Source organism: Sminthopsis crassicaudata, chromosome 2, assembly GCF_048593235.1.
Source record: "Sminthopsis crassicaudata isolate SCR6 chromosome 2, ASM4859323v1, whole genome shotgun sequence".
NCBI lineage: Eukaryota > Metazoa > Chordata > Mammalia > Dasyuromorphia > Dasyuridae > Sminthopsis > Sminthopsis crassicaudata.
The window spans coordinates 500174497-500246585 of NC_133618.1; the positions used below are offsets into that span (position 1 = coordinate 500174497).

The 72089-nt window shown below is 40.0% G+C and overlaps 2 protein-coding genes across 15 annotated transcripts in view; one reads left to right on the forward strand and one right to left on the reverse strand.

The window, feature by feature from the left end:
* Positions 1-25112: 25112 nt before the first annotated feature.
* Positions 25113-43065, reverse strand: C2H9orf50 (chromosome 2 C9orf50 homolog). Of its 2 annotated transcripts, XM_074293814.1 has the most exons (9): positions 42946-43065; positions 41603-42459; positions 41246-41339; positions 36754-36914; positions 31739-31901; positions 27983-28279; positions 27733-27883; positions 25916-26010; positions 25113-25312 (listed from the first exon to the last, which is right to left on the reverse strand). In XM_074293814.1, the coding sequence occupies exons 2-9, from the start codon at positions 42210-42212 to the stop codon at positions 25279-25281; spliced, it is 1605 nt and encodes a 534-aa protein (XP_074149915.1). In that variant the 5' UTR covers positions 42213-42459; positions 42946-43065; the 3' UTR covers positions 25113-25278. The 2 variants fall into 2 exon arrangements, with proteins under 2 accessions (XP_074149915.1, XP_074149914.1); XM_074293813.1 differs by having other exon boundaries at positions 27733-28279.
* Positions 43066-71512: 28447 nt separating this feature from the next.
* Positions 71513-72089, forward strand: part of NTMT1 (N-terminal Xaa-Pro-Lys N-methyltransferase 1) — a 10578-nt gene continuing 10001 nt past the window's right edge. For 2 of the 13 annotated variants that reach the window (XM_074293826.1, XM_074293827.1), the window contains exons 1-2: positions 71542-71688; positions 71985-72071. The gene's annotated coding sequence lies outside the window, so the exon portion shown is untranslated. Of the gene's footprint in view, positions 71729-71984; positions 72072-72089 lie in introns of all 13 variants that reach the window. The other 11 variants (XM_074293817.1, XM_074293825.1, XM_074293821.1 and 8 more) reach the window with 10 other exon arrangements.

The following is a 72089-nucleotide window of genomic DNA, read 5'->3' on the forward strand; positions in this document are numbered from 1 at the left end:
CTTTCTATTGTTGTTTGCTTGCATTTTTGTTTTCCTTCTCAAGTTTTTTTTTTTTCTTTCTAGATCTGATTTTTCTTGTGCAGCAAGATAACTGTATGGATGTGTATACATATATTGGATTTAACATGTATTTTAACATGTATTGGACTACTTGCCATTTAAGGGAGGGGTTGGGAGGAAGGAGGGGAAAATTTGGAACAGAAGGTTTTGCAGGGCTCAGTGTTGAAAAATTACCCATGCATATGTTTTGTAAATTAAAAGCTATAATAAAAAAATTATAGAGAAAAAAATATCTGTCCATATATCTTCAATTAGATAGGAGCATCTAAAGAGCACAGTAGATAGAGTGCCTAGACTGAAGTTAGGCAAACTCATCTCCATGAGTTCAAATCTGGCCTTAGACATTTAGTTATATTATCCAGGTCCCTTAACTCTGTCTCAGTTTTCTCATCTGTAAAATGAGCTGGAGAAAGAAATGACAAATCTCTTCAGTATCTTTGCCAAGAAAACCCCAAATGGAGTCACAAAGAGTCATCATACATGACTAAAGCAACAATCACAACCCTCTGTTAGAGTATAAGTGATCTGAGGGAAATAACAGGTTCTGTAACCCCTACACCAATCAGAAGACCGATGAATATTAGAGCTGGAAAAGGTCCTTGAGATTTCACTCCACAGACTTATTTTAGAGGGAAAAAAGTCATAAAGTTCATTGAATGGAGCCCAATAATGTTTATTGATTGATTAGATTAAGAGATGAATGAGCTGACAGCAAGTCTTCAACCTTCTATTTAGGAAAAGGTTATAGAATTGGAAATTTACATCTAGAAAGGACCATAGAAGCTGTCAGTCCAACCCCCTCTGAAATTACAACCCAACAAGGCTAAATAGTCCAAAATCACACAAGTTCAAGATTTGAATTCAAGTCCTCTCACACCAAACTCCAAACCCACTAAACCATGCTATTATTTCTTCTCCCTTCCCCTACAGTATAAGGTTACTTTCCTGAAATTTCAAATCCTATAGAAAAAAGAATAAAATGGTGGCAAAAGAACTCAGGGATAAATACTTGATGGTGGCTCTCCTAGCATCCCCAAGATACTAGGCTGTTCAGCAGTTTTCCCATACTGTTACACTAAATAGGAGGGGCCCAGGGTGAGGTTGTGCAATGCTGACACATCCTTTGTGGGAGGTTTCAAGGTGTGCAAGATTTTTCTCAAGCAGTTTTTAAGCACTAGCCTTTTTATTTCCTTTAAAGGTTGATAATAAAGAGAACGATAATAATAATTATATCAACTGGCAATTTGTATAATGCTTTCTGAGTCAGGAAACGATATCTCTACAATAACTTTGTGAGATAGACTCTTGATTTAATTCGACAAGCATTATTACCTACTATGTGCCAGAGGTTGTGCTTAGTATGGAAATAAGATAAAAGACAAAACAGTCCCTGCCTTCAAAGTGCTTACATTTTATTGGTGCTTAGCTCATTGTAATTTGGTAAAAATACAGCTTTTAAGAGATTTAGGCAGAGTTTTGTTTTCATTTGATTCACGGGATGGGATGTTTTGTGTTTGATATTTATAACTTTAATTGTTTGTGATTTGGTTAAAACTTAATAATTGGGTTGTCTTGAGGCCTCAGCGCCGTTAGACCTGGAGATCTTTTAGTTCTCCAAGGTCCCTTTTAGCCAGGGCTGTGCTGGAGCCAGCTCCAATAACAGCTCTTGAGAGACTGATTGTTAAATTTTTAGCAAAAGTATCTAATACCTCAGAAATCAGCAAAGTTATAAACCAGGGCTTGATTTACTGCTTTGTTGATTTTTTTTTAGATTTAAAGTAATCAAGAAAAAGGCTAACAGTGAAAATTAAACTTAAAAGTGTGTTGTGTTTATATTTTTTGGTAAGCTACTTATTAAACATTTATCAGCCCTGCTTCAATCTCTAAATAATCTTGTGATCCTACACTGGTGCACTCTAGTGGAAAGAATACCATCTCTGAAGTCAGGTGACCTGGCTTAAACCCCTGGTGCTGCTATCTATGTTCACCTATGTCACTGTAGACAAATCACTTACTCTTCATGAGCCTTGGTTTCCCTATATGCAAAATGATTTCTGAACTAGATGAAGTTTTAGTCCTCCGATATCAGATAGTGGAAATAATTCTGGATTCAGAGTCAGGAGACATGGGTCCTAAAATTCTGGCTCTGTTAAGTAATGCCTGTGTGACCATGGGCAAGTAATTTCACCCCTCCTGGGCCTTATTTCCTCCTATGTAAAATGGGGGGATTAGGTTAGTTGACCTTTAAGATTCCTGCTAGCTCTAAATCTATAAACTATCCCAGCTCACAGTATGGACCAATCTCTTGACATTGTTACTGAAAACTAAAGGTGACCTGTTGGCAGGTTCCCCCTTTCCCAAAAATTAGCCTGATGATTTCTTACCCTGACTTCCTTCTCAAATCTACTATCAGGAAAAAATCAGATGAACGCATTCACACAGGAAAAATGGACATTTTTACATCTTAAGAGACTGGGGGGTAGATTGTGGAATTGTTGGAGGCTCCCTCTGACGTCCCAGATCTCTGCTCTCCTAAATGGCAATAGTTCCAGAAATCTCTCCTTGGACACAAGATCACAGAATCAAAGACTTGAAGCTGAAAGAGTCCTTAGAAGTTTTCTGGTCCAACTACCTCATATTATAGATTAGAAAATTAAGGCCTAGAAAAGTGAAGTGGTTGGCCCAAAGTCACATAGACCATGAGTGATAGAGTTGGGACTTAAAACTCATGTTCTTAATCCCCGGAACTGAGTTATTTCTATTACATCCCAGTCCAAACCCCCTCCTCATAATGCCTCATAGTATTGTTGTTCAGTCATGTCCTATTCTGTGTGACTCCATGAACCATACTGTCCATGGGCAAAGATAGTGGACTGGTTGGCCATTTCCTTCTTGGATCAAGATCATACAACTAGCCCTGATTTGAATTCGTTTTCCTGTGTCCTCAATTTTACAGAAATAAAATAACAGGAAAACCACTCTCAAGAAAAATGTCTCACTCCAGAACCAGGGAAATTAAAAAGTGTTGATTGACTGATCATAACTATATTTACCAAATATCCATTCAATCAACCTTTACAACATATTTGTTATCTGTAGGGTTCTTTTCTAGTCACTGCTAGGGTAGGGAAAGAGACACAGAACTCATGGACAAAGTCATGTGGAGGAGAGAGGATTAAACTGGAAACAATCTAGTAGAAACCCAGTTGTAGTCCAGGCTCTAGCATTAACCTAAACTCTCTGACTCTCCATTTCCCTGTAGCATGTAGACTTGATTTTTCTAAGTTCCCCTTTAGCTCTGGCATTCTGTATTCTTAGGTCCAATCCAGCTTGGACATCTTGATATATTCTCAGTTCTGACATTTTGTGTTCAAAGCCTCTCCCAGCTTTGATGCTCTGTGTTTTAAGATCCCCTTCCAGCTCTGTCATTTTGTGTTCCAAGTCTCAATTTTTATGTTCTGTGTTCTAAGGTCCCTTCCAGCTCTGCCATTTTGTACTCTAAGCTTTCTCCCAACTGTGATGCTTTGTATTCCAAGGTCCCTTCCAATTCTGGCATTCTCTAGCCTAAGGTCTCTTCTAGCTTTGACGTTCTGAATTCTAAGGACTACTCCGTTCTAAGGTCCCTTCTATCTCTGGCATTCTCTGTTCTAAGATTCTAGTTCTGACATGTGCTAGACCCCTTCCCGCTCTGACCCTGTATGCTGTCTGATAAGGTTCTGTGTAGGAGTCATTCAACTCTGCCCCGTGCTTTTCTGAGTCATGCAGCAGATGCTCCTGGGAGCTGCCCCTGCATCAAGCTGCCTCCTGGCCTAGTCTTGTTACACAATAGGGTGACTCAGCAGCTCCCCGAAGGAGCTGGGCCCAGACTCTCCCACTCTCTCACCAAGTTCAGGGGCAATTGGAAGGGACAGGTCCTACATTTTCTCAGAAGCCCAGGGATGGAGGGGGAGGGGTAAGAGAAGAGGAGCTACCTGCTCTTTGGGTAGAAAGGAAGGTTCAGCAGCCCAAGGTAAAAACACTGGCTGTAGGAAGTTTTTCTTTTTCAACAACTATTTATAAGATGCCTTGTACTGGGACTGCTTAGACCTAGTTACACAAAGAAAAGCAAAAAATAGTCCTGCTCTCAAGAGGCTCACAGTCCAAATAGGGGAATAGCAAGCAAACAACTATGTAAACAGGCTATAAACAGGATAAATTGGGGGTGGTCTCAGAGGGAATGGACTAAGAGGGCTGGGAAAGGCTTCTTGCAGAAGGAGGAGGAGAGCTGAGCTGAGCCTTGGAGGAAGGCAGGAGGTGAAAATGAGGAGGAAGAAAATTCCAGGCATGCGAGTCTTTAAGGAAGGCCCCAGAAATGATTAGCAATAAGCCCCCTGGTTGTCAAAACTCAGGGCCAGATAGGTAAGTGAGCTGCCCAAAGTCATGCAGCAAGGGGTAAGAGCCAGAATCTAAACCCAGATCTTTTCACTTTAAATCTGTGCCTAGTCTCCCACAATACTCGGCCTTCTGGTGGTCTGTGTTTGCCTCCCTCTGATAACAAACTCTCGCATTTTTAGGGTTTTATTATGTTGTATCACATCCATTATTCCATTTGATCTTCATAAAGAATCCCCATTTTATAGATGAGGGCACTGAAGTTCAGTGAAGTAATTGATCCAAGCCTACACATCTAGTTTACTGGCAAAACTAAGACCAGAATTTAAGATTTCTGACTCAATCTGGGGAATCTTTGTCACTGAACCACAGCTTCCCCTTAAAACTTAATTGTTACCTTTCCCCTTTTCTTAGGACTCTGCTCTCTTTTAGATTTCATTCAATAAATTGATTTGAGGGATAAAAAACTCCATAATTAACATTTTTACAGTACTCTAATATGTGGAACAGTCCTGTGAAGTAAGAAATATATTATTATTCCCATTTTACAGATGGAGAAATTAACACTCAGAATGGTTATATGACTTTCCAAAAGTCACATACTTCTGACATAGCAAGGAACAACCCAGCTCTCTATATCCCAAAGTTATATCTCACTCATTCATTCCCTCTTGAGACTGGGAAACACAGCCAGAGGACATGGGAGAATGGGGCAGATGGCCTTCGGGAGCCCAGGACAGGGAGAATGACTATTTGGGGTGGGGGTGCAACCACTGGGCTTTGGCCAGAACTTCCTCATTTAGTTTACAGCCAGGGCTGCCCTGCCTCCTATGGCTTCTGTGGCAGAGCAGTCTCCCCTTTCCTCCTATGAGGAGGCCTCCTTGGGGGTCACCTAGCACCCTATACTTCTATTTGATTGGTGAGGAGCTCAACCAAGTTGCAGAGAAAAGTCCATGACTGTAGAAAGAGCAAGTCAGGAACCAGAGTTCTAACCCTTCCTTCCCTGCTTCATGACCTCCTTCCCTCCTCAAGGTGCCTTGCATATTGTTGTTCAGTCATGTCCTACTCTGTGTGACTCCATGGGCCACAGCGGGCAGAGATTCTGGACTGGTTTGCCATTTCCTTCTCCAGTGAATTAAAAGCAACCAGAAGTTAGTTGACTGGCCCAGGATCATACAACTAGCCCAGATTTGAACTCGTTTTTTGTTGACTCCAGGCCCAGATTCTAGCCACTGAAGCTTGAGCTGCTTTCACACAGTGGGTGCTTTATTTTAAAAAGTGCTTGTTGAATGGGAATGATCTCTCCTTCAGGGAGCTCAGCAGGGCCCCCCAAACCTTTCTATTGCAGCTCCTGCCACCTCTTCCCACCCCAATTGGGCAGCTGGAGAGCTTCTGGGGGGCTGCCTCCACAATGGCTCTGAGGTCATCAGCCGCAGAAAATGTGTCCTTTACAGTGTGACTCCTAGAGCCTTCCCTCTGGAGCCCGGGGTGGGAGGGAGGAGAAGGGGAGGGGTGGCAGGCAGAGCTGCCTTGCTTCAGCGAGATCAAAGGGCCAGCCGCCTCCAGTGAGATCCGGTTGCTGGAAGGGGAGGGATGTGCTCTGGGAGGGAAACAAGTTTTAGCAGATTCCTCTTTCATCCCACAGTTCCTGGGGCTCTGGGCACATACCTCCGGAGGCCCAGACAAGCCAGAGCAGGGCCCAAGAGAGAGCAGGAGTTTGGAAGGGGAGGTGGGTGGGAGCAGGGGAAAGGGCTAGCCTGGCCCGGCCTTTCAGTGGTGCGGAGAGGGCCCGGGGCCTTGGAGGGAAGCACCACTGGTCTGGGGCTGGCCGAAGGACCAGGTCAGGATCCAACTGTGACTGGCCCGAGGACTGGGCTGGGAAGCCCACCCTTCCTGCATTGCTCAGGTGCTCCCCACCCAAGGTTGCATCTAGAACTGACTCACCTCCATGGCCCTGGGGAGATTACAACCTGCTTCTCAGCCTGTCACCTCTGTGCAGTGGGGGTGAGAGCACATTTACTTCTCCATTCATTGCTTATACACTGTAAGAAGGCACAAGGGCACAGCAATACCATGATAATGATACAAGGCAACTTATATAGGCGACATATTCCTTCACCTCTGAGATGGAATGGCCAGATGGGAAGCACAGGCCTTGGATTCTGGGCTTGAACCCTGCCCTGGACCCTTACCAGTCATGCTTGAGTCTTCCCCATCTTCAACAAGCCCTCCCCCAGCTGTTCATCCCTGGTAGCCTTCATCTAGTGGCTCCCTCTTTGAGGCTAAATTCCTGGAGAATCCTGCTCTCCACAACAGGACCTCCACTTTCCCTCCTCTCACTCTCCTTAATGTTCTGCAATCTGCCTTCCCACCTCATCATTCCATGAAAGTGCTCTCTCCAGAGTCCCATGATCTCTTAACTGCCCAGTCCACAGCCTTTTCTCAATGCTCAACCTTTGTGGGGGGTTTTTTGTTGTTGTTGTTTGTTTTTAATCTCCTTAGTCATTACTCTTTTCTCCTTGACATTCTCCTCCCTCCTATCTGACCACTCCTTCTCCATCTCCTTGCTGGAGCTTGTTCCAGGTCCTGACTATTATCCATAGGTGCCCCCTAGGACTCTGTCCTGGGCCCTCTTCTCTGTCTATACTACCTCACTTGGTGGTCTCATTGGCTCCCTTGGATTTAATGACCATCTCTATGCTGATGATTCTCAGATCTAACTCTCTGCTAACTTCCAACCTTGAATCTCCAACTGCCAAATAGGCCATTTCAAAAAAGATACATCTTAAACTCAACACGTCCAACATATCCTTTTCCCCCAACTTCTCCCTCCTTCCAAATGTCCCTATATTGTTGAACAAATTACCATCCTTTTAGTCATTCGGGCTGTCAACCTAGGTATCATCCTTGACTTCTCACCTACTCCCTTGCATTCAATATATCCACTGATTGCTACAAATCTTTATAACATCTCCAGTAAGTGCCATATTTGTCTCCTCTGATACTGCTCCACTCTGGTGCAGGTCTTCATCACCTCACACTTGGACTATCCTTGCTTTATTTCTCTCTACTACGTCCATCCTGTATTCAGTAGTCAAAGTGATCTTCCTGAAGTACATGTTATCCCTCTCCTCCCATTCACCTCCTCACCAGTGGCTCCCTATTACCTCAGCATCATATATAAAATCTTCCTTGACTTTTAAAGCCTTTTATAACCTGGCTCCCTCCTATATTTTCAGTATTCATATTGGAAATAAGTCACTACAAATCACTATTGATCAGAGAAATGCAAATTAAGACAACTCTGAGGTATCATTACACACCTGTCAGATTGGCTAAGATGACAGGAACAAATAACGATGAATGTTGGAGGGGATATGGGAAAACTGGGACACTGATGCATTGTTGGTGGAGTTGTGAAAGAATCCAACCATTCTGGAGAGCAATCTGGAATTATGCCCAAAAAGTTATCAAAATGTGCATACCCTTTGATCCAGCCATACTACTACTGGGCTTATATCCCAAGGAAATACTAAAGAAAGGAAAGGGACCTGTATGTGCCAAAATGTTTGTGGCAGCCCTTTTCATAGTGGCTAGAAGCTGGAAGATGAATGGATGTCCATCAATTGGAGAATGGTTGGGTAAATTATGGTATATGAATGTTATGGAATATTATTGTTCTGTAAGAAATGACTATCAGGAGAAATACAGAGAGGCTTGGAGAGACTTACATCAACTGATGCTGAGTGAAACGAGCAGAACCAGAAGATCATTATACACTTCAACAATGATACTGTACGAGGATGTATGCTGATGGAAGTGGGTTTCTTCAACATAGAGAAGAGCTAATCCAATTCCAATTGATTAATGATGGACAGAACCAGCTACATCCAGAAAAGGAAAACTCAGAAATGAATGTAAACTGTTATTTTTACCTTCTGAATCCAATTCTTCCTGTGCAACAAAAAATTCGGTTCTACACACATATATTGTATCTAGAATATACTGTAATATATTTAACATGTATAAGACTGCCTGCCATATGGGGGAGGGGGTTGGGGGAGGAAGGGAAAAAATCTGAATAGAAGTAAGTGCAAGGGATAATGTTGTAAAAAATTACCCATGCATATGTACTGTCAAAAAAAATGTTATAATTATAAAATAAAATAAAAATTAAAAAAAAAAAAGGAAATAAGTCACTATAGGAGGTCTGGAAGTATTGATAGGGAACAACTTCTCTGTGGAGGAGAGCATTAGAGTGGCCAATCTTGGACAGGTTGGCAAGGAATAAGGAGGAAAATAGCCTGAGATAAGAAAAAGTTCTCTAGATAATTGAGTCAGCTATTGTGGTTGGGAAACAAACTTGAATGAAATAAAGGGAAACCAAACATAAAAAAGCAGGTAGACAATAAATATTAGTGTTCCAAGGAACTTTAGCTATCATTTAATCCAACTCTCCATTTTTATTGTTGTTCGATTGTTTTCAACTTTTGGTGACCCCATTTGGGATTTTCTTGGCAGAGATACCAGAATGCTTTGCCATTTCCTTCTTCAGATCATTTTACAGACAAGGAAACAAAGCAGAGTTAAGTGATTTGCTGAGGGTCACCTAGCTAATAAGTGTCTGAGGATAGATTTGAACTCAAGTTTTCCTGACTCTTTATCTTTTAGATATGGGATATGTATGATAAACCCAAAAAATAGAAAATGAGGAGCAGATAGACAGAAGGAAAACCAATGGAAAGCCATATGGCCTGAATACTAAGGGAAAGGTAACTACCAAATGCTGCAGAGAGGGGTGGAGAATGAGGAGGAGATAGAAAAGACTATTGAATTTCACAGTGAAGAGATAATTAATGGATCATAGGTAGAAGGGACCATTTCAGTTGCTTGCTGATGTCAGAAGGCATAAGTGATTGGGAAGAGAGGAAAGGAAGGCAAAAAGTATAAATGACTTTTTCTAGAAATTTGGCTGTGAAAAAGAGGTGAGATATAATAAGTCAGGGATGTTAGAAGGGACATGTGGAGGTTTGTTTTAAAATGGGGGCAGATCTGGGCAACAGGGCAAGAGCCTGATAGGAAAGTATGAGTGGGTGGCTGGAGTTACTTGCTGGAATGGCCTGGAAGAGATGGGATCAAAGGCACACAAAGAAGGGTTAGTCTTCTTTTCAGAGACTAGATTAAAAATAGGGGATGATACTGAGGGAGGCTGAAGTGTAGAATATGGGAGAGGAGGGAGTTTTATTTTCCTGGTGAAAATTCTACCTTCCAGAAGGTGGAAGCCTATTATAGTAACTCAGAAGAGAGCACTGCCTCTGTTAGCCTTCCCTCTGGACCTCAGTTTTTCCATTTGAGAAGTAGGGCTCATCTGATGTAGCAGGGAGATGGATTGAAGTTTAAGGAGGCAGGGTTGAAATTTAAATCCAAGGCACGACTCCCTTGTCAAAACCTTCCCCCCAGCACTCTCTGCAGGATGAGGACATTGCCCTGGGCCCAAGAGATGACTCAGACCTCTCTAGGTTGTCAGAGTTTGCTGCTGAAAGAGCCTCCCCTTGCTTGACATAGAGCAGAGCTAACAATGACCACAGCTCTTCTGTAGGAACTCAGCCCCCTTGTTCATTGGTTTTTAAATTGATTCTGCATTTTAGCTGGGGCTACAAAGCAGGACCAGGGTATTAGATCAGGTTAGTCCAGCCAACCACTGAGTTAGGGGAGCATCCAGGCACCTGGAGGAGAACTAGAAGGAGTCAGAGGGGAAAACTAGAAGCTCACAGGGAACTCTTGATCCAAGCAACAGAAAAGAGAACAAGAGAAAGGGAAAACATTAATGATTTTTATTCCAAACCATGCTCTGTTGAGCTAACAAAAAAAAAAAAAGAAAGAAAGAAAAAAAAGAAAGAGAGAAAGATCAAAGGGGAAAATTTGCAAGTTAGATTTACTCTCAATTCAATTAAACTATGGAAAGCTGCAGCAAAATAGTATTAAGGGTCTAACTTAAAGCCACAAAACAAAAAATTTAGTTGCCTCTGAAAGTCTACAGCCAGGACTTCTTTTGCCTTCATTTCACTTGCTTTTCATTCTCTGCATTCTCAGAGGCAGAAAGGAATTGGGTTTTCAGTGTCAGACCTGGCTGAAGGCCCAGCTTTACCAGGGCAAGACTGAAGCTAATTCACTTTGCCTTCCAAGTTGCCTCCTCCTGAATCTTGGAGCATTGCGGGGAAGCCATGCTTCCCCTGGACTCTGCAGTATGTCCCCACACAGTCTTGATTTTCCATAGTAGTGCCACATTCATTTTCTCCCACCATCACTTTTTCCAAAGAAAGAAAGAAGTAGATGGCTATTCCCACTGTCACCTCAATACCTCTGCCCCATAAGTCAGTGTCAGGATGTCTGATCAGCATGGTTTGGGTTCAAAATTTGATTTCCCTATTCAATTATCAGTGATCTCACTGATAGGAGTGAGATTGTGTCTCAGCTCTGAATTGTGTAAATTGTCATTGTGATGAATTCTAGTCCTGGCTCTGGCTCTAAGGTTATTTGAATGTTGATTGCCTCAGTTTCCTCTTTTGTAGGAATGTGGCAATGTTATCTAAGAAATAATTATTGGGCACACAATAATTGCAGGGAGACCCTTAAATGGGAAAAAGTTTAAAAATAGTGGTTCATGAATATAATGGAATAATGTTGTTGTGCCATAAAAAAATGAAGAATCCAGGCAAAGCTCGTATCAACTGACTGCCAAGTGAAGTTAGCAGAACCAGAAAAGCAACCCACACAGTGACGACATAAACAGAAGTGAAAATGATCGCAAAAGAACCACAAAACTCTCAAAATGAACAACGTATAACCATCATCATTGGCACTGGAGAAGATAAGAAAAAAATGCCCTTGCCCTAGCTCCTATTGCAGAAGAAGGGTTTATAGGACATGTGAAACATTGCATAGACCATGGTCTCTGGTCATGTCTTGCTTAGTTTTGTTAAATTATCTTTTTCCTCCTCTTATTTTCTTTGTAATAAGAGATGGCTGTCAGGCACAGAGAAGAGCAGAGATGTGTCTGGAAATGAAGGTAAGATAAAAATGAAAGGTATCAATACAACTTTTTTTAAATTCAAGGGAAGAGGCCATTCCTTCTCCCTCCTTTACCAATGTCCCTGGCCAGGAGAACTGCCTAGAGGCATCAGGGCAGCCAGGGGTGATATAAGAACCAATGAAACCCTATGTAGGGGCTTCTTTTTACTCTTGACTGGCCTTCCATATTTTGGGTTCCAGCCACGTGGGGCTTGGAAGCTCTCCCCTTGGCCATGGTCTGGATGCTAGACCTGAGATCAGAGGATATGAGGGTCACAGCTTTAGGATTCAGAGGCCATTTGGTCCAACCCCCCTCGTTCTATAGATAAGTACAGAGGTCAGAAGAGTATAATGACATCTCCCAGTGCAATGAGTAAGTGGTAGGGCCAGACTTGCCCTCAGCTACTCTGGCCCCTGCCCTTCACCACAGTGAAGGAGCAGCAAGAGAATTTCGTCCCTGGTCTGGGCTCCACCTTTCGTGCTGAGCTGGCCACTAGCAGGCAGGGGTACCCTGCTTTAGACAGACTAACTCTAGGAAATTACATCTAGCATTTCAACGTCTTTTATATTTGCTGAATGATTCCTACTGCATGATTTCTCTATAATTATATACCAAATGTATTCCAGGATTGGCTCCGTTGCCTTCTTAATGCTGTTTAACTTTGAGCAAAGCTCTGGACTCAGTTTCTTCATCTATAAAATGGAATCATTGAACTAGGTGATTCCTAAAGTCTGTGCCAGCCATAAATCTATGGTGGCAGGAGTCATACTAGATAGAAAGTCGGACTTGGAGCCAGAATTCAAATTCTCTTAGACCCTCAGCAGCTATGTGAACTTGGGTAAGTCACTTATCTCCTCTGTCAGCCTCAGTTTCTTAATGTATGAAATAGAGATAATAATAGTACCTACTTCACAAGTAAAGATCCAATGAAATAACACGTGTAAAGTGCTTTGGAAGTCTTAAAGCTTATATATATATATATATATATATATATATATATATATATATATATATATATATATATATATATATATATATATATACACATATCTACATATATATACACACACATATATATATATACACATATATATACACATATCTACATATATATACACACACATATATATATATACACATATATATACACATATCTACATATATATACACACATATATACACATATATACATATATATACATATTTGTGTCTAATGATAGCCATCTTTAGGGCGGGGTCAGGACAGAGGTAACTATATATATATATATGTAGTGCACAACAGAGAATAAAAGAAAATTTAGAGGAAAGCATAGAGAGTGGAGTTTTGAAAACAATGTATAGTACCTATTATACAGGTTTTTTTAAATTAAAAGTATGAAATTTAAAATTATGATTTCATAGTGCATCTTCTTTTTATGTTGTGCTGTATACATGGAAATATTCTTTTTTTGTCTTTATGTATTTAAGTTCAAAATGAATTTTTTAAAAAAGAATGGGTAGATTTAACATGGCAGAAAGAACACTGATTTGGGAGGAATAGACCAAGTTGGAATCCTGGTTCTGTCACTATCCTTGTGACTCTGGACAAATGTGACCTTAACCTCATTAGGCTTCAGTATCTTTATTTATAAATGAAAAATTTAGACTAGATGACCTATAAAGGATCTTTCAACTCTGAATCTAGGATCCCCTGTTACAGAGAAGTGTTAGATCTGGATCTGGGGGGCTTTATGCAAATTCACTTTATAAAAGGACTTAAGTTGGAATTCCTCTAAATAAACATCTTACCCTTATAAATGAAATAATAATAATAATAATAACACATTTTATATAACTCTTTAAAGTTAACAAAGCATTTTTCTCATAACTCATGTTAAGAATGTATTTTATGGGGCAGCTAAATGGTGCAGTAGCTGGAATCTTGATCCTGGAGTAAAAAGAACCTGAGTTCAAATATGGTCTCATAGACTTATTAGCTGTGAGATCCTGGGCAGGTTACTTAAACCTGACTGCCTCTAAAAACAAAAGAATTCATTTTATACCCAGCTTTTCAGGAATGTAACTGACATATGGATCCCACTTTCACAAACCCTTTCCCCATAGTATTAAGGGTGGAAAAGACATGAGAGATGACTACTTCATTTTAAAGATGAAAGAACTGAAGTTGAAAGAGGTAAAAATGACTGGCCGAAATTCATGCAGTTAATAAGTAGCACAAAACAGATCCAAATTCAGGTCTCCTAGTGTAAGTCAAAGCTCCTTCCAAGACACAGCTCATCTTATAGAGAGAGTGCAGCCATTGCCCTACCCCCATCCCCATCATCAAGATTTTTTTTTTAAATCTGAAACAGAAGCAGCAGCACCTTGCATCCCAATCACTTTCTTTCCTGGGATAGAGAGGCTTGAGAACAGATTTTAAAAGAACATTTAAATAAACAGGAAAAAAAAAATAAAAATAACACTATCTGTCTTAGAACCTGAATACCGAATTGTAGCCCCAGGCTTATTCAACCAGCTGATTCATAGAACTAGAAGCAACCATGGAGATCATCCCACAACAACCCCTTCATTTTATAGAGGAAGAAAATGAGGTCAGAGTTGTCCCAGACCGCTTAGTGGGAGATCTGAGACTCAAACCCACTCCTCATGATTCCTCTGTTCTTTCCCCACCACAGCACACTGCCATGCCCTTCCTGATAAGAGGCACCCAGAAGGGCTGGGAGTGGGTATGATAGATCCTGCACACACATACAGCTGCAGCACTGGCATATCTAGGAAGACTCAGGTACATCAATTATGCATCTCTCCATCCTACTCCATCCCCCAACATGTGGGCACCCCAATCCCCTATCCTTGCAAGTAAACTGACCAGGAATGCTTGGTTCTGGAAACCTGGGTTGACCTAATGAGAAATTATTTGCAAATTGAAGGGATCTGGGGTGTGTATGTATATAACAAGCAGGTTATAGGGTCAGAGGATTTTGAGCTAAAAAGTCCACAATCAGCTCTCCTCCTTCTTTGCTGTATTTGAGTTTTCTTTGCCCAACTCATTTTCACCAGATCTGGGGTCTAGAGCTTCCTGACAGCAGATATTTGAGGCAGAAAAGGGGGACAGAAAGCAAATCATCCATTGCAAAGGGCCATTGCCATGGGCCTGGTGATTTAGCCATCTGAAAGGGATTTATGGGCTGAAGAAGACATCTTGTTCTGAAAACAAGATATATGCAGAGACCATGAAATAGAATAGAAAGAGCCCAGAATTTGGAATCAGCAATTAACCTGGGTTCGAATCTTTCCCTTGGTACTTAGGAATCATGTGACTTTAGCAAACCACTTCCTTCTCTGGGCTTCATTATCCTCATATGTCAAATGGAAAAAATAATGCTTTTCCTGTCTGCTTTAAGAATCTAGTGAGGCACCTGTCAGATTGGCGAGAATGACAGGAAAGATAATGTGAAATGTTGGAGGAGATGTGGGAAAACTGGGACACTGATACATTGTTGGTGGAGTTGTGAATACATCCCACCATTCTGGAGAGTGATTTGGAACTATGCTCAAAGAGTTATCAAACTGTGCATACCCTTTGATCCATCAGGGTTACTACTGTGCTTATATCCCAAAGAGTTCTTAAAGAAGGAAAAAGGACCCACATGTGCAAAAAATGTTTGTGGCAGCCCTTTTTATAGTGGCCAGAAACTGGAAACTGAGTGGATGCCCCTCAAGTGGAGAATGGCTGAATAAATTGTGGTATATGAATTTTATGGAATATTATTGTTCTGTAAGAAATGATCAGCAGGAGGATTTCAGAAAGGCCTGGAGAGACCTACATGAACTGATGCAGAGTGAAGTGAGCAGGATCATTGTATACTTCAACAACAATACTATATGATGTTCAATTCTGATGGACGTGGCCATCTTCAACAATGAGATGAACCAAATCAGTTCCAATAGAGCAGTAATGAAATGAACCAGCTCCACCCAGCGAAAGAACTCTGGGAGATGACTATGAACCATTACATAGAATTCCCAATTCATCTATTTTTGTCTGCCTGCATTTTAAATTTCCTTCACAGGTGAATTGTACAGTTTCAAAGTCCGATTCCTTTTGTACAGCAAAATAACTGTTTGGACATGTATACATATATTCTATTTAACTAATACTTTAACATATTTAACATGTATTGGTCAATCTACCATCTGGGGGAAGTGGTGGGGGAAAGGAGGGAAAAAGTTGGAACAAAAGGATTTGCAACTGTCAATGCTGAAAAATTACCCATGCATATATCTGGTAAATAAAAAACTATAATAAAAATAATAATAATAATAAAGAAAGAAAAACAAAGAAAAAAAGATTCTAGTGAGGAAGCAACTCAGATAATGTACATAAAAATACTTTAGAAATAATAATAATAGCGGGCTGACATTTATGTAGCTTTCACATTTCCAGTGCTTTATTTATATTACCTCATTTTAGTCTCACAACAATCCTCTGAGGTTAGGGATTACAAGTATGGTGATCCTTATTTTATAGATGAGATAACATGTTCAGGGAGGTTAAACCGCTTGCCCATGATCACACAGCTAGTACCCTCTCTTGACCTCTGTCCCTCCATTATTTAAGTGGCACAAAAGAACTGCTTGGTAGATTGTTATTTGTGAAGTGTGTGCAGACAAGGGACTAACTAGGCCAGAAGAGGCATTGCATTTGCTAGCTACCCCCAGTGGGCAGCTGAAGCCTAGAATGGACGAGCAAAATTTTAACCTCACTCCTTGACATGTTAAGTCACTTCAAAATTGACCTACTATGGAAAAATGGAATGGTGTATTTGCGAGAATGCTACTTTAGTATATTTAGATCTGGTTCCTAATGGTACTCCCTCCAATCTATCCCCTCTTGAGATTCCCATCCTTTTATGTTAGGTTCCTCAATTAAAGCTTTACTTCTATATGGTCCCTGTTTCCTTAGAATAATCCAATAAAGCATTAACAACCATGATTCTAAAGTCCTGGAAAGAAGCAGAAGGTGTGAGTCCAGGTAATTGTCACTGATTAGCAGTATGAATTTTAGCAAGCTCCTCACCTAATCTGTCCTCCCTAAAATCACCAAGAAGCTTAAAACTGTTTTTTCTTCTTTTTACAAGTTTAAAAAACCATTAGTAGACACAAATATTCCAACACTCAGAAGAGCAAAAAAAGATTATGTATTTGTAGGTGTGGCCAAGTCAGGACAACTGCATGAAAACAGGGAACTTCTACCCCAGTTCCAAGATCTCCTAATTGCCAAATTTATCAGCCTTTGCTAGGTTTTCATCTTCCTTGATACTTCCATGTTATTGACCTTTCCTTGAAAGTTTTCCAGTGATACTACACTTTCCTGAGTCCTTTTCTCTATTGCTACTCCAAATATTTTCTTCATTGAATTCACTTTCTTCTCCTGCCTCCTAAATAATGGTGTATCTTTTTAAAAAAAATATTTTTTGCTTTGTATTTTTCAAAATACATGCAAAGATAGCTTTCAACACTCACTCTTGCAAAATCTTGTGTTCCAAAATTTTTCTCCCTCTCTTCCTCCCTCCCCCCTCCCCTAGACAGCAAGTAATCCAATATAGATTAAACATATTTTCACATTTATCATGCTGCACAAGAAACATCAAATCAAAAAGGAAAAAAATGAGAAAGAAAAAACAAATAAGCAAACAACAACAACAAGGTGAAAATATGTTGTGGATCCACATTCAGTCTCCATGGTTTTCTCTCTGAATACAGATGGCTCTCTCCATCACAAATGTATTTGAATTGGCCTGAATCAACTCATTGTTGAAAAGAGCCAAGTCCATAACAGTTGATCATCACATAATTTTGTTGTAACTATGTACCATGTTCTCATGGTTCTACTCACTTCACTTAGCATCAGTTCATATAGTCTCTCCAGGCCTTACTAAAATCAACCTGCTGATCATTTCTTACAGAACAATAATATTCCATGATACTCATATACCATAACTCAGCCATTCTGATGGGCATCCACTCAAGTTTCCAGTTCTTTGCCACTACAAAAAGAGCTGCCACAAATATTTATGTACATATGGGTTCTTCTCCCTTTTTTGTGATCTCTTTGAGATCCAAACCCAATAGGGACATTCCTGCATCAAAGGGTATGCAGTCTTATAGCCCTTAGAACATATGTTAACTGATCAATTAATAGTTGTAACAGCCTTCTAAACTGGCTTTTAGAGCAGCTAGATGGCTTGAATTTAGGAAAATTCATCTACCCGAATTCAAATCCAACTTCAGACACTCACTGGCCAGGTGACGCTGGACAAATCATTTAATCCTGTCTGCCTCAGTTTCCTCATCCATACAATGAGCTGGAGAAGGAAATGGCAAACCCCTGGAGTATCTTTACCAAATAAACTCCACATGGAATCATGAAGAGTCAGACTTGTCTGACTCAACAATGACAAATTGACTTTTCTTACCTCCATCACTTGCCCTTTCAGTCTGTCCTGAGAGAACGATTAGATTAATTTTCCTAAAGCATTGTCCATTATGGCACTTTCTACCCAAAAAACTCTAGTGTTCCAGTTAGCTATCAAAAAACTCCATTCTCTTAAGCTTGACATTCAAGGCCCTCCCATTATCCCACCTCCTTCAAATTATTTTCTTACTGTTCACCCTTCCTGGAATGCCTCCCTTGTGTTCACCTCACTGAATCATCCCCACCCTTCAAATCCCAGCTCCATCAAACCTCAAGAAGCCTGACAACCCAACACTTTTAACTGTTTCATCATCTGAGCGCCTACAACATTTATGATTTTAATTCATCAAAGACATAGCCCAAATAGCCCAAGTATTAGTGACAAAATAATACCTATTATTTAGTCATATATGTACACATATGTGTATATATACACATATCAAATTAGATTACATAGGCACTGTGTACTATATATACATATATAATGTCAAATTAGATTATATATACATATATGTATTATGCCATATACACACATATATACATATTAAATGAGATTATACATGTATTCTATATATAATATACACATATCTATCAAATGAGATTATATATACTTATGTTTGTGCTATATATACACATATATTTGATGTGTATATACACATCAAATGAGATTATATATACATATTGTGTATGTATATGTAATCGCATGTGTATGTGTATACAATCTCATTTGATCCTGACTATTACTATTACTATTTACACCATTTAGTGAGGAAACTGAGGCTGACCGAGAGTAAAGGATTTGCCTAAAATAATACAGCTAGTAAGCGTCAGGCAGAATTCCATTCAATATCTTTCAGGATCTAGTGAGATTGGTTCTCAACCTAATGGCGTGGATCCCATTTTTTTCAAGTTTCTATAATCCTAGGCATTACATAACTGCGGCATGATATTCTGAGTGATGACTAAGTATATTGATCACAAGTTTGATAATATTCTATTTTGATGTGCCACTTCTAATATTATTTAATATATTTGTGCCTTCTCACTCCTAAGCAGAAAACAAGTTTCTTGAGGGTGGTGATCTCATCTCATGCTGCTTTGGATCCTTAGCTGGTTTTTCACATTGTTTATCATTGTCTTACACACAAGACTGTAAGCTGGTTGAGGGCAAGTACTATGTTTTGTCGCCTTTAAAAAAAATAATTTGTTTTCATAACTCACATTTACATAACAATTCAAGAATTAGAGAAGGCTTTTCTCACAACCAGTCCACCAGGCTTAGTGCAGAGCCTTGCATCCAGTAAATTGTATATACTTTGAAAATACAAACACCTTAGCCTGAATTTTCAGGTCTGATAGCTGGTTCCATTGCCTTCAGGTCCTCTACAACACAAACCGGACCCAGAACTGTTCCCAGATCTCATTCAGCATTCCCATTTTCTCCATCTTTGTGGAGCATATCCCTGTGGCTGAGTATCTACTCCCTCATCATCTCAGCTTATTGAAACTCTTCTCACCCTTCAAGGTTCGGCTCTGGTGCCATCTCCTCCCTGACTTCTCTGATCCCCTTAGCTAAAAGTGGCCTATCTCACTTACTTTACTCCTCTTACTTACTACGACCACGTACTCCTCTCTTACCACTTTTGTATTATAGCTTGTATTGTAGTTATTTGTGTACAAGTCTTCTTCCCACCTACCCCAGCCCATTACTCCCACATACTAGATTGTGAACTTGAGCACAGAGGTTATTGGTTTTTTCATCTTTGTCTCCCTATCCACAATCACAAAGTCTTGTACACACTAGGGACTTAATACATGTTTACTGAATGTTGATTTTTTTTTTAAGGGAGTGACCGACCCCACGGGAGCAGCTCAGAGAAAGGAGGTTTTGTTTGTTTGTTTTTAAGGAGAGGGAGGAAAGTCCATCTATTGTTCTTTGACCTGGCCCCCCCACCTCTCCAAGGCCCCCTGCTGCCTGGGATCTTGGGGGCTGCAGGCCTAGCCCAGATGTGGGGATCCCCTGGCTGGCTGAGCAGCATGGACCCTTGCCCTGGAGCTGCTGGGAAGGCATCGAGACAGAGGCGGTGTTCTGTTCCTGCTGAGCTTTTCCATGAAGCCTTCTGAAAGGATGCTGGCTCCCTTCCAGCCGTTAGAAATGGAAATGTACCCGTCTCTCAGTGAAAAGGGACTTGCTCTTTATCCCTGGCCCCCTTGCCTCTATGATTCCAGGGTGGGCAGGGGCCCCTCTCTCCCCTCCTCAGGGTTCCCACTGGGTGAGGGGAGAGAGAAAGAGGTCACTAAGAGTCCATTTTGAATTGGAGGCGCCCGCCCATGTAGTGACTGAGAAAGAGTAGAATTGTCTTAGTCCCACCCATTCCTTGCTGTGACCTTCTTCTCCCCCAACATTTCCCTTGGTTACCCTATATTAACGTCTGGGTGCTGTCCCAGCTCAACATAGGCAGGTTCCTCCTGGAGGGGGATGGCATTTGGAGTCAGAGGACCAGGTTGAGACCCTGGCTTTGTTACCTGCCTGTGTGACTTTAGGCACATTATTTCTCTCTGGGCCTCATGTTCCCTATGTAAAATAAGGTTGAAGGAGAGGCTTCCTTCTAGCTCTAAATTCTAGGGTTTCATGACTAATGCTGTTAGCAGAGGCCTGTCTAGGGAGGGCCAGGTGGAGAGGTTGGGGAGTCTGCAATGTTCTGCTCACATTCCCTCTAAGAATGGGGTAGCCCAATGAGCCTCGGGCTCCAAGCTCATGAGAAGCATGGCTTGGTGTCAGGCCCAGCATAGGCAGTCTTGGAGGGATGAGGAGAGGAGGAGGGACCAGAAACGAGGAAGGAAGATCTTAACCAGCTTCTCTCCTTTGTGTGCTCTGTGAGAAGAAAAGAATCACCCAGGGAGTGACTAGGGCAATACAGTGATCTGCCTCTAGGAAAAATAAACTGAGGGGAATGGGTTTGGGCATCAAAGCTGGGAATTCTGAAAGGTCAAGGGAAAGACTTGAACAGGGGTTCTAGAAACTAGAAACCTGACTGCCCAGAGCAATAGAAATGGAATTTTAAAACCCAAGAGGGAATTCTGAACCTCAGGCCCCTAGGAACTCATCTGTCGGATGGATTTTGGAGCTGGGCTTGCCAGGCATGTTCAGTTCCTGCCAAGGAACAGCCCTGGGTCTTGACAGTACTATCTGGTATGGCCCCTTGCCAAAGATCTGGAGAGGGAACAGTGGAAGGGAATGCTCAATCTTTATTCACCCTAGGAGCAACCCCGACAGGAGGGGCAGAACAGAGGCCAGGGCTTCCCCACGGTCTGGAGTGTTGGGGGTGGGGGAGATCATTGGATTCAGAGACAAAGGGCCCAAGTACAAATTTTAGCTCTGCCATTTTTTCTCAACATGACTTTAGGAAAGTCCTTTAACCACTTGGCCTTTTTGCCATTCAGTCATGTCGGACTCTGACTCCATTTGGGGTTTTCTTAACAAAGATACTGAAGTGGTTTGCCGTTTCCTTCTCCAGCTCATTTTACAAATGAAAAAAACTGAGGCAAACAGGGTGACGTGACATACCCAGGGTCACACATCTAGGAAGTGGCTGAGGCTGGATTTGAACTCAGGTCTTCCTAACTCCAGGCCTGTGCTCTATCCACTATACCTCGTCGCTGCCCTAAAAGGTAAGTAGGAGGTTATCCCTTATTTGTAAAATGAGGGAAAATTGAGTTAGATAACCTTTAACATTCCTTCCATCCATAATCTATGATCCTATGTCCCATATGTAACCCCTCAGGTCCTCAGTTTCCTCATGTGGTGATCTCTCGGGCCCTTCCAGCCCTGATTCTATGACCCGGACCGTCTGGGACTTGGCTCTCTTGTGAAGCTCTTTCCTCATGCGGTCCTTCAAAAGCTAAGGCCAGAGGTCATCTCAGTGCCTGGCCCACGGAAGACACATACAAATGTTTATTGAGTCAGCACTGGATGGCTGGAGGAATGGGGGTCGGGGTTCAAAGGGCCTGGGTTCAAATCTAAGTCTGTTTGCTCTCCTGTGACCTCGGGCAAACCATTTCTGCCTCTCTGGGCTTCATTTAAATGTAGGGGGTCGGACTGGATGATCTGAGGGCCCCTCAGCTCTAGCTAACATTCTGGGTCTGTGAGGTGTGGGATGGGGTGCCGGGGAAGAGGTTCGGCTAGCGGGGTGGGGGCTCGGGCGAGAGGAGCCAAGCCTAACTGCCATGCGGCTGCTCCTCTGTGCCGGGAGCAAAAAACAGATCAATCCCCGGCTACCCCTGGGCTGCCTCACGTAAAAAACCTCATTACTTAGCCAGCAGGTAAAGCGCTTTGAGATCGTGGGGAAAGATAACGTCGGAATACGGCCCGTCTCCCGCGAGGCGGAGGTGCGGGGAGCTGGGCGCGAGGAGCTAGCGGCTCTCCCCGCGCCCCTCCGGGAGGCTCGGCCGTGACTCAATTTCCAGGGGACTGGCTGGCAGCAGTGGGCCAGGCTGGCGGGTTGTGGGCCGGGGGTGGGAAAGAGGAAGGCGGAGGAAAGCCAGAGCAGGTAGGAGAGAGGATGCTGAGGTGAATTCGCCATCCGCACCCAAGCTGTTTGCACAACCCCAGTGCCCGGCTGACTAGGGCCGGTATTATTGCCTGCAGCAGCGAGAAAGCAGAGGGAGGGAGGGAGGGAGGAGGGAAGAGAGGAGGGAGAGGAAAGGAAGGTTGAGGCTGGGGGGAGGAGGAAAAGTTTCCGATCCATTAGTAAGAAGTGAAGTTTAACACAGCTCCAAAAAGAGACGGAGGCAGAAAGCAAACCCAGGGCAACACTGCCCTCACGTGGCGATCCTTGGGCACTGCACTGGGCCCTGCAGTCAGTTGCACACAGGTGTGTTTTGGGGGGCTGCGGCGAGGCGGACATGACTCGGTGGGGAGAGGCGGGATTATCCCGGGGGTATAACGCTGCCCTCGGCTGGAACGAGGCGAGGGCCCCGCGCGCGCGCTTCCTGCTCATGATTGTAGTTCTGTGGGTGATGGTGGATGACAAAAGATTCCTCCCTGTTTGGGGACGAGGTGTGGGCTTGGTGGGGGTGAGGGCGAGGTTCGGGAGAAGAGAGCAAGGTGGCGGCTCCGAAAACCGAGACGGGGAGCAGGCTCCCAGGCTCTCCAAACTACGGCTCAGCATTAGGGCTGCTGAGCGTAGGGAGGGGTGCAGGACGGAGACGGCTGCAGAGGGGAGGCGGGAGAAGACGTCTCCGCCCCATGCGGCTTGGCTTGCTCAGCCTGTTGCCATCAGGAGTAAATTGTGCGACTCCACAGAATTCCGTCCCCAGCCCCTCGGAGTAGTCCCGATGCTGCTCTCTCTCCCCAGCAGAGGTGCTTGTTCCAGCCGGGACTACACGTTTTCCTTCCTTCCCTCCTGGAACTTGATCTTTAGGATGCCCTTTCCTCCTTCCCGTTCTGCCTCCCGGGAAACCTGGGCTGCTCGTGAGCTGGTCCTCACCACCGGTTCCATTCAAATCAACACATGTATCATGGTTCAGTGGAAAGAGCATGAGTGTTGGAACGGGAGGACCCATGTTTAAATCCCATTTTCGACATTAACTACCTGCATGATATTGACTAAGTCACTTAATTAAGCTAAAAGGGTCTTAAGTTTCTTCATTATAAAATGAGAGAGTTGGGCGTGTTGGCCTTCGAGGTCCTGTGTCAAAATCCACTGTCAGTCCTGGGGGGGCCCAAAGCAAAAGGGACATGGCCTTACCCTCAAGGAGTTTAGAATCTTTCCAGATAAGGGATAAGTGCACAAACAAAGAGGAGGAAACAGCATGAGTGGAAAGGGAGTAAGGTAGTAAAGAGTGGTCTTTCCATAGGCAAAGTGGTCCTGAGGGCCCCTAGAAGTTCGCCCTGTCCAAAATCACGTCTAGTGGCAGGATGCTCAAAACTCTAATACTGGTGAGCCCTTCATTTAGGTTCCCTTAGATTAAGTGTTTCTGCTGCCCCCCCCCCCAGGTCCTCTTTCAGTATAGATTCACCACCATCCCACCAATTCCAGGCATAGAAGGACAAATTTCTAATGCTGAAGTATGAATTTATCCTCGCTATTCTGAAGACAGAACTGGAATTCCAGATGTCAGGATGGAAGAGAATAGGAATGGAAAGGGGAAGATATCAGGTTTTTCCCCCAACCTGCTGGGCCTTTTGGCCAGCTGCTGCTGTACGGGCCTGTCACAGCTGTATCGTTAGCTACAGCCCAGAGGGCAGATCCAGATGCGCTCCCATGGCCAGAAGCTAATCCAGATATGTATACTGCTAATGGTTCATCTCAACCTGCTCACTCAAGTCTAAACTTAAGGTATTAATCCTCCTTCCCCTCACTTTCATATGCAGATATAATTCTAGGCCAGTGGGAAAAACAAACACCCCAAAATATTCTTCACATATCCCCCAAAACATACCAGATTATTCATTCTTTTTGCCTCAAAATGGGGACATCGGGTCCAAATATACCAGTTTTGTGGATCCAGATGGCACTGGAAGGTGAACCTGGACATGGAAAACACACATCCAGACAGATGTATGCTCTTGTGCCTGGGTTCTGCTAGCAAGAGAGAACAGGAAGTGGAATTCCAAGCCCAACACTGGCAATTTCTAGCTATGTGATTCCACATCTACGTGAATAGGATAAGAACATTTATGGGGCTAATAGGATTGAAATCTGGGAAGGACCTCACATCATTTAGTCCAACTCCCTCATTTGCAGATGAGAAAACAAAAAAACAGATTGATCAAGTGACTTGTCTAAGATCATACAAGCGTCAAGGAGTTCAGCCAGGATTCAGACTCCAAATCCAATGCCCCTTCCACTATTTTATTTGTGGGAGAAGTGCTTTGTAAAACCTAAAGAATTACAGGTATGTGAGCTATAATTGATGTTAGGGATGGCTTGTTAGCTCAGGGAGGGCGACAGGCTGGAGTGTTGGGGAGTTCTTCCTCCAATGGACTCTTAGACCATATGACCCTGAGCAAAGTCAGAGGGGAGAAGGCCTTCCATGGAGTTGAAATATGTCTTCAGGGAAGACATTTGGCTCTTGGTTTCTGGAAAGGCCTCATAGCCTATGAGTTATTGGTTGGTTGTGTGTCTGTTTTTAGTTAATTTTATTTGGGGGGAGAGAGAGAGTGTAGGGGGAAAGGGGGCAGAGGGAGTTGCTGAAATTGTCCCTTTCTTCTGCTCTCCACCCCTGTGTCCCTGGATTTGCCACGTTGTTCTTCATATTGTCTTGTTCTTCAGGAGCCATTCTGGCTAGCTGTCTATCGGGGAGACTCAGAGCTGCCTTGGTTGGTGCTTCAGTTCCATTTTAAGGGAACAAAAGGTAGGAAGATATTAGTGCTCTGAGTCTGAGTGGTTTTCTCCTTCCTCCTAACATCCCACAAAGAGGGAGCTGGCAAAAGTCCAGCTTCAAACCAATCCCAACATCTCATATCAACCTTAATTCTGGCTGGTGGGGAATTCCTCCCACTAACAGGAAGGGAGGAAGACAGGGAAGGATCACCAAAACCATTTGTCCAAGGTCCTGAACTCCTCCCCATATAACTCATAGCTTGATGCCCTCCCCCAAAGACTGAGTTTCTTCCTTTAGGGCAACCCAATCACTCATCTCCTGCTGCCTTCCCGGTCTATAAACTCTCTCCCCACAGCAGGATCTGACAGGGGACTCTCTAGAAAGGTTTGCTTCAGGGTTCTCTCTCCTGCTGGCTCTGTGCCTGCTGGGGCCCATAAAGGGCACCTCTCCAAGCAACTGGACACCATAATGCCCATGGACAAAGAACAAATGGGTCCTTCCCACCCTGGGATACAAGTTTATTTGGACCTGGCTTCTTCCTCAACCAATACCTAAGTAATCACTGCCTTACTTCTCTGGTCTTTTTATCAAAATTTCTGGTTTACCTTTGAGTCCGGAGTGGGGTGAGTGGAGGAAAAAACTGGTAAGGTCCTGTCTGTCCTCCCTTCCGATTAGATGACAAGTGAGGTACAAAAGTATCCTGCAGGGAAAGAGGAAGTCCAATGTAGACCAGTGGAAAAGTCAATTTGGGGTGAGGTGGTGGTCTCAGAGCATTGGGGTCTAATTCTAGCCTCTGTGACCTAGAACCCCACTGACTTCTAAAAGGCTTTTCACCACTCTACTCCTGTGGACCACCAGGAGTTCTCACCTGGAATCTATGAACTTGGTTTTATATTTTGATAACCATTTCAATAGAATTGATTTCTGTCATAATCCTAAGTATTTTATTTTATGCATTTAAAAACAGTATTCTGAGGAGTCCATAAGTTTCACTAGACTGCCCAAGGGGTTCAGAAAACAAAAAAGGTAAAGAACCCTAGAGCCAAGTGAAATTGAAGGCCCCTTCTGGCTCTGGGAAAACAGAACCCTGATTCCCAACTTATATTTGGGGAAGAAGAAAACACAAACAGATAAGGCAACTTTGAAAGTTACATGTTGGATTTGTCTTGGAGGGGAAAAGCAAGCTGTGTATGGTGGTTTTCTTGTGCAATCAACTTTTTCTCTATGAAAATGCTCATTTGTCTGATAGTTATTGGGTTTCAGAATCAATAAAATAAAAAAAATTTATTGGGGTGGGAGGGAAAGCAGAGGGGTTCTGACATTATTGAGAAGAGGGGTGATCTGAATTGTCCTTACTTTTTCAGTTAGGAGAAATTCGAGGCAAGCAAGGTATACTGGAAACAACACTGGATCTCCATGACAAACAAGGGACCTATATTCTATGGCAACATCTATCCCTAACTTACTGTATGACCGTAGACAAATTACTTCACTTTTCTTCAGCCTAAGTTTCCTCACCTATTAAATGAGTATAATCCTTGCTTTGGCTATCTTGTGGGATATTGGAAGTCTCAAAAGTGATCATAGTTAGGGGAAATGTTTTGAAAACTGTGAAATGCTATACAAATCAGGGAGTTCTAGTGATAGGCCACGTATGGGCCCAGCTCATTAGCCTTACTCTGTTCCCCAGTCTTACAAGGGAGTTCTAATTCCACCTGGCCACTGATCACATTGAAGCACATTTAATTTAAGCCACATGCAAGAGTGCTGGACCCAGCTTAAACCATTTTGTGAAGAGTCCATTGTCAAATTTTCAGTGTGAGCATTTATATCCTGGAAATCTACAAGTGCCATAATTAAGGTATGATTTATTGTTTTGTTGATTGTCTGGAGTCCAGATCTAAGAAGTGATAGAGAAAATGTTAATTACGCAAATCTAATGTAAAAGTATGTTGAATAGACCGTAGGCAGCTAAGTGTCACCATGGATAGAGCAATGGGCCTAGAGTCAGAATGTGAGTTCAAATTTGATCTCAGACACTTTTTAATTGTGTGATCCTCAGCAAGTCATTCAAACTGTCTGCCTCAGTTTCCTCAACTGTAAAATGGGGATAATAATAGCCCCTATTTCTGGAGGTTCTGTGAAGACCAAATGAAATAATATTTGTAAAGCACTTGGCACATTAGTGCTTAATATATACTTGCTCCTCTTCCATTTTTGCTAGCTTATTTTTTCTCAGAAAGCTGGTTGTTAAATGTTTATCAGAAACACTGCTCAACACTCCCACGAGGAGACTGTTTTTGCATAGGAAGAAGAGTATTATCCTATGAAAGAATGTGTTCTGGCAGCTGATAGCCACATGGCTAACGAGTAGGGAAATGGAGCTGAGGAGAGACTGGCAGGTTCAATTGGTTCAACTCACCATTCTAGGAGTCCACAAGGAAGGAGAGTTCTCACACAGTGAGGAGACTCCAGTGTTGAGGGTCCGACTTCTTGGCCTATCATTGTTGATTACTGGGCTGGTGTACAAAGAGGTATGTTTAGCAGGATCGATACAGAGATCCTGGAACGGCCTAGAATTAGAGAAGTCAATATTAGCCAGTGTACTGTTGTATAAATTGCTGAAGGTAGGACTCTTCTTAGGGGAATCGGCGGGAAGGTCTTGGAATGACCTGTTGCCAGAAAAATCAATACTATTTGAGGTGCTGGTGTGCAGAGAGTTGTAGATGGGGTTCTTCTTAGGGGGATCTGTGCCCTGGTCCTGGAATGTCCTGGTACCAGAGAAATCAACACCATTTGAGGTGCTGGTGTGCAGAGAGTTGTAGTTGGGGTTCTTCTTAAGGGGATCTGTGCCCTGGTCCTGGAATGTCCTGGTACCAGAGAAGTCAAGAATGGCCAATGGGCTGGTGTGCAGAGAGCTGTAGATGGAATTCTTCTTTAGGTTATCAGTAGGCAGGTCTTGGAATAACCTGGAACCAGAGAAGACTAGATTAGTCAACAAAAGACAGATGTCCTGTCTAGGGATTGGATATTCAGTGATTTGAGAATTGGGGGTAGAGGGATGGAAATGAAAGTGGTATCTTTGTTTTGGGATTTTTCATTTCTATTGCTTAGCCCATAGCAAGTGCTATGAAATTATTTTCAATATTCATTCTTCCAGTTATATTATTTTCTAATGTCCTAGCACAATCTTTATATAAAATACAGTAGTTATCCAGAGGAATCACTATGGAGAAAGGTGATAACTTGGTTTTAACTTGGGTAAAAAACTTCTTATCCTTTCCACTATCAAACATTTTTATACAGGCAAAATTAAGTTAAAATTCAATTCCACTAACAGTAATTAAGCATCTGCTGTGAGTAGGGACCCTGTGCTAAGTAGGCATTAAGGGAAATTCAGTGATCAACAAGGCTGACCTTGCTCCTACAGGAAGGGGTCTAATAAGGAGATAAGACAGGAAGTACCAATAACCAAAAAAGAAAATAGGATAATCAGTTCGTGAAGGAGCCATAAAGTGTTATAAAGAATCTGAGGCTCAGATAGCTCCCCTCTACTTTTGTTTGTTTTGGGATTTTTAGGGGGGAGACAGTTGAGAAGAGGAAGTAATACAGTAAATATCTGAGGCAGGATTTGAAAATACGTCTTCCTGAATCCAAGACCAGATGTCCTGACTAAACCAGAGCATCAAACACCAGGGCAGCTGACCAAAGCACCACATCCAAGTTCAGCCCACACTACATTGAAATATAACTAGGACCTATTAACAAAATAAATAAAAATGCAATAAAACGTAAAGAATGAAAACATGATTTTCTTTAATATATGGGGTTTCTTAGGCAGTCAGGGTTTCGTGATCTGCCCAAGGTCAGACACAGCTTGCAAGTTTCTGAGGCAGCATTCTGCCTCCTTCTGCCTCCAGGTCCTGTGCTCTATTCATGGCAGCACTCTCAATATGAGCTACAACATGTGGTTTTCTAAGCCAATAAGTCTAAGGCAGCCAACAGGCCATGGCTACATCTGAATTTGACTCTGTTGTACTATACCACATTTGTGACCTTGAACAAGTTACTTTAGCTATTCTATTTATCCATAAAATTAGGGGTTTGATTGGATGACTTTTAAGGTATCTTCCAGCTCTAAATTCTATGATTCAGTTATTTTTTTTACTTCATTGAGGGGAGGGGCTGCTAAAGGTTTTTGGAAAGGGGATTAACATAGGTAGAACTTTTCATTAAGAAGAGTATATGTATATTTTGAATTAGGAGGGGGAGAGTGAATACAATTCTCAGAAATCAGAAAAAAATGGTATCCTACTTTCTCCCACTCAATGGAATCAACTGGGAATTGTGAAAGAACATTGCTGTATTATTTGAGCCCAATCCTGCATGGCTGGAAAGCTGGGCCACCTCTGTTTACTGCTTAGAGACCTTTAATTAAAGGCCTAGATGATGCAAAGAGCTTTCTCACAATTAAACATCCCAAACAAACTATGTGTCTTAACTGAAAACTGGGTCTATACTGATCAATCAGTTAGTTATTCTTTCCATGTTCTTTTGATTTCATTTAGGCACTTGGGGAGACAGATACACCTTTTTTCCTGATTTTAGAAGATTGCATCTGTTTGCTCACCCCTTCCCAACTTAGAAAGTTTCTTTGGAAGAAAGATTATAGTTTTAGACTATAACACTTTATGGCTCTTTCACCAGTTGATTATCCTATTTTCTTTTGTTTCCTGTCTTATCTCCTTATTAGGCCCCCTCTTGAAGGAGCAAGGTCAGTATATCTTGTTGATCATTGTATTTCCCTTAATGCTTCCCTAGCACAGGGTCCTATTCGTAGTAGATGCTTAATTACTGTTAATAGAAATGAATTTTAACTTGATTTTCCATTTTTTTATGTTCTGTTTCATTTGCTTTCTTCTAATTGAGCTTATTTGAGTGTTTTTAATGCATAAAAATCTGTCTCCTCTTGTATTGGGGTCCATTGTCAAAGCTGAGAATACCAGGGCCTAATCTGTTGAGTAAATGACATACATTGCTTAATAAATCAATAAGCTCAGAAGTTTGAACTTATGTTCCTTGGTTATTTCATCTTCACTCTTCTACCTAGAGTATGCGGTATTGAAGTTAGGAGGGAGAGATCTGAGGTAGGGAGACCATTGGTTTAACTGGGGTCCCACTTGGGGTCCAGGAGTGGAGATGAGTTAGAAAGATTGCCAGGACTTGGTACCTGGTGGAGCTTAAAAATTTAGAGAGAGGGTTAGGATTGGGAAAAGATGGATCAAGACAGATTCTTTAAGGAAAAGGTGGGGGGTCTGGTTAGGGTTAGGTAATCTCCCACCCAGTAAAGTTGTCAAAGTTAGAAGAGCATCGATTTAGAACTGGAAAGCCTCTTAGAGATCACCTATCCAACCCATTCATTTTATAGATGAGGAAATTGAGGTCTAGAGAGAGAGTGGCTTGTCTAAAGTCATACTCATAGTAATAAGAGATGTTTAAGTGGCAGAGAAGGATTTGAACCCAGGCCTCCTTGGATATCAAATCCAGGTTCTTCCTATTGTACGTCTAAGAGGGAGAAAGACAAGGTAAAACTGGAAAGCTTAGGGAGAGTGGACAAAATTTGGAAGAATTGCTAACAAATTTGATAAGGACTCAGGAAAAGATAAAGGACTTCCAGGAAGCAGAAAAAGGACCAAATACAGTTTGAGAACATGAATTTTGAGTGGCCTTAGACAGCAATTTAGGATGGTCTTGAAGGAGGAAAGAAATCACAAAGGAAAGTGTATTGAATATATTTATCTTGGGGAATTCAACATAAATCAATTCAAAAAGCATTATTAGTGAATTTGGGGTTTTTTATCAGCTAAGTATATGAATATGAATCTCAAATTATCTTTTAAAGGCAGTCAGGAGCAGCTGGTTAGTTTAGTGGATGGAGTGCTAGGCTTGGAGTTAGAAGTCCTGAGTCCAAACATGGCCTCAGACATTGCTGTGTGAGCCTGGACAAGCCATGTAACCATGAGTGCCTTAATCCACTGGAGAAGGAAATGGCAAACCACTCCCAGATCTTTGCCAAGAAAGCCACATGGGCAGGATGGTTCGTGGGGTCCTGAACAGTCCAACATGACTGAATGCTCCAACACCACCAACAATGGAAACTACTTCCTTCCCTTCCAACAACCAGGTACAACAAGGGGATTTGGCCCCAACTGTAGTCAGAAGCCGCAAAAATATCACTCAGCACCCATAAAAATATCACTCAGCACCCTCCTCATCCTCATCATTATTATTACATCTATACAATAAGGCCTGCTCTGGGATGGCTATCAGGGATCTAGGTCAGATCTGCTCTTATCACCATGGCCTCTAAGAGTGCCTAGAAATTGGAACTGCTCCTAGCTTACAAAAAAAAAAAAGAAAAACCTTACATGGGTATGCTGTCCATTCTCCCAGGACGAATGAATTCATCTCGCCACAGGTTTGTCTGCTGAAGTCCATTCCTTGGGATTTTCTCCATCCAAATCCCCAGTTTCCCTGGAATAACTTCTGGAGACTTATAGGGTACTGGGCTCTTGAGGAGGCTCCTCTGAACTGGGGAGGAGAAAATAACAGTATCTGAATATCTTTTACACTAAAGAAAATGGAATCCTCATCTAGGAAACAACAGATAATGAACCCTAAACATTTACTACTTCAAGAACTTTAAAGATGTGGTCTTCTCCCACCTATTATCCTCCCTCTACCACCATACCAGTTCACAGAATTCTTAAAAAAAAAAAATCAAATGATATGAATAAGCAGTTCTCAAGAAATCAAGTGACCAATCACATTATGCAAAAATATTCTAATAGAGAAATGAAAATTAAAACAACTTTGAGTCTCCATCTCATAGCCACCAGATTGACAAACATGACAAAAATGGAAAATGACAACTGTTGGAGGGTCTGTGGAAAGATAGGCACACTAATGGTGGAGCTGTAAGCTGATGTCTTATCACCATGGGCTCTAGAAAGCTATTTGGGATTATAGTCAAAAATTCACTTAACTATCCATATTTAGTGATGCTACTTTCAGGGCATATACAAATGATATTTATAGAAGCTCTTTATGTAATAGCAAGATAAAAAAAACAAAATACTATCCATCAAATGGTGAATAGTTACAAGCAAACTATGGTTTATGAATGTAATAGAAAATTGTGTCATAAGAAATTATGAAAGGGATGAGATTATTTCAATTTTGAATGGAAAAATTTGAATGAAATGAAGTGAGCAGAACTAGGAGAAAAATGTATATAGTAGCTACATTGTAAAGAAAAACTGCTTGGGAATGCTTTAAGAACTTTGATGGAGAACTAATGATAAAATGTGCTACCCACTCCTGACAAATGCAAAATGAGACATATATTTTTAGACATGGCAAATTGTGAATTTGTTTTGATTGTCTATGATTATTTGTTTTAAGAATTTATTTTTTAATTTGGGGGAATTTGAGGTAGAAGGAGGTAGCTACTGTATTGCCAAAAAAAAGAAGAGGGTCATTGATGCATTTTTAATGCACATAAGAGAATAAAAGGAAATGAGACAAACAAGACAGCTTTGAGAGTAACATGTTGAGTTTATTATATACTTCAAAGAAAGAAAGCTATATATAAGAGACTCATGGTTTCACATGTCATCTATTAAATGAGATAATAATTGTAAAGCATTCAGCACAGTGCCTGGAACATAGTAAGCACTATATAAATGTTATCTGCTATTATTATCCTCTTTCTGTTCTATTTTGTATATGGGAATATTTTTATTGTTCAGTGTTTGTTAAAATACAGAACAAAAAACCTCCATTTGTTTTTTGTGCCTAGATCTAATTGCTAGAAAATTCTTTGTTAACAATGAAATGAAGCTAAATGCTATGTGATTATAATGCCCAATTCTTGGCTCTTGGAAAGAAATTAGGAAATATTCTTTAGTTCAAGAGGTGGGGGACTGCAGGTCTGTAATGGTGCATCTCATTTTAAATAGAGTAGATATGCCTATTAGTTTTGCTTAACTGTTTTCCTCCCTTTGTTACCAAAAAATGGAGAGGGAAGAAAGGAAAACATCTAGAGTTTATTCTGATATAAAAAAATTTAAAAGGTATCAATAAAAATTTTAAAATAATGCCTCCTAATAACTTATAGCACTTGATCCTAACTCTGTTTCCCAGATCCACACAGAACCCACCTCCTAAACCAGAATGTTTTGGATTAAGAGGTTGAGCTAGGAATGGAATTATTTGTCCAAACTCCAGGCAAGGTAGGGTTTTCTCTGCCTTTACAGATAACAGTCTTCATTCATTCATTCATTACCTTGCACACTTTTCAAGACTCTGGGAACTGTGTGCCAAAGAAGAAGGTTTCTCCTTCCATTTTCAGTGGTTGAGGACAACAATCCCGACTTCCCCAATTGTCGGTGACTTCATCTAGTTTTTCTTCATTCCATCTGTTCCCTAACCTCAGCGTCTTAGTTGAGTCCTCCTCTTTCAAATCCACATTCCTCCAGGTACTAAGTCGTCCCATATTTATCCATGCTTCTTTCCATTTCCAGTCCTACAGAGTTGTTTAGTTCAGAGATGATAGACCTCTAGCCCATCCTGCTTAAGCCTCTAAATGAATGGATAATGACTGTATCTCTGAGTTAATTGATATATGTAATTCCTGGATAAGGAAACTCCCTCTATTGAAGTAATTGTCACCACTTCTGCAGCTCATAGTTCCAATGGGGCATCCACCTATACAGTGTGTGTCAGAAGCAGTATTGAACCAAGGTTTGTCTGGCTCCAGAGCCAGCTTTTTGCCACTGTGTGGGTGCATCCATACCACTATGTTACAAGCCCTAACTTTCTGAAGTTCTCTATTGATTACCTATTATTATTCCAAGTCCTCAGTGATTTGGACAGAGCTGAGTGTTTTAACCAGCTCCTTCCCACAAATCCTATGTTTGTGTCAAATCAGAATTAGTTATCCCTTCCACATAGTGGGAGTTAGGGTTGTGGTACCCCATAATCTAGAAAATCCACATAAAAATTTTCAGCCTTCTCTTCATACCAGAGATGAAGTCAAATTATGGTAATATGTCAATATTATACAATCCTAGGCAAATAGTTTATTGAGTTTCTTAATTTTTTCTGTGCCCTCTATTGGCCTTTGTGTGTCATCTGCAGCTTCCACATAACTCCCCCAAAATTCCTTTTTAATTTCTTATGCTTATCCACAATATAGTGAAACTGCAGTGGAGAAAGTCATGATGTAGAAGGAATAACTGTGGTTGCTTTTCTTAGAGCATTTTTCTTGCTCTGTGCCTTGCCTCATGCATTTACCTCTTCCTGTAATGCTTTCTTCCTCCCTTCTTAAAATCTGACCCATTCTTCAAGCCCCAAACTCAAAAATCACCTCTTCTCTGAAGACTTCTTTGATCTTCTCATCAGATGTGATCTTCCTACTTCCATTCAAAGCTCCATGGTACATATCGCATTTTACCTTGGAAGATAGCTATTGATATATATCTTATTTCTGCTAGATCACAGTTGGACAGGGCTGCAGAGAGCATTTAACCCAACACCCTCGTTGCACAGATGAAATTAAAAGCAAGAGAATTTGTGACTTGTACAAAGTCAAACTATTTGGTGGGGACCCTGCCTTATATCCACAATGTGTAACAAATAACTTTAGACATAACTATGTGCTCGCTAAATAAATGCTGGTTGGAGGAGGGTCCATTTCTTACTTCTGAAGATGAGGATTTGATTTTCATTTTTGTCAAGATCAACACACACATACACACAAAACACTCACAGAGGAAAGTCTCTGAGCTCCCAGCAATGACATCCTCCCCTCCCCATACACTGACCTGCTTCTGGCAGTTATTATCATTCAGACCTTTGGTGTAGGTTTTAGCTAAGACCTCAGACAGCTTACATCACAGCCCAAGGCACAAGATACACAATGCAAGGAAAGCCACAAAATTCTCCAGTCTCACCGAACCGTGACAATAAATAAATTAGGTAATTTACAGAACTACAACAACAGAATAAAGTCGGGTTCTTTATGTTTTAGCATGTGGACTACCGGTAACTTCACAGTAGGGCTAGGCTAGTGCTCTTAGTTGAGCTTCTGGCAAAAACCACTCTCTTCCTATACCTATAGCTTACCTGCTCTGCTACCCTGATAACAGACACAACTTCAATCACAAATGGAAATGAGTTTAGGTGATTCTCAAAGCAATTATTAATGGAGTGAGTTTACATCCCTGTCCCTTTGGGTATTGCAGCAGATCAGGGGAGTGATGGAAGAAAAGGGACTTTTGAATCCCTTGTTGACTCCAGGTTTGGTTTTTGAAAAGTCTTAAGAATCTTTCTTGCTATTCTCAGTTCCAAACATAGCTCTAAAGGAAATTTTCCTTGAGAAGAGAGTGGAAATCATTTCTTTCACATTTTCTTTCAACTCTGGTTGAATTGGCAAGGCTGGTGTGTACCTCTGAAAGTTGAGAGAAGATGATTCCTTGATAAGGAGAAAAAAACTCTATTTGGGCCAAACTTCAATATTCTAGCTCAAATGTCATGGCTATTGCCAACCATAAGATAGTTTTTGGGGTGGGGCAAGAATAGAGTAGTAAGTGGCCCTGGATTCATGTCAAATTGTTATCATCTTTAGGAAATCCTCCCAAGAACCTCATCTCCTTCACACAAAAAATGTTCATTGCCATCTTCCAATGTCCTCCCACCCCCACCCCAGGAGTGTCTGGCATCTAATATTTATATTCATTCATTGATTGTTAGCACTAGAAGGGACTTTACAGAAATCATCTGGATTTTCCTTTATTTTTTCAATTCCCTCATTTAACAAATGTGGAAACTGAGGCTGAGAGGTGTGATGTAACATGCTGGATTACACAACTGGAATACAAACCTAGTTCTCCTACCTTCTAGTCCAGTGTTTTGTTTTGTTTTGTTTTGTTTTTGTTTTTGTTTTTGTTTTTTCCCTGAGGCTGGGGTCAAGTGACTTGCCCAGGGTCACACAGCTAGGAAGTGTTAAGTGTCTGAGATCACATTTGAACTCTGGTCCTCCTGAATTCAGGGCTGGTGCTCTATCCACTGCGCCCCCTAGCTGCCCCTAGTCCAGTGTTCCTTTCCCTGTACCCAAATTCTTTGATTTTCTGCAGAGAGTCTGCAGGCTGAAATGGAGACAGCCCATCCCATAACTGTGCTCCTGTAGCCTCAGGATTATATGAGGATGGTATTTTCCCCAGCTACCCACTTTGGCAATGGACTCCAGGCACCAAGTCTCTGCTTGCCCCCTCTGTCCCAATGAGTACAGGGTTCTAGCAGCCAGTGGCCCCTTCAGAGGGACCCAGTAGAGGCCAAGGCTGGCTTGAGGCACAGAGACATCTCCCCTTCTCCTTCTCACCCTCATAGTTCCTCTCCCAGTATCGCATTGCCATGTCCTTGGGGCTCTCGTCTGCAAAGCGCACCCGAAATGGGTGGAACCGTTTCTGGGGTCCCGATGTATCATCCGAGCAGCTGCTGATAAGAGCTGGTTTAAGTTTCACAGTTTGCCTGTTCTTTGACCTGCAGGATACAGTGAAGAGTATGAGACAAATGAGAAAAATGGGAAGCAAGGGCCCAAAACCTCTTGACTACTTTTCTTCCTAAAAGCTGACCATCACTCCCAAACCAAGATTTTTACTCTCCCTGCTGGATAATCGGAATACTCGTTCATTTAAAAATATTTGTTAAGGGTCTACTATGTACAATCAACATGGGCCACAAGGATGACCACATGAGTTCATCCTCTTGTTTTTTTGCTGGAAAAAGTGCTGAAGATGGCCCCATTCAGTACTGATGGCTCCATTCCAAATGCATGTTCTCTGATCTTAACTGGGCCCTGATAGCCTTTCAGGGATTCTTTTGCATTTCCCCATTTGGCTGGACAGCAATCCCCACAAAAGTAGCTTCAAATCTTGTCTTCTCCCTTCACACTTTCTATACCAACCTCCACCCCTGTGGGTGGAGGACCTCTCAGGGGACTTTGCCTGATGTTTTACTGAAGAAAAGAGAAGCTATTTATTCAGCTCTCCCCTCTCAACCTTCTTTGCTGTATCTCCAAACTTCCAAATTTCCTAATCATTAATTTCAGACTTTAATGAAGAGACAGCCTCAAGAAGGCCAACTCTTCTGCTTATACCCTGGACCTCATTTCCTTTTGTCTCTACAAGAATACTGTCCCAACAATCACTCCTCCAATCTTCAGTCTTCCCCTATTTACTGATTTCTTCTTTGCTGTCTACAAACACACCCAAGTTTCCACCAGTCTTTTAAAAAAAGAATTCTATCCAGCTATATTCTTTCTCTCACCCAACTTCCATAGAAAACCACCTCTACTCATCTACTACTTCATTCCTTAGGACATTGCAGTTTGGTTTTTAAACTTATCACTCAACTGAAACTACTTCTCCAAAGTTATCAGTAGTGTTTTAATTGCCACATTTAATGTCTTTCCCTCAGTTTCCCTAATTCTTGACCTCTGCAACATTTGGCACATGGCTAATCTCTCCTTAATATTCTCTTTTCTTTGAGTTTTTGTGACATTGTTCTCTCTTGATTATTGTCCTACCATCTTTCTTGCTGGATCATCATCTGTTACCTATTGGTATTTAGAGCATTAGACCTAAAGTCAAGAAGACTTGAGTTCAAATCCAGTCTTAGGTATTTCCTAACTGTGTAGCACTGGGCAAGTAATTTAATCATCATCTGTCTCAGTTTCTTCATCTGTAGAATGGAGATAACAATAGCATCTATTTCTCATGGTATTATCTCATAAATGAGGTGACATTAGTAAATAGTTTAATAAACCTTAAAGTGGTATATAAGAATTAGCTGTTATTATGTCCCATCCACTAACTATGGGCACACTTTTAAGCTCTATACTTTTCTCTCCTTATACTCTTTTCTTGGCAATCTCATCAATGTAATGATCTTCTATGTGAGATACTCACAGATCTCTATTCCAATCTTACCCTCTCTTCTCCCAAACTTTATTCCCATATCTCTAATTACTTATGGGATATTTTTAAATAGATGTCTCATATGCATTTCAAACTCAAAATGTCCTGAAGAGAACTCATTATCTTTCCCCTCAAACTCACCTTCCTTAATTTCTATTTCTAGACTGCCATCTTTCTAATTACCTGGGTTCAGGTCTTCACTCTCCCAATCCCACTTCCTTACCATGTCTATTCAATTGATAAAATCTTGTCAATTAATTCTCTTCACTCAAATGGTCACCATTCTAGTTCGGCCTTTATTATCTTATCACCTCGACTTTTGCAATATTGCTTTTCCTGTTTCCAGTCTCTCCAATCTACAATTCATCTTCTACACAGCTATCAAAGGAGATTCCTGAAATATAGATCATTTCCCATAGCAAGAAGCTTTAGTGGCTCCTTGTTATCTCTAGGCCTGAATACAAAAGTGCCTCAAGCTGAAATTTAAAGCCCTTTGCCATCTAGTTCCAGCCTATCTTTCCAGATATCCAGATATCCAGATATTTTCCAGATTTATTATACATCACATCCCACTTGCCTTGTCCCTCCCACCAAATATTTACACACTCTGTGGTCCAGGCAGTCTGTCCCTCAAACACAACTTTCCATCTGCAGCTTCCTTACCTTCAGACGGGCCATTTGCCCGTGGCTAGAATGCACTCATTCTGAATCTTAGAATCCCTTCTAAGATTCCTTCCCTCCAAGGGAAGGAAGTGCTGCCTTCTACTTGCGGCTTGTCCCCTGATTCTCCTCAGTTGGTCAGTATTCTGAACCGCCCTGACATTGTCTTGCATTTGCTTTGGATATCTTTGGTATTGGCTGCAGGGTGTACATGTTACCTTTTGAGAAGACTACAAACTCCTCAAGGGCAGGTATTGTTTTGTTTGGTCTTTGTGTACTGATGCCTAGCACAGAGTGTAGACATACTAAGCACTTAATAAATGCTATTGGGTGATTGGATGGTGTTGCCAGAGAGAGCTCAAACTCTGGATTCAGAAGAACTGCGTTCAGATCTCAGCCTTGCTACTTCTTTCCTATATGACATTGAGCGATATATTTCTACTGTCTTAACCTGCTTCCTGGTCTGTCATATGTAAGGGTAGTCAAAGTGGTCTCTAAGTTCTTTCTAATTTTAAATCCAATGATTCCTAGGAACCATGGGCAACAGAGTTGTCCATTCTGGCATGAGTCTCAAAATTCATGGTTATCGATGGCTGACCCTTTAAGACTCAGTCATGATTCTACCATTTGGAAACAGTCATCTCTCTTTACCTCCCCCCTCCCCCAGTTTAAAAATATAACTAACTCGTTCCAATTTTCCTTAATTTTAAAGGTAGCCACACACACTTTATAGTATGCTTGCCAGGCATTATTTCTTCTCCCTTACCACATGTCCTGAATTACTCCTCTTGTAGGCATTAGCTAAGCCCCTTGCTTCTCCTCCTGCCTCTGTATTCTCTATTCTTGAAGCTGAAAAAAGGATATGTCTGCATAGGATTAAGTGCTGGAAAAGACCTTACAAATTATCTATTTTAATGCTGACATTTTAGAAGAAGGTCATACAAGTATTCACCTAAAGAATTGGTAGAGGATTTGAACCCACATCCCTTAACTCCAATTCAGTATTTCATTCTATCATATCACATCTTTCTGTAAGCATCTAAAGTCAATTATCACTCAGCATTCCTTTTTTTCATCCTAATCTATTTAAATATGTGAATTGGATGCCCATCCAACCATAATCTTCAGTTAAATCCAACTTGGGAAATAGCTTCTGGTCCCTTTTCTCTCTCCACTCAATCCAGAAGAACTATTAATTATATCTTCCCCTTTGACCTCTCAACTCTCTTCTAGACCCACTACATATCCTGTTCTATGAATCTTATGAATTTCAATCTCTCTCCCTTTCTGTCTCCCTTTGCGCTCTCTCTCTCTTCTCTCTCTCTCTCTCTCTCTCTCTGACCCTTTATCTTTCTGTGTCTCTGTCTCTGTCTCTGTGTCTCTTCATTTCTCTCCCTCTCAGTCTGTATTTCTTTCTGTCTCTTTCTCTCTCTCTCTCTCTCTCTCTCTCTCTCTCTCTCTCTCTCTCTCTCTCTCCCTCATTTTCTTTTTGTCTTTCTCTCTCTTTCTCACTTTTTCTCTCTTTCCCTGTCTTCGTCTCTCTCTCCTTCTCCCTCTCTGTCTCTCTCTGTGTCTCTGTCTCTGTCTCTCTCTCTTTCTCTCTCTCCCCCCCTCTCTCTCCTTCTCTCTCTTCCTCCCTTTCTTTATTTCTCTTTTTCTCTCACTTTTGTTTTGTCTTTCTCTCTTGTCTCTGTCTCTCACTTTCTCTCTTTCCCTTTGTCTTTCTGTTTCTCCTCCCTTTCTCTGTTTCTCTCTCTTTCTCTCTGTCTGTCTCTCCTCTATCTCTCTTTTTCTCTCTCTTTCTCTCTGTCTCTTCCTTTTTCTCTCTCTTTCTCTTTCTGTCTCTTTCTTTCTGTGTCTCTATTTCTTTTTCTTTCTCACACACACATGCATGCATGCACACACACACACACAAACACACAACACACACAAACACACACACACACTCCCCATCTTTCTGTAACTCACACTTTGGAATTCTTAGCCATAGTGGATGTATTAGCATTGGCATTTAGGGAACCCATTGAGAGCTTGTACTGCAGCAAAGTCTTCACAAGGTCCCTGGAGAAGGCATTTCCTGAGGATACAGTGACTGGAACTTCTGAGACAAAAAGCACCACTTTCCTCCACACCACCAAAAACCTCCAGGGGTTAGGGGGCAGGGTCACCTTCCTGCATGAGGAAGCCCAGGGAGAATGGGTGACTCCCACAATCCTAGAGTACCATGGGGCTTACCAGACTTCTGGAGAAGCAGAGCAAATAGAACAGCGAGGTGGGTAATAGCGGCAGACTGAGGAGCTAGGTCTTAAGGAGGGAAACGCGGAGGTCGCTAGGAATAAGGAAGGGAAGAAACACTCAGTCTATCAATAAGGAAGGGAGGAGACAGTCTATCACCTTCTTGGGTGGATAGGTTCCTTATGTTTGGGCTTGCCAGGGAGGAAGCTATCTTTGGGGAGCTTGAATGTCTGTACCAATATCTTTGGAGTGAACAGGGAACCCCCAAGTACTACATAGAACACCCCATATGGGGATTGGAGTCCACCCTCCTCCCTTGCCCTCCCTCACCTCCTGGGGCTCTGGGAAAGGGCTTACACTGTTGTAGAAGGTTTCTGCTGGCCTTCTCTGTTGGTTCCCGCAAGACGTTAGGCCTGTTGGGGAGTAACTCTCCCAGGACTGGGCTCGGGAAGGCCTTTGCACCCCAGCCTATGCTCCACTGGGGACCCTCTCTCTCACTAGTGGCCCAGGTCTTTGTCCTTGGGAATTCATGGGCTGGGTTTCCACCCTGGAAATTGTTGACCTGTCCCCAGAATGATAAGACCTTGGGCTTCAGGTTCTCCTGCTTTTGTTGGACCTGCTGTGTGAAGTCAGGCAAGTAGTGGACAGCCAGATTTCTCCTGGAGCCCTGCCCTGCTGGGGGGGTCAGGGACCTCAGCTCGACGTTCGGGGAGAGGCAAACATCCCCATCTGGAGACAAGCCCCACTGGTCTTGGGGTGTTTTCTGCTCCTGCCTTCTTGGGGAGTAACTGTATTTCCTTGGGTCGGGGTACCGAGAAGACACAGGTTGGAACTTTGGAATCAGCCCCAGGTGCCTTCTTTTTCCATTATTGGCAACTTGCACAGCAGGGAAGTTCTGGCGACGATCATGGGAAAGCCCTTCTGGTTCTGACCCCTGAACCCGTAAATTGGTATGACCCCAAAGCATACCTGGCCTCTCCCTCGATGGTGCTCACCACTTTCCAGCCTAGCTTGAGGGATGGGGGGTAGGTAGCAGAAGGCAGCTGGAGGAGGCAGAGAATAGCCTCCAGAGACAGGACCCCTCCCCACCTCCCCCTGTCAGCACATGGGAACTAAGCATTCGGTAGGATGTCGGGAAGCACGGTGGCGAAGCAGACAGACAAGGACACCTGAGTTCTCTAAGCCATCTTCCTGCTGGCCTCAGGCCCAGGGTCCTAGGAGTCATTGCCCAAGGTCAGGGTCAAGAGGAGTTTGTCCAGAAGGTTGCCACTGGGATATGCTAGACTAATGTCACTCTGCCCTTTGCCCTAATCCTGTTTTTCCAAGTCAGCCCCCACCTCTTATTGCCCTAACCTCCCCCTTTAGAGGCTTAAAAAGGTGACCCTCGACTAGAATGCAAGAGGCTTGGGTTCTAGTCCTGGCTGGGCCTCTAAGTAACCCAAGGCAAGTGACTTCTCCGCTGGCCTTCAATTTCCTCCTCTATAAAATGAGCAGATTGGACAAGATGACCTAAATGGTCCTTTCCAGTCTCAAGGTTCCAGGTTCCGGGTTCTAGGTTCTCTTTGGCTCTGTGACTTTTCTACCTCTTTGGCTGTCCTCCCTTTCCTCCTCCTGCTCTTATCGGCTCCTCTCTAATTCACACCCCACCTCCTACCCCAGGTTGTGGTCCTCTATGAGCTAGCTCAGCAGGTCATACTCACCCTCTGGGCCCTCTAGGTGGGGCCCAGAGAAGATCCTGTGAGGAGGGCCCTCTAACCCAGGGACTTCACTTTGGCAAGGAGCATCTTCCTTGCCCTGTGCCCTCCAGACTGACTCCTCTCCTGTTGCCAGAAGGGGCAAGTTCAGGTTCATTGTGATTCATCCCTCTCCTCAGTCCCCCAAGAGCAAGGTGAGTATGGCACATAGGGCTGAGAGGAGAGAGGGTAGTAGCCAGAGGAGACAGTGCCTTGAAACCTGGTGATTATCTTGAGGATGGAGCCAATTTCACCAACCCACACATATACCATTTTAAGGAGGAGCTGCTTGAAACCCTAAGATTTGGAAGAGCCGGAAAGGTAACAACAGTGAGCCAGGCAATTCCAGAGCAAAGGACAAGGGAAGGAAGCAGGAATTCATAAGGAAAGAAAGAGGGGAAAAAAAAAAGTTTTATTATTTTCTGAGCTCAGAGCTGTGATCAACATTTTTCTGAATGAAAAGAATCATCATCAATCACCATTTTGCAAGTGCAAAAGAAATTTCCATATTTCAAAATCCATTTAACTGTGCAATTGAGGAGATTCCATTTAACCTTAGGTTGGGAGTGATTAATCTGCATTGTAATGACACTTGCTAAAAGGTAAATATCAAGAGAAGAATCCAATATAATTCTAAAAATGTCTTCTAAGTAATTAATATGTTCAAGTAAAATCACATGATTGTGGACTGCTACCAGCATTTGATAGAACCTACCGATGTGAAAAGATATTTTCAAATATGAAATATGTAAAATATTATGACATAGCATTAATAGCTAGATGGTGCAGTGGATAGAGCACCAGTCCTGAAATCAGGAGGACCTGAGTTCAAATCCAGCCTCAGACACAATACTTCCTGGCTGTGTGACCCTGGGTAAGATACTTAACCCCAATTGCCTCAGACCTCCCCCCAAAAAAAAACAGAAATAGCTCATGTTTAAGCAATAATAGAGATCAACCTAGTCCTAAAAAATACTGAGAAACCTTATGTCTATATATTATGAATGATTTCTTCAAGAAGTGAGTTGTGATGAATTTTTTGTAATTAATTACTAAAAAAAAAAAAAAGAAAGAAATTGACTCCACTAACTTATAGGAAATGAAGGATTATCCATATAATGGTGATTCAGAAGTAGTTCCCTTATATATTTCTGGTTTCCTTTTAACACTTAAATGAAATTTTACCTCCTACATGAGAGCTTTCTATCCCAACTATTAGTGCTATGTTTCACCATGAAATTTTTTTTGTTTGTTTGTTAAATAAATTTTGTTGTCTTCTTCTCTCCATCCCCTCACAAAAGATTATGCCTTATAATAAAGGAAAAGAAAGTGGGGGAAAGACTCCTAAGTAAGACATCAAAAGTCTAACACTAGATGTACTCCCATGGTCATCCACTTCTACAAAGGAATGGGAGGGATGTGTCTTATTATTGTTGTTTTTCTTTCTTCTTTTCCTTCTCTTTCTCCTCCTCCTTTTTTATTTTCTCCTCCTCCTCTTTTTTCTCTTTTTTCTTTTTTTCTTCACTTTTTAAAATTTTGAGTTCCAAATTATCTTCCTCCCTCCAACCCATCCCCTACCCAATGTGAAGGCATGCAATATATCAAACATGTGAAGTCTCATAAAACACATTTCCATATTATCCAAGTTGCAAGGAAGAAAAAAACAAGAAAAATAAAGTACTTTTCTTGTTACACTAAGCTCTCTTGGGAGGTAGACAACATTTTTCATCATGAGCTTTAAAATTATCTTGGATCATTGTCTTGATAGAGTAGCTAAGTATTTCACAGTTGATGATTACAATACTGTTACTGTATACAATGTTCTCCTGGTTCTGCTCACTTACTTCACTTTGCATTAATCTTCTTTGACTTTTCTAAAACAATCAGTTTCTTTCATCAGTTCTTACAGCACAGTAATATTCCATCACAATCATATACTGCAACTTGTACAGCCATTTCCACCACAAAAAGTTGATATGAAAATTTTTGCAAATAGATCTTTTTCCTTTTTCTTTGATCTTTTTGGGATACAAACTTAGTAATGGCATTTCTGGAAACTATTGTACATATCCCAGTTGCTCCAAATTGTTTTCTAGAATGGTGAGACCTGTTCACAACTCCTCCAACAATACATTAGTGACCCTGTTTTTCCACATTTCCTTCAGCATTTGTCAGTTTCCTTTTCTGTCATAGTGGCCAATCTGATAGGTACGAAGTAGTACCTCAGAGTTGTTTTAATATGCATTTCTCTAATAGTGACTTAGAGTATTTTTTCACATAATGATAACTTTGATTTCTTCATCTGAAAACTGCCTGTTCATATCATTTGACCACTTGGGGATGGATTTTATTTTTATAAATTTGGTGTCCTAAATATTTGAGAAATGAGGCCTTTATCAGAGAAATTCACAGTAAAAAAATTATTTCCTGATTTCATATTTTCCTTCTAATTTTGGCTGCATTTTTTTGTTTGTGCAAAAACTTTTTAATTTTTTGTAATAGTTTCAGTTTTACTCCTTAGTATCCTCTTTTTCTCTTGTTTGGTCATTAATCTTTCCCTTATCTGTAGATCTGACAGGTAAATTTTTCCATACTCCCCTAATCTACTTATAATATCACCCTTTTATGTCTAAATCATCTATCCACTAATCAATAACCCAAGACTTTGAGATGTTGATCTATATCTAGTTTTTGCCAAACTGTTTTCTATTTTCCTTAGAAATGTCTATCAAATAAAGAGTTCTTGCCTCCAAAGCTTAGATCTTTGAGTTCCTCAAACACTAGATTATTATAGTCATTTACTACTTTATATTGTTTATCTAATCTATTTCATTGATCCACTACTCTATTTCTTAGATAGTACTAGATTTTTTAAATAATTGTCACTTTGTAATTTAGTCTGAAATCTGAAATTGCTGAGCTATCTTCCTTTAATTTTTTTCACTGATGCTTTTGATATTCTTAACCTTTTACTCTTCCAGATAAATTTTGTTACTATTTTTAACTTCATGAAAATAATTCTTTGGTATTCTGAATAAGTAAATTTAGTCAGAATTGCCATTTTTATCATATTTGCTTGGCTTCTCCTTAAGGATTTAATCTTTCTCCAATTGTTTACATCTGTCTTTATTATAATGATGAATTTTGGAGGGGATGTGGGAAAACTGGGACACTAATAAATTGTTGGTGGAATTATGAACTGATCCAACCATTCTGGAGAGTAGATTTGGAACTATGCCCAAAGGGCTATCAAACTGTGCATATTCTTTGATATAGTAGGATATCTACTGGGCCTATATCCCAAAGAGATCATAAAAAAGGAAAAAGATGCATATATGCTAAAATGTTTGTAGCAGCCCTTTTTGTAAATGTCAAGGAACTAGAAACTGAATGAATGTCTATCAATTGGAAAATGGCTGGAATAAGTTATAATATATAACTATTATAGGAATGTTAATGTTCTATTAGAAATAATTAGCAGGATGATTTCAGAGAGGCCTGGAGAGACATACATGAGTTGATGTTAAGTGAAGTAAGTAGAACCTGAAGAACAGAGTACACAGCAACAGCAAGATTATAGGATGATCAATTCTGATGGATGTGTAATCTTTTCAATTGCAAGGTGATTCAGGCCAGTTTCAATGGTCTTATGATGAAGAGAGCCATCTGCACCCAGAGAGAGGATAGTGGGGACTGAGTGTGGATCACAACCTAGTATTTTCACTTTTTCATTGATGTTTGCATTTTGTTTTCTTTCTCATTTTTTCCTTTTTGATTTGATTTTTCTTGAGCAGCATGATAATTGGGAAAATATGTAAAGAATTGCACATATTGGATTACTTGTCATCCAGGGAAGGGGATAGGAGGGGAAAATTTTGGTTTTGCAAGGATAAATGTTGAAAATTATCTATGCATATGTTCTGAAAATAAAAAGCTTTAATAAAAAAAAGATTTATTTATGTGAAGTGTTTTCCAATTATGTTCATATAATTCCTGGGTTTGTCTTGAAAGGTTGATTCCCAAGTATTTTATACTGTCTACAGCTATTTTAAATAGAATTTCTCTTTCTATTTTTTCCTGTTGTATTTTGTTGGTAATATATAAAAATGGTAGTTATTTATGTGGATTTATTTTGTATCTTTAGTAATTTTGCTAAAGTTATTCATTTTTTCAGCCAGTTTTTTAGTTGATTCTCTGAGTGTACCATCATACAGTCTGAAAAAAAAATGATAGTTTAGTTTCTTCACTGCCTATTCTTATTCCTTCAATTTCTTTTTCTTGTTTTATTGCCATTTCTGAAGAAAGTTGAAGTAATAATGGACATCCTTGCTTCACTTGTGAGCTTAACTGAGAAAATTGCTAATCAGGATAGTTTTTCCTGCTTTTTTTTTTTTTTTTTTCCTATTCCTATATTTGTGCAATAGAAAGAATTTGATAGGACTTGTTCTTTACCTATTCCCCTCCCCCAAATAGGCTATATAGTACTGGAATTATTCTTTAAATGTTTGATAGGAGTCACTTGTTAATCCATTGATCCTAGTAATTTTTTATTAGGGAGTTCATTTATGACTTGTTCAATTTCTTTTTCTAAAATTTAAGTATTCTATTTCCTCTTCAATTCAATTTATATTTTTGCAAATATTTTTCCATTTTACTTAGATTGTCAATTTTATTACCATATAATTGGGCAAAGTAATTCCTAATAGTTATTTTAATCTTATTTTCATTGGTTCAGTCTTTTCACTTTTGATACTAGTAATGTTTTTTTCTTTTTTATCAATTTTATTGTGTTTTTATTGGTTTATCAATTTTATTATGTTTTTCTCCCATAAAACCAACTTTTAGTTTTATGTTTATTCAATTTTTAAAATTTGCAATTATTAATTTCTCTTTTGATTTTTAGGGTTTCTACTTCAATTCTTACTTGAGGATTAATCTGCTCTTTCTTTTTTTTTTATAGCTGTAAGTTTTAGAGATATAAAATTTCCCCTAAGTACTACTTTGACAGAATCCCAGAAATTTTGGTGTCTTGTCTTATGTTGTCATTATTTTTAATGAATTTATTCATTGTTTCTATGATTTGTTCTTTGATCTACTTAGTTTTTAGGATTAGATTATTTAGTTTTTAATTAATTTTAATCTATGTCTCCAAGGTCATTTACTGAATATAATTATTATTGCATTGTGATCTGAAAAGAGTACATTTTTGTTTTTGAAGCTATTATGATCATTTTTTTGTGAAATGTATGTATACATCTGAGAAAAAATATATTCCTTTTTATTCCTGTTCAATTTTCTCCAGAAGTTCTAGCATTTCTAATATGTTATTCATCTTCACTTCTTTCTTATGTCTTTATTTATCTAGCTCTGAAAAGAGAAAATTGAGGTCATCCATGAAAACATAATAGATTCTGTTCCACTACCTTATTTTACTTCTGTATGTATCTTTCTGTGTCAAGTATATTTCTTGTAAACAATATATTATTAGGTTCTAATTTCTAATGCATTCTGCTATCCACTTCTGTTTTATGAGTTATTCCTTCACATTCATAGTTATGATTATTATGTATTTCTCTGTCTCTCGTTTTCTGTCTCTCTCTCTCTCTCTCTCTCTCTCCCTCTTTAATAGTGTGTTTTGCTTCTGACCATTACTTTTCTTAACCTGCTCGCCCTCTTTTCACTCTGCCCTTTCTCTTATCCCTTCTACTTTCCTATTTGGTAAATGCTCTGTCTCTGACTCTGTCTCTAACTTTCTCTTTCTCTGTGTATCCTTCTCTCTTTGAAATGATTCAGATGAAAGTGAGGTTTAAGCATTTTCCCTCTCTTCCCCCTCCACTTTAAAAGCTCTTCTCTGAGTGCCTCTTTTATGTGTGAAATAATTTCCCTTATTCTTCTTTTCTTTCCTCTTCTTTCAGTGTATCCCTCTTTCTTAATGTTCAGTTTTTTAGATCAAACCAGCATAAATAACTAACATTCATGCCCTTTGTCTATGTAGTTGTCTTCTAAATACCCTAATAATGATAAAGTTCTTAGAAATTACATATATCATTTTACCATATAAATTTGTAAACAATTTAATCCTATTGAATCCCTTATGATTTCTCTTTCATGTTTACTTTTTTATATTTATCTTGATTCTTGTATTTGAATGTCAAAATTTCTATTCAGTTATGGGTTTTTTTTTTATCAAGAATGTTTGGAAATCCTCTATTTCATTAAATGTTTATTTTTTCCCCTGAAGGATTATATTTAGTTGTGTTTTTTTTTCTGGGTAAATTATTTTTGATTGAAATCCTACTTCCTTTGCTTTCTGGAATATCATGTTTCAAGCCCTCTGATCCTTATAATAGTCGCTGATAAATCTTATGTGACCCCCCCCAACTGTGGTTCCATGATATTTGAATAACTTATTTTTGCCTGCTTTCATCATTTTCTCCTTGACCTGGGAGTTCTGGAATTTGGCTATAATATTCCTGAAAGTTTTCACTTTGGGATCTCTTTCAGGAGGTGACCAGTAGATTCAATTTCTATTTTACTTTCTGGTTCTAGAATATCACGGCAGTTTTCCTTTATAATTTCTTGAAATGTGTGCTCTTTTTGTGGATCATGGCTCTCAGGTAATCCAATAATTCTTCAGCTATGTCTCCTTAATCTATTTTCCAGGTTAGTTGTTTTTATGACGAAATATTTCAGATTTTCTTTTATATTATTCATTTTTTGTCTGTTTTATTGTGTCTTGATGATTCATGGAGTCATTAACTTCTACTTGCCCAATTTTAATTTTTAAGGAATTATTTTATTCAGTAAATTTTTGTACCTTTTTTTTCCTTTTGAACAATTCTGCTTTTTAATAAGTTCTATTCTTCAGTGAAGTTTTATACTTCTTTTATCATTTGGCCAAATCTGTATTTTAAGTGCTATTTTCTTCAATATTTTTTGTGCTTCTTTAACCAAGCCATTAATTCCGTTTTCATAATTTTCCTGTATTTCTCTCATTTGTTTTCTCAGCTTTTCATCAACCACTCCTAACTGGTTTTTAAAATAAGAGGGTTTTTTTTTGTTGTTGTTGTTCTTTAGTCTTTCAAGGAATTTTTGTTGGCTACGTATCCAATTTGCATTTTTTTAAACATTGCTTGTAGCTGTTTTTATGCCATTATCTTCTCTATCACCATATTAGCTTTACATGGTCAGCTTTTTTTGTTGTTTGCTTGTTTTCCCAGACTATTTCTTGACTTTAAATTTTATGTTAAAGTTGGTTTCTGCTTATGGTAGCAGGGGTGGAGGGGACATGTCCCAACCTTCAGACATTTTTTTAGGCTGCTATCTTCACAGCTCATTCTAAAGATTTGTAAGTTTGCAGTGCTTTCATGGTGATGTAATCCATGCAGAGAAGTGGGCACTGCTCTCCTGGTCTGTTTCCTTACACCTGCAAGTACTCCTTTCCACCCTAGGACTTTGACTAAATTATCTGGTCCTAGTACTAGTACAGAGGTTCCCTTGTAATCTTTCTGACCCACTTTCCGATCTCCTTACTTTATATGAACAGAAAGTTTTTGAAGCTGCTGGTGCTACTATCACAGCCATCTCCAAAGCCCACAGCTGGGGTTGTTGCTATGTCAGTCCCCAGTCCAGTAGCACAGAATTCTCCTTCTGCTCTTCCAAACTATTTTGGGTTGGAAAAACAAAAGTATTACCTCGACCTTTAGTTGGCTGGGTCACTCCAGAATTTTATTTGAGGTATTATTTTAAAGTTGTTTAGAGAGGAATCTTGGGGGATTTTAGCTGTAAAGCTTTTTCTACTCTGCCATTTTTATCATACCTTTTTTTTTTAGGCCAATTGTGATCATTAAAATTCTTTACCATTTAATTTCTTTTTTTTTTTTCCTCCTGAGGCTGGGGTTAAGTGACTTGCCCAGGGTCACACAGCTAGGAAGTGTTAAGTATCTGAGACCAGATTTGAACTCGGGTCCTCCTGAATTCAAGGCTGGTGCTCTATCCACTGTGCCACCTAGCTGCCCCCCTTACCATTTAATTTCAATTATGGTCCTTCACAGCCATCACTTTGGTGCAAGCTTTCATCACATCATACCTGGTCTATTGCAATAATTTACTGGTTGGTCTCAAGTCTTTCCTCATTCCAAAAAGAGCTATAAGATCCCTAAGATTCAAAATGATTTTCCTAAAGCTGATCTGTGATCATGTCATAGACCACTCTTTCCTCTAGTTCTAATAAGGGGGGCAGCTAGGTGGTGCAGTGGATAGAGCACCAGCCCTGAATTCAGGAGGACCGGAGTTCAAATCTGGTCTCAGACACTTAACACTTCCTAGCTATGTGATCCTGGGCAAGTCACTAAACCCCAGCCTCAAAAAAAAAAAAAAAAAAAGAATAAATTCTAATAGCTCCTTATTACTTCCTGGATTTAACGTAAAATTATTTGATATTGGAAGTCCTTCCCAACCTGGCCTCTTCCTACTTTTCTAGTCTTCTTGAATTTCCTTCCACATTATTAGGATACAGATGCATTGGTCTCCTTGCTATTCCTTGCATTCTACTTCTGAGATCCCTAGGTTCCTTCAAGATTCAGCTTAAATCCACATTCTGCAGGCAGCCTTTCCCAATCTTCTCAATTTGTTAATTTTTCCTCTCTGAGATTACCTTCCACTTATACTATAGATATATTCTATATACATAGTTATTTTTATATTATCTCTCCTATTAGACTGCAAAATTTTTGAGGGCAAGGACCAGATTTTAGCTTTTCTCTGTATCCCAAAAATTTAGCACAGTGAATGCTTGACACTTAGTGAAAATTTAATACTTGTCAACTGACTATGAAAAATAATCTTTTTCTTTAAAATTTTCTGATTTTTTTCTCTCAAAAATGTTGTTATATTTAATATTCAGGTAACATGTCTATTTTGAATTTATTGTGGAATATAGTATAAAATGTTGATCTAAATCTCTTTTCTACCAAACTACTTTTCAGTTCTCTAGATAATTTTTTTTCTTAGGATTTACCAAACATTGGATTTTGAGCTCAGACATTTGTTTTTGTCTGGTTTTTCCATTGGTGGTATTCTCTATTTTATAACCAGAACCAAATGGTTTTGATGATTTTATTGTTCAGTCAATTCAGTCATGTCTGACCCTTTATGATCCCATAGACATATCAGGCCCATCTAACCTCCATTATCTCTCAAAGTCTGTCCAAGTTCATGTTGTTTCCATAATATTATCTATCATCCCATCTTCTGCTTTTTCCTTTTGCATCTAATCTTTCCCAGCATCAGGGTCTTTTCCAATGAGTCTTGTTTTCTCATTATATAGCCAAAATATTTAAGCTTCAGTTTCTATACTTGACTTTCCAACAAATAGTTTGAATTAATTTCTTTTAGTCTTGATTGATTTGATCTCCTTGTTGTCCAAGGGACTCACAAAATCTTCTTCAGCACCATAATTTGAAAGTATCAGTTTTGTAGTGTTAACTTTTCTTATAGTACAAGTGTCACAATGATCCATTGCTACTGGAAAAACCATAGCTATGACTATATGACCTTTTGTTAGCAAAGTGACATCTTTGCTTTTTAAAATATGCTGTTCAGATTGCCACGGCTTTCTTTCAAAGAACAAGTGTCTTTTAATTTCATGACTGCAGTCACTGTCTACAATGATCTTTGGGCCCAAGAATATAAAATCTGACACTATTTCTCTTTCTTCTCCCTCTATTTGCCAGGAAGTAATGGTTCCAGTTGCCAAGGTCTTAGGATTGAGTTTTGTTTTTGTTTTGTTTTGTTTTGTTTTTATGTTAAGCTTCAAGCCAGGTTTTATATCCTCCTCTTTCACCAAAACCAAAAGGCTTCTTAATTCTTCACTTTTACATTTTTTGATAATTGCTGTTTCAAGGAGTGGATTCTCATTAGTTGGAGAATGGCTGAATAAATTATGGTATATGAATACAATGGAATATTATTGTTCTATATAAAACAACTAGCAGGATGATGTCAGAGGCCTGGAGAGACTTACATGAACTGATGCTAAGTGAAATGAGCAGGACCAGGAGATCATTGTTCAAGACAATAAGGAGATGATGAAATGATTAATTCTGATAGATGTGGCTCTTTTCAACAATGAGATGATATAGACCAGTTCCAAGAGAGAAGACATAGCATTTTCATTCTTTTTATTTGCTTGCATTTTATTTTTTTTATATTACATTTTTTATTATAGCTTTTTACATACAAAACATATGCATAGGTAATTTTTCAACATTGACCTTTCTGTTTCAACTTTTCCCCTCCTTTCCTCCACCCCCTCTCCTAGATGGCAGGTAGTCCCATACATTGCATTTTCTTTTCTTTCTCATTTTTTTCCTTTTTCATTTGATTTTTCTTAATTGGATTTAACATATTTTTAATATGTTTAACAGGATTATTTGCCATCTAGGGGAGGGGGGGGGAAGGAGGGGGAAAATTGGAACATAAGTTTTTTCAAGGGTTAATGTTGAAAAATTATCCATGCATATGTTTTGAAAATTAAAAAGCTTTAATTAAAAAAAGATTATTCCTGTTTTATAAAATACTTTGAGGTCTAGAAATGCTATTCTGTCTTCCTTTCTACCTTTTTTCCCATTATACCTTTTGATGTTCTCAACTGTTCCTCTAAACTAATTTCATTATTATTTTGACTCATTGTTTAAATTATCCCTTTCATAGTTTGATATTTTTATACAAAACTTATAAATTATTTGGTAATTTTATTTGTAATTTGGTAATAAATTATTTGGTAACATTATGATTTTATTGTATTGACACAGCCCAGTCATGAGAACTGAATAATATTCCTCTAGCATTTAAGTTGTTCTTTATTTCTTTAAGGAATACTTTGTCTTGTACATGTGGGTCCCTTTCCCTTTTTAAAGATCTCTTTGGGATGTAAGCCCACTAGTAACATTGCTGCATCAAAGGGTATGCACAATTTGATAACTTTTTGAGCATAGTTCCAAATTGCTCTCCAGAATGGTTGGGTGTGTTCACAGTTCCACCAACAATGCATCAGTGTCCCAGTTTTCCCACATCCCCTCCAACATTCTGCATTATCTTTCCCTATCATTCTAGCCATTCTGACAGGAGTGTAGTAGTTATATCAGAGTTATCTTAATTCCCTGTATATATCTTGTAAATAAAAAGCTATATAAAAAAAGAATGTGTATTCTTAACCTAGTAGTTTGGGTTGCTAAATGGTCAGTTTTCAAAGAGGATTGGGACAAAAGAAATGGACCTATCATCCTTGATGCTAAATAGTTAGCCCAGAAACACCACTATTCATTCTATACCCCATAAAAATCAAAGAAAGACCATAAGGTTCTACATATACAAAAATATTCAAAATAGCTCTTTTTGTGGCAATAAGGAGAACAATTTATATTATATTAAATTACAAAAACAACTTTAAAAATTTATTAGTTTTCAACATTTACTTTTATAAGATTCTGATTTCCAATTTTTTCTCCTTCATTCTTTTTCCCCCTCCCTAACATGACAAGCAATCTGATCTAGGTTATTCATGTACAATCAAATTAAACATATTTTCACATTAGCCATTTTATGAAAGAAGAATCAGAAGAAAAGGGAAAAATATGAGAAATAAAAACAAGAAAGTGAAAATAGTATACTCTAACCTACATTCAGACTCCATAGTTTTTCCTCTGGCTATGGATAGCATTTTTTATCATGAGTCTATAAAAATAGTTAGAAAAGACTTAAGGACTATTATAAACACAATGATCAATCATGATTCCAGATAGCCAACAATGAAGCATCTTCTGACAAAGATGATGCACTAATGGGCAGAATGAGACACACATAAACAGTATAGAAATTTATTTCTCTTAACTATGCTTATTAGTTAAAAGGTTCCCTCCACAATGGGGTGGAAATATGTGGGAAAGAGAAAAAAAACCCAAATGTTTGATAATTTAAAATATTAAAATGTATTTTAAAATATCAACTTCAGAACAACAAAAAATAAAACAATAAATGCAACAATTTCAGCAATGTGAATGGAAAGAATATCACCAACAACAACAACACATCCATCAGAACTGATCATCATACAGAATTGTTGTTGAAGTATATAATGATTTCCTGGTCTTGCTCATTTCACTCAGCATCAGTTCATGTAAGTCTTTCCAGGCTCTTCTGAAATCATTCTGCTGATCATTTCTTACAGATCATAATATTCCATAACATTCATATACCACAATTTATTCAACCATTCTCCAATTGATTGGCATCTATTCAGTTTCTGACCACTACAAAGAAGGCTGCCACAAACATTCTCTATCTTTGACCGGCTGCATTTATGATTTCCTTCACAGGTTAATTTTACATTATTTCAAAGTCCTATTCTTCTTGTGCAGCAAAATAACTGTTTGGACATGTATACATATATTATATTTAACATATACTTTAACATATTTAACATGTATTAATCTACCTGCCATCTGGGGGAGGAGGTGGGGGGAAGGAGGTGGGGAGAAGGTGGGGAAAAAGTGGAACAAAAGATTTTGCAACTGTCAATGCTTTAAAATTACCCATGCATATATCTTGTAAATAAAAAGCTATAATAAAAAAGATATATACATATCTCTCGTTAAAAAAAAATTCATTTCCCTACCTATAAGGTTATACTCCACTTTGCAGGGTAATTCATTCTTGATTGTAAGCCTTTACCAAGCCTTTTGGGATATATTCCATCCTTTTTTTTTCAGGGGGGAGGAAGTAGATGTGAAATTCTATATGATCCTGACTAAGTGAAATCCTTGGCTTCTTGATACTTGAAGGTATCTATTATTTTTCTGGTTCTCTATATATCACTTTGTATCAACTCATATAAGTCTCCCTCTATTTCTTTGAATTCTTCATATTTATCATTTCTTATAGCACAGATATTAAATTACATTCTTGTTCCCCAATTTATTCATTCATTATCCCATGTTTACTTTGTTTATATTTTGTATATATGTTTATATTGTTTCTCCTTGTAGAATGCATACTCCTTGAAGGCAAGGATTGTTTTACTTTTATATTGCTGGCTTCCATGCCTAATGTTGTGCCTGGCACCAAAGAAAGCCTTGTTTGTTCATTACTAATAATAAAACAAACAAAACCCACTTTGTGCAACTACAAATACCCAAATCAACTTAAACAAGCTACTGCCTTTGAAAAATGGCAAATGTTTATTTAGAAGATTTGCCCAGGAAAACCTAATCAAGATGAATGACACAATGATTCAGACCAGTGACTCTGGAGTTCAAGGACTTGGGTTCAAATTCCAATTCTGAATCCTATTACCTATGTGACTTTGGATATGTCATGTAAGTTCTCTACATCTTCTCTAAAATGAAGGAGTTAGACTAGAAGGCTTCTGGTGTCTTTTATAGCTTTCTGTCTGATTTTAAATTATACTTTTCCTCTGGTATTGAAGCTGTCTCTCTAAACAATATTTAATCTTTCCCACATTTTAGACTTTGTTCTGCCATTGATGGTCCCTTGATTGAGAAAGTGTGAGTTCATGTTGCCTTGGGAGTATACATTAATTGAATGAATCACAACTACACGTGCCCCAGAATTAAGCCTTTGCACTTGGTCCTTAAAAGGGAGAATAGACAAAGAGATAGAACAAGAAATAAGATATCCAAAGAGAAGTCAAGCAAACCCAGCCCCTGGAGGGCCCTGCTGGCACTCCAGGAAACCAGATCAATCCGGGAACCATGTAATTTCAGAGATAGTAATAGACAAAGCCAATGTAGCAGCAAGGAATTTCTGGAAAAGCAGAGAAATTCCTGGAGAAGTTCTCCTGAGCACACTATTATTCATTGCTTGGACAAAACAAATGCCTAAACAGGAGTTCATGGACCAAGGAGAAGAACATCAGAATCAGGAAAGACATTCTAAAGAGTACCAAGAGGTAGAGCCATAAACCATGACTTTGCCCGTCATTGGTAATAATTATATGGCTCCTGCATGTCCAAGGGAAGGAGGCACTTCTGGAGGAGTGCTAAGAGCTTTTTGGGAAGCTTCTGCTCCATAGACCCAGAGGCTTGTCTATATATCCTTGGGAGAGGTGGAGCTCACCACCAGGTGAGTAGTCCTAAATACTTTCCCTCTTCCAGGGGTTGGGGAAGTGGGAAAATGCAACCTGGATGCTACCCTTGAGTCCAAAGAACCGTATGGATCAATGAGAAAGTAAAACTCACTTGAAAAAAGGATTGCTTAAGTATGTAGAATAAGGGCTTCTTCCTTGGAGGGGATCCTTAATCAGGGCAGTGCTATAACTAGGGAAGGGATGTTTCACTGGGACGGTAGGGACTGCTGAAAAAAGAGAATTTTAACTCTAGAAAACCTGAGTGCTTTCTCCTTGCAAAAGGGAAAGGGCAGTATTTTAAGTCTAGATGACTAGGAAAGATGAAAGTTTACCAAAGAAAAAAAGAATCATTCTTACAATTTATGGCTCAGGTAAAAGTCTTTGCCTGTGTATAGGATTTAGAGCTGTAATAGACCTTAGAGGACATCAATTCCCACACCCTCTTTTTATAGGGAAGAAAACAGACTGAAAGAAGTTAATTGGGTCATAGAAGTAGTGATAGTAGTGCTTGGATTTGAACTCAGGTCCTCTGACCACTGTTCTTGCACTACCACTACACCATGTTGCCTCCTCAATCTAATCATCCCAGGATCATTTGTAGAAGAAACTAGAAGGGAAAAAAGAAATATATTTGAAATAGAACACATCTTCCCAATGTTTCTATAATCTGTTCTCATCATTGATTACAGTAAAATCAATTCTAATATATCAGTACCCAGTAGACTGCCCTTAGGGGCAATGAAGTCTAGAAAAGCATCTGCTCTGACCAAACACACACTAAGGGAGGGGCACAATTATAAAGGACTCAGAGACTGAATTTTAAGATAAATCAAGGAGGAGAGTTTACTAAAGTATGGAAAGAGGCAGCCTACTTAGCATTATTATAATACATAAATAGTACTTATGATTATGGAATCATATGCTTTTTTCTATTTCTATAAAATGTTGATGCTAGTGGTCTGTATACATATCAAGGATTTCCTTGATGAAAATATGAGAAGAAAATAGACTTTCACAGATAATTCTCCACAAAAGATCTTCTCTTCATCATCACAATTAAATGGGAGACATAAAAATATAACATCCTGACAAATCTATAATTTTTTATTACTATAAAAAATTTGACTTATAAAACAAAATTCTATGAGGCTATGAATCATGGAACAGTATAAGAAGTATAAGAAGAGGAGTCAAATGTTCAAATGACCCAAAAGACAAAGGAAAAGTACATGATTAAAAATAGGCTGCATCATATTACAACAACCTACATTTAGCAGGTGGTAGCAAAGACATAATTATGGACATTTATGATTATGACTAGAGAAAGAAGTGGGCCAATCAGGTAGGAAAAAAACAAGAAATGTGTTGCTCTGGTATCCATAAAATATTAAAAGATCCAGAGGAAGGCCACCAACGTATATATGATTTTCTGGAGAGGATTTATAAACAGATGAAGATGAGATTACTCTTCAGGAAAGGCCTGGATCAGTTATGACCAGCACTAGTGAACAGAATGCCCACAGTGGAGATGCCATGGATCCAGAAGTATTCAACAAGTACCTCATCAATCAGTCTCCTCTTCATTCTCTCTGTCATCCACCCTACTTCAATCACTTATCATATAGCCTGTCATCCTTCATGAAGAAACTAGATCTACATTACAAACCACAACCAGATCTTTTTTGCTTAGAAATTTTCAATTCTTTCCTGCCTACATGATGTAATTCCTCAAATCCCTTCACTTGGTATTAAAAGTCCTTTTCAATATGTCACTATCTTTCCTTTTCCTCCTATTTCTAGTATATGTTCCATATTATAGCTCACTTGGATTTCTTTCTGCTCCCGAACAAGCTTTTGTAAGTTTCTGTCTTTAATCCTCTGCCCAAACTGCTCTTCCTTCCACTTCAAATACCTCCTTCCATCACCATTTTCACTCATCAGGGATCACCACCAAAAGCCAACTTGTGTTAACTATTCTATGATGCTTTCCTTCTCTGAGCCTCCCCTATCCCATCCTCACCCAAGGTAGAAGTGAATCTTGTCTTCCTCAGTAGTTCTATAGGACTTAAGTTTGTACCATGACACTTGCAAATACATAATGAAGATCTTTGTCTATATGTCATCTCCCAATTAAACTTTCCCAGTCATCTAATACATTTCTTGCTTCACTACTTCAACTCCAAGAATTTGTGTGGGTTCTCTCCCCCCACCAAAGAAGACCAAAAACGACCACCAAAGAAGTTTTTCTGTCATAGACACTCTCTTCAAGGATATAGATATATAGAATTTAGTAATGAGAACTTGGAATTTCTGGGAATTCCTAGAATAATGTTACTCTTTATTTTTCATAAATGTATATTTTTAAATAATGTATAACAATAATAATAGTGAACTATTTTTATATGTTTTTGTTGTTTTCTTTTTCAGTTGGGTCCAACTCTTCATAACCCCATTTGGGTTTTCTTGGCAAAGCTATTGGAGTGGTTTGCCTTCTTCAATTCATTTTACAGATGAGAAAGTGAGGCAAACAGGGTTAAAATGACTTGCCCAGAATCATATGAGGCAAGATTTGAACTCATGAAGATATGTCTTCCTGATTCCAGGTTTGTGTTCTATCCACTGTACCATCTTACTGCTCTTTTCCTATTATAGTACTATATTAAATGTTTCAGAGTTTTAATTTTTAAACTTAAGTGCATGGTTTATTATTATTATGAATCAATATATTGTCATTATAATGTAAAACGTAGCTGACTTCACAAGTAAAATAGACATCAGATGGTTTGCCTTCTTGGGGAGGAAATGTAGGGAAGAAGAGAATTTGGAATTCAAAATTATTTTAAATGAATATTAAAAATAAGTTAAAAATGAAAATACAATAAAACATGTGGCAACAAAATGATATTTCAGGTATTCTTCATAATCTTCATTGTTACTAATATTATCTACAAATCATTTAATAAGTAAGAAATATTAAGTTTTGCAATATTTACAAAGAAGTGCAACAAACATTTAAACACTGGAAAAGGCCAGCAAACATTATTGGAGAGTATTAAAATATACTCTCTTAGTAAGGTTAGCAGCACTATATAGAATCATATGTCTGAATTATTAATTTAAGGACTTATTTTGCTTCTCAAACTCATTTCTTGGAATACTACTCATAAGATTTACATACTATACAATAAATTTATTGATATTTATTTTATCTGCAAGAATCACTTACCATTAGCAATAGTCAAGACAATAAATATATACTCATAACACCTTTGTGAATTTCTGTAGTTGACTGTCAACTTGTAGAGGAGTCATTCCAAACTCAACTAGGGTGATACTTGGACAGCAAAGTCCATTGTGGTTTCTGTACTCAAACCTTTCTAGCTTGTTCTCCTACCAAAACTCATGCTCCCCTAACAGCCTCTGTGAATTTAGGATCTCCCGGGGGTGGGGGGGAGCATATGTCAACATTTGAATATTGGATGAAAAAAATTTGAAATGTGAATTAATGGAATAATTTTAAACTTTAAAAAACAATTCAAAAAAGCACAGAAATAACTGGATGAATCATTGTAGAAGGAAGTATAGAGAACCAGGGGAACTAGAGAGAGAGAGAGAGAGAGAGAGAGAGAGAGAGAGAGAGAGAGAGAGAGAGAGAGATGTAATGATGAGGTAGAGGAATCATTTTCTTACTTTGAGCAGTCATTTGAGCATAATTGAAGGAATCCAAGGACAAAAATTGTCAGTTCCACCTTACCTCTCCATTATTTCTAAGTAAAATCCCATAGTAATCTGTGGGGCCCTAGTGAAAGCTTCCAGGAATATATTTGGAGTGGAAAGGAATGTATTCATGTCCATTAAGTATCTAGTGGAACTAAAAGAATTCCTGTCCAAACAAAAAGTAAAAAATAATTACTGATTCGATCCAAGAAAGACTTTATCATACTGGTTAAGAGCAACTGTCTCAGAAAAAGAAAAAAGAAAGAAAGGAAAAAAAACAAAGAAAATCTTCTTAAGGTTTCAAGCAAGCTCACAAAAGAGTTATAAAATTCTTGCTGTAGGGAAAAAAAAAAAAAAAAAAAAACTACCTAGCAGTTGCAATTCATTAGAGAAGCAGCAGGTGGCAGCAGCATCTTAGTGGAGAAGCAGGGAGGGGCCAATCAGACAAAAAGGCAATAGATTTTATCAGCAGCTTAGTGGAAAATCAGATGATGACAGCTCAGCAATGGACATCAGCAGATTTGGAGGAAGCAGCAAGCAGCAGCTTTACAGCCAGAGACATTCTAGCCAATATACAATGAATGCTTCCTTTCCTATCTGACCTGAGACTCGGGAGGTTATTTTGCCTGGTACATGTCATACGACTTTTCCAGGTTATTTACCTTGCCATTAAATGTCTTTGCTTTGAATTAATGTGTCCTCTGGTCTGATATGATAGGGAAAAAAAAATCTTCTGGTTTGTGTACTATGGTTTTGAATACATGCTAATCTAAAAAAGACCTTGAATCTGGATAGAGCTTTCAGGAGCCCTAGGCTACATCCATGACAAAATTAAACCCTTATTCCTATTATATAAGTTTCATTTGAGGAAGAGCAGTAGAATATAGGAAATAGAAAGTGTAATTGGTGGTAGGAAGATGTAGGTTCAAACATTTTCTTCTGGTATACACTTAGCTATATAAAAGTCACAATTTTTCTGGGCCTTAACTTCCTCATCCATAAAACATGAATAATACCCACAGTAACTACCTTATAAGGATTGTTGTAAGGCATAGGACAAGAACAAGCATTTATTAAACACCTACTATATCAGGCACTGTAAATATTATCTTGCAAATATCATCTCAGGTGCAGCTAGATGGAGTAGTGGATATAACATCAGGGCTAGAGTCAAGAAAACTCATTTTCCTGATTTTGAATCTGGCCTTAGATACTTTCTAGCTGTGTGACACTGGGCAAGCCACTTTAGCAGTTCCTCATCTGTAAAAAACAAGCTGGAGAAAAAAAATGGTAAACTACTCCAGTATCTTTGCCAAGAAAACTTCAAATGGGATCAGAAAAAATTGGACATAACAAATATCTCATTTGATCCTCACAATGACTTGTGAGATGCTATTATGATTCCTATTTTATCATTGAGAAAATGGAAGCAAAGAGAGATTAAATAACTTGCTAAGAATCACAAAGCTAGTGTGTGAGTTCAGATTTGAATTCAGTTTCTCCTAATGCTAGGCCCAGAACTTTATTCATTAGGTCACCTAGCTATCTCTGAACTAGGCTCAAATGAGAAGCATTTTTAATTTACTATTTTAATGACTCTGTCCACAGAACCTTTCCTTTAGCTGCATTTTGCTATGGTATTCTGTTTTAATTTTGAATAACTGTGTTTCCCGGGTTGGTTTTCTTGATTTCCAAGTATAGAGACAGAATAGTTCATGATCACTATTATGCTATAGTTAACCATGATGCCTTGCTAGTGCCTCTGCATGATGGGATGGAAGAGTGAAAACAAGAAAGATGATCTTGAAAAGAGCAGAATTAGTGTCATTAGAATTAGAATTAGAAAAAGTGCCAGACAGCCAAACTTCTTAGGGCAAAGGAAGAAACATAGGCAACTAAAGAAGTTTCTAAAGCAGTTTCCTATGTATTGGATCATAAGCTCTATGAGGGCAAGGGCTAGCTTTTAATCCTCATCTCTTTTCAGTGCTTAGCATGATAGTACATATTCAAGAAATGCTTGTTGCATGAGATATATGAAAAACAGAATTCTCTCTTCTTTTGGAGTTAACCCAGAGCTGGGGATCTGTACAGATAGTAAGTATAGTGGAAGGTTTAAGAGAAGAGCTAATCTTGGAACTCAGAATGGCCAGGAAGCCAAGAGTCACCAGGAAGAATTGATGGGCTGGGTGAAATGTGGAGGTCTTAGTAACTGAAAGTCACATGAGGGGGAAACAAATTCAATGATTGTGTATAGAGTTAGGGGATTGGAAGACGTACCATGGAAGAAAACTGTGATGGAGGAAATAGGAAAGACTGAATTAGCCCAGAGGTGGAGCAATGCCACCTGATAATGAATTGCTGGTTGTGGCCAAGGTCAATAGAATGAAAATGGAAACCAGAAGACTTCTTAGAGTTCTTAGGAACTCTGGCCTGTGGTGCCTATTGGGGTCTTACTATGGATTTTTGAGGAGGGAACTAGACTGGTGATTTCATCAGTGGGAGTAATACCCTATGTAGAAACTCCTTTTTTAAAACAGTATTTTCTTCCAATTACATGTAAAGAACATTTTTAGCATATTAAAAAATTTTTTGAGTTCATAAGGTAGTGAGGTAGTTCAGCAGACAGTGCATTGGCCCTGGAGTTAGAACCTGAGTTGAAATCCGGTCTCAGACACTTGACACTTTCTGTGTGACCCTAGGCAAATTACGTAACCCTGATTGCCCCAGAAAAAAAAAAAAAATTAAGTTCCAAAATTTTTCCTATGTACCTTAGCTCCACCCTTCCCTAACATGATAAGCAATTTGATATAGGTTATAAATGTGCAGCCAAGTAAAACATATTTCCATTTTAGTCATGTTGTAAAAGAAGAAACAAACCAAAAGGAAAAAAAAATAAAGTGAAAAATAGTTATCTTTGATCTGCATTCCTACTCCATCAATTCTGTGGCTATGGACAGCATTCTTCATCATGAGTCCTTTGGAATTTTCTTGGATTAAGAAACTATTTTAATGACCTAGAAAAAATAACAACAAAATTCATATGGAAGAATAAAAGGTCGAGAATTGCAAGGGAACTAATGAAAAAAAAGTCAGAGGAAGGTGGTCTAAGTGTACCTGATTTAAAGCTATATTATAAAGCAACAGTCACCAAAACCATTTGGTATTGGCTAAGAAATAGACTAGTTGATCAGTGGCATAGGTTAGGTTCACAGGACAAGATAGTGAATAAAAATAGCAATCTAATCTTTGACAAACCCAAAGATCCCAAATTTTGGGATAAGAATTCATTATTTGACAAAAACTGCTGGGAAAACTGGAAATTAGTATGGCAGAAATTAGGCCTGGACCCACATTTAACACCACATACTAAGATTAGATCAAAATGGGTCCAAGATTTAGGCATAAAGAACGAAATCATAAATAAATTGGAGGAACATGGGATGGTTTACCTCTCAGACTTGTGGAGGAGGAAGGAGTTTGTGTCCAAGGGAGAACTAGAGACCATTATTGATCACAAAATAGAACATTTTGATTACACCAAATTAAAAAGTTTCTGCACAAACAAAACTAATGCAAACAAGATTAGAAGGGAAGTAACAAATTGGGAAAAAATTTTTACAGTTAAAGGTTCTGATAAAGGCCTCATCTCCAAAATATACAGAGAATTGACTTTAATTTATAAGAAATCAAGCCATTCTCCAATTGATAAATGGTCAAAGGATATGAACAGACAATTTTCAGATGATGAAATTAAAACTATTTCCACTCATATGAAAGAGTGTTCCAAATCACTATTGATCAGAGAAATGCAAATTAAGACAACTCTGAGGTATCATTACACACCTGTCAGATTGGCTAAGATGACAGGAACAAATAACGATGAATGTTGGAGGGGCTGTGGGAAAACTGGGACACTGATGCATTGTTGGTGGAGTTGTGAAAGAATCCAACCATTCTGGAGAGCAATCTGGAATTATGCCCAAAAAGTTATCAAAATGTGCATACCCTTTGACCCAGCCATACTACTACTGGGCTTATACCCCAAGGAACTACTAGAGAAGGGAAAGGGTCCTGTATGTGCCAAAATGTTTGTGGCAGCCCTTTTCATAGTGGCTAGAAGCTGGAAGATGAATGGATGTCCATCAATTGGAGAATGGTTGGGTAAACTATGGTATATGAATGTTATGGAATATTATTGTTCTATAAGAAATGACCAACAGGAGAAATACAGAGAGGCTTGGAGAGACTTACATCAACTGATGCTGAGTGAAACGAGCAGAACCAGAAGATCATTATACACTTCAACAATGATACTGTACGAGGATGTATGCTGATGGAAGTGGATTTCTTCAACATAGAGAAGAACTAATCCAATTCCAATTGATTAATGATGGACAGAACCAGCTACATCCAGAAAAGGAACACTGGGAAATGAATGTAAACTGTTATTTTTACCTTCTGAATCCAATTCTTCCTGTGCAACAAAAAATTCGGTTCTACACACATATATTGTATCTAAATTATACTGTAATATATTTAACATATATAAGACTGCTTACCATCTGGGGGAGGGGGTTGGGGGAGGAAGGGAAAAAATCTGAATAGAAGTAAGTGCAAGGGATAATGTTGTAAAAAATTACCCATGCATATGTACTGTCATGTTATAATTATAAAATAAAATAAAAAATTAAAAAAAAAAAAAAAAGGAATTTTCTTGGATTATTGTTTTACTGAGAACAGCTAAATCATTTGCAGTTGATCATCATACGATATTGCTATTAACTTGTACAATGTTATCTTTAGTTCTGCTCATTTCATTTTGTATCAGTTCATATAAGCCTTTCCCAGTTTTTCCGAAATTGGCCTGCTGCTCATTGTGGAAATTCCTTCTACCAAAGTAAATCAGTAATCTGATTATAACTCATAGTATTGAGTTCTTGTCTAAGAATATTGTAAGTTAAATCACATAGCTGATATGTATCAAGGGATGAACTTGGATCTTTCTCAGTCTAAGGCCTGAATCCATCTTATCCAAAGTTCTTTTTTCCTTTTTTTATTTTATTAAAGCTCTTTATTTATAAAACATGTGTATGGGTAATTTTTCCACACTAACCCTTACAAAACCTTCTGTTCCAAATTTTCCCCTCCACCCCATCCCCTAGATGGCAGGTAGTCCAATACATGTTAAATATGTTAAAATATGTGTTAAATATATTTAACATGTATTGGTCAACTTGCCATATGAGGGAGGGGGTGAGAGGAGGAGGGGAAAAGTTGGAACAGAAGGTTTTGCAATTGTCAATGCTGAAAAGTTACTTATGCATATATCTTGTAAATAAAAAGCTATAACAAAAAATAAAATAAATGTTAAATACAAAATATGTATATATATATATATGTACACATATATATATTTATATAGTTATTTTGCTGCACAAGAAAAATTGGATCAAGAAGGGAAAAAAAGCCTGAGAAAGAAAACAAAATGCAAGCAAACAATAACAGAAAGAATAAAAAGGCTATGTTGTAGTCCACATTCAGTTCCCACAGTCCTCTCTCTGGGTGTAGACGGCTCTCTTCAGCACTGAACACTTTATCCAAAGTTGTTAGGGCTATGTGTGTATGTGTGTGGGGCTATTCTTCTCCTTATGCCATATGTGAGGCAGGATTGTTCCGTGGATAGATAGAGTGCAAGACTTCTAGTCAGGGACACCCCCAAGTTCAAATCTATTCTCTGACACTTACTAGCTGTATGTCCCTGGGCAAGTCAGCTTAAATCTGTTTGCCTTATTTCTCCCATCTGTAAAGAGGAGATAATAGCACCTGCTTTCTAGGGTTATTAGGAAGAATGAGATTAAAATTTGTGAAGTATTTTGTAAATCTTAAAGCACTACATAAGTGGCAGTTACGACTATTCTCAAAATACCTTTAAAAAATTGAAGTAAATGCTAAATTTCAGTTAAAGATTTAGTAAAAATACAGATATTTTTCCATTCAAGTTCATATCATGCCTGAAATGTATCCACAATTGGACTCCAGGCTAAGAATCCAGGAATTACCCAAACTACTAGGTAATGCTATTATGATAATAACAATGCATCTTTTTGGAATGCACTAAGGTTTACAAAATGCTTTCCTCACAACAATCCTGGCTGGTAGATAAGGCAAGCATTATTATTCCCATTTTACAGATGAGAGAATCAAGGTACAGAATATAAAGTGACTTGTCCATCAACACATAGCTAGTCAGGATACACATTCAGATCTCCTGGATCCACACTTTTAACTTTTCTCCCAGTAAGGCGTCTTTGGCAAGTAAGATTGCCATCTTACTTACAGGATGATAGGAGGGACATGGTAAAGAAGGAGAATAGGAGCCAGGCTATGATGTTTTCTGGGAAGTCAACTAAGACAATTGGAATAGGTCCCTGGGGGACTGCGCATACTGATAATCCTATTGATCCTATTCCATCAGCATGGGCTTCTGATGAAAAGAAATAAGGAGAGAAGGGATATGAGACATGGTCCAGAAGTTAGGAGAACAAAGGTAGGTGGGTGGCAACAACTCTGTCAGGACAACTTAAGAGAAAGCTGGAACAGAGCTTATTTCCATGAAGGCTTCTATGGCACTAGGACTGGCTAGGGAGTCTCCCCTAGAAGATTTAACCATAAAGAATATTCTCATCTGGCAAAGAGAGCTCAGAAACATCCTGGAGATGGAAGAGTAGCAGGGGTAACAACTGCAGTGCACGGTGGTCACTGGCCCCTGTATCTGGTACCCATGACAGAGTGCCCTTGCTGTTAATCTCTCCTTTGCTCTGGCTTCTGGTGCAGAGTGGCGTGGCTATCAGACCACTCCTGCCTACCCCTACACTAATAGTCTAATAGTTTGATGTTAACATTTTTCTCCTTCACTTAGAGCCTCATGTTTGCTTCTTCCTTCCCCCTCACAGAGGCTTCAGAGAACAAGAACAGAAATAGGAAGGCACTCAGACAATACTGAAAGGTGTGATAGATTTGTGGGCTCTGGGAATAAGCCAGTCTTGCCTCCTTCGCCCTTTTTCTATTTTTTCTTTCTTTCCTTCCTTCTTCCCTTGAGACTTTAGAGAGCTCATTCCAAACCTTATCTCTTCCAAAGACATTGCAAAGGGAGTGGGCTTGATCACTATGTGGGCAAATGCAGGCTTGAGGTTCAGGTCCTGTGACCTACACTTCTGTCTGATGTGACTAGTATCAGCCATGGAGAATGGAGACCAGTTTGAGGGAGGCAGCCATGACCTGAACCTCTGCTTGCAGCATCAGGCCTAGAACTGTGATAGCAGTCCACCCAGGGGCAGAACACCAAGTCCAGAGGAGATGCAGAGGATTGGACACAGTCTTCATGAAGCTGACAGAAAGAGGGATCCATCTGTCTTACCATGACATATCCGGGTTGTCCTATCTAAAGTCCAAGGTCCAGTCCTAGGGCTGGCAGGGTACCCTGGCATCTCCTCCTTTCCCTCTTTAGCAGCAGCAGGTGTGCAGGACTGGCCCCCAGACATCCCAAACAAGAAGTAGACAGGAAAGAGGAGAGTGGGTGATGATTGGGGCAAGCAATGCACTTGGGTTTTTTTGTTTTTTGTAGTTTTACTTTACTATAAACCATGTGCTCACAGGAAAGTCAATTACTAATGCATTATAAATAGAAATGGACTGGGCTAGGAAATTTCCCAGGTATGAGAGGATAGAGCCAGTGGAACTTCCCATAATTCTCCAATGATTCAGCATCCATATTTCACATTACCCTAGATCAATACTGAATACAAGTCATTAGATGTTTCCTTCTTGCCCAATCACGGTGATCCTGAGCTTTCCAACGTCTCATTCCCTAACTTTTGTTCCCAAGACTACAAGGTTGCTGGGGATTAGGGGAGATAAGGGGCCCGCTGAATTGGTGCCCTCAAACACATGGGGACGTATACTGATGCACCCAAGAGTGGTATTCAGTGCTTAGTGACCTCATTCATGACCCCAGGATGGTCAGCATTAGGTCAGATTCCCTTACTAAAATGAATGATTATAGGGTGAGGGTACTTTCCCCTAGTGTATGCAATCTAGCCCTAAACCACAAGGTGGCAGCATTAACACAGGTCTGCAGGGTAGGGGGCTATTAATAGAATGGTAGCAGTTTATTAGATCATAGATTAGAGCCAGAAGAGACATTATATTCCTTTTAGTTTAACTCATTCATTTTTATAAATGAGAAAACTGAAGATCAGAGGGTTAATCGCCTTGTCTGAGGTCACCAGTTAGTAAATGGTAGAGTTGTGATGGTGATGGCTGAGAGCAGATTTATATTTATTATTAGTCTTCATTTGTACCAGCCTTCCGTATCAGTTATCCTGTTCTTAGACTTTTACTAGATTATGTTCTCTTCAGGGAGGGTTCTCTTCTCCCTGATAGCCATCGCACACAGCCAGGTTTAGCAGGATCACCATTACTGTGGTGATTTGTAGCACTCCCCTATTCAGAAAACTTCCTTCACTGTATTTGGGACAATCTTCAAAGTCTAATGCCAATCCCTCCTTAGCCCAACTCCACTTACTTCCTAATATGCACCCTATTTTTCAACCAAACCAAGCCAATAATCACTACTCTGTAACTTTTCACACTGTCTGGGATGCATCTTCCCCATCCCAACTCTTTATACTTATTCATTAAAATCTTACCCTCACTTCAAATTTTACAGATGAGGAAGTTGGATCATCTATAATGCCTTCAGAAACGGGAATGGACGACAATTTGGAGCCTTAAAATTAATTCTGATTAGTGTCACTTGGGTCCTCCATTAGGCCCCAGGCAGCTATCTCCCTTGTCTGTCCATGTAAACCAGTTAACACCAGCAGAGAGGGCTACCCAGGGACCGGAGAGACAACCACAGGGTTAAGCATCTGGTGGCCCAGGAATTGGTGAGGATGAAGTCTCCGGTTATTTTGCTGCCCCAAAGCAAAGGAGATAGGGAACCCCGAGCGGCAGAAAGGAGCCAGTCAGTGCTAGAATGGATTATCAGAGTTGTGCCTGGAAGGAGAGGAGAGACTGGGGATTCAGGATGCCCTTTGCACATTGTTTATGGAAAAGAGACAAAATCTTTTCCTTCGGGCCATGGCAGCCCAACCCAGGATGAGACAAAAGGCTCGGATAGCCCTTACAACTGCCCCTCCCTCAAGATCCATGGGACTTGTTGGTGCCAGAGAAAGAGAAGACAGTATTAGGAGTTTGGAAGGTTACTAGGATGGGGAGACTTAAGTGGTGGGGTAGAGGGCGTTCAAAGAGAGGAGGCAAGAGTGATAGAAACTGGAATAAAGACGGGTTATTAGGGAGCACGTGGCAGGAGCAGGAGGTTTGGGACAGGTTCTGTTGCCTGGCACACTGTGAGGGATTAAAAAAATGCAAGTTGTTGACTGTGAGAGGAAAGAGGAGGCAGGGATTAGAAAGCTGGCGAGGGGAGGTGGAAAGTAAACAAGAAGATGATGTGTTTAGGGAATAGGATAGATAGGAAGAAGAAGTTAAAAGGCAAAGGATCCCGTCTCTCCCACAGAGACTTGATTATTTCTAAAAACTGAGCAGCTCTGATAAAGCCCCCACTAGGTCTCTGCTGCAGTTCTTGTCTCGGGTCCCTTTCTGTGGGATTCAAAGTTGCCCCGTGCTTAATCATTCAAACCAAAAGTCGTACCGAACCCACTCTTTTTACGATCCCATGACAAACTACGTTCAGCACGGATCAAAGCTCCAGAGGGGCACCTGTCCCCTTCCTTCCCCACCCGTCAGCAGCATTACAAGATGAGGACTCCTTTATTTCTATGGCCTTCCTGCCCCTCCTTATCCCCCTTCCAGCTCCTCAGTTTCTATGGACAGTAGGACATTTCACCCAATCTGCTTTTCATTAACCTGACAGGGCCCAGTGCTCTGAACCAGTCCTGACTCGTTGGGAGCCAGGCCGAATGTCTAGCCAGCTAGGGTCACTCACTGTCCCTCCTCACCATTTCTGGGAGACCTTGTCAACCGTTCAGAGCACAGGCCACTTCTAAACCTGGGCTCTCAAGGACCTGGGCTCGTGCTGCCCCCCTGTGTCCCTACCTGGTGTTGCACCCTCTCAGGTACTGCACCTGCTCAAAGATGGCTAATTACTCCGGATCAACTACTGTAACTGCTTGGTGACCGCGTTTGCTCTGATACTGGACCTCTGAGGCTTTGCAGCTGCCTTTAATTTAAAAAAAGATACTGCACACTCTAGGTAGCGCATTTAGGGCGACACTGAATGCTCTCCACATTTCACCGTTCGGTTATCACACCTGCACAGACACCGCACGGGCTGCGGCCGTTTGTACGTTGCACAAGATCAGGAGGTGCTTTTCCAAGAATGCGCACCCGTTTTGTGCACTCAAGTTGCAATCATTAGTGCATTTGGCCAACCCACTACGGATTGCTTTTTTCGACCCTTCCTCCTTCCCCAGAGCCTTAGACGTGGCAAAAACCGTCCCAACTTCCCGCACACAGTAAGTAGGAAGGTCCCCTGCCAGCTCAAGCACACGCGAGTTTCGTTGGAAGGCGGGGTCAATCTAGTAGGTGGTGCCACGGAACGCTCCCCGACCAGCAAGAGGGCGGAGCCAACGCCATCATTCACGCTCCCTCGTTCTCCGCGGAAGGAAGTGACGTAGATAGGACAAAGGGAACGCACGCTGGCTCCCCACCGTCGCCAAACTGGAGTCTCGGTGTTGAGGCTGAGGTTTCCTGGGCTGCTGCTGCCTTTGTCACCCCCCCCACACATACACCCGGTTCTAGGTGACTCACTGCCCTCTGTCCCGAGGGTGAGTAGCGTGGGGGAAACCCTTGTGAGGACGGCGACAGGTGAGGGGGGTGGTGGGGAAAATTTTTCCTCCCAACGGCCTCAGCTTCGCTAACCCCTCCCCCCAGCGCGCGAACCCCCGCCTGACCACGTGACCTTGACCCTCGTGCCAGCCCCCTGCCCTCCTCCGGGGAACGGGCGTCTATGTGACCCAGCTTCTTTGCGAACCACCTGGGCCCAGTGCCCCACGAGCTGTGCATGCCGCAGAAACTCCCTTCTCTTAAACTTCTCCCCCAGTCCCTGCCTCTCTCCCTTTAGCATTAGCACCTTCGGGCTCCGGCCTCTTCTCCGCTACGTGGGATCAGGCAGTGACGGGAAGTTTTCTTGGCCCTTCCATCCCTAAAGGTACAAATTGTCTTTCAG

Bases quoted from the DNA above. Each gene is read 5' to 3' on its own strand.
- C2H9orf50 (XM_074293813.1), bottom strand. From the start codon at position 42,212: ATGCTTTGGGGTCATACCAATTTACGGGTTCAGGGGTCAGAACCAGAA. The intron at 36,915-41,245 runs GTAAGCCCCATG...TGTATCCTGCAG, and splicing joins TCTGCTTCTCCAGAAGTCTG to GTCAAAGAACAGGCAAACTG. The intron at 31,902-36,753 runs GTGAGAAGGAGA...TCTCCTCCCCAG, and splicing joins CTGGGAGAGGAACTATGAGG to TTCAGAGGAGCCTCCTCAAG.